Source organism: Arvicanthis niloticus, chromosome 5 (genome assembly GCF_011762505.2).
Source record: "Arvicanthis niloticus isolate mArvNil1 chromosome 5, mArvNil1.pat.X, whole genome shotgun sequence".
Taxonomy (NCBI): Eukaryota; Metazoa; Chordata; class Mammalia; order Rodentia; family Muridae; genus Arvicanthis; species Arvicanthis niloticus.
In genome coordinates this window covers 78,672,435-78,744,523 of record NC_047662.1, presented here as the reverse complement: position 1 = coordinate 78,744,523, position 72,089 = coordinate 78,672,435, and the positions used below count along the sequence as shown (strand labels likewise).

General features: G+C 36.9%; 1 pseudogene; it reads right to left on the bottom strand.

Moving 5' to 3' along the window:
* Positions 1 to 38,234: 38,234 nt before the first annotated feature.
* On the bottom strand, positions 38,235 to 69,842 carry LOC117708756 (putative glutathione-specific gamma-glutamylcyclotransferase 2; annotated as a pseudogene).
* Between the last annotated feature and the right edge of the window lie 2,247 nt (positions 69,843 to 72,089).

Sequence of the window (72,089 nt, the reverse complement as noted above, 5' to 3'; positions counted from 1 at the left end):
CACCGGACAAAGTAATCTTTTCCAAAGGTGATATCTGAGCACATTACTTTGCTCTCCATTCTGCTTAAGATTCCCTTGCAGGTGGGCTATTGTTCATACTCACGATAGCCTTCCTTGTTCATTTTCCATGTTTCCTGCCAGTTTTCTTTTGCTTATATAATAATTCTTCTTGGTCAGCAGTAGTACAGAGTTTGGATAAGTCAATCACTCTGCACAACTGTAGCTGGCAGGTGTAGTAGATGATAGCTTAATTTGTCTGACCACATTAACTACATAAACTCACAAGAAACTGGAATCACAGAGATAAGATGTGAGCAGATCAGACATGTGTTTTAGAAAAATAACTCACGTGGCTCACTTCAGCATCCGTCTAATCAGAAAGAAGATCTGATTTAGCATGGAAGTGATGAGGATGAGAAGCTCTTCTGAGAGGAGGATTTGATCCAGGGAATCTAGAGATAGAAGAGTGATATGTTGGTGTTAGAAGGGAAGGAAGATAAAAGTACAGGCATGCAACAGAAGGTAGCAAGAAGGAAGCATAGTTCTCACTCTGCATCAAACATGCTTCTTCTTGCAGAAGAGAAAGACTATTACACACTGATCAAAAATAAAAGAACAACTGAATGTGAGGTACCTGTCCTCAGCTGATCTATTGCATTATCTTTATACTGAAGCATAGGAAGCATCAAAGAAGAGGAGGTGGAGAGATTGTAAGAACCAGAGGACTAGGATATCCCCTGCATAGCTCGATCTTTCAAATTTGACAAGGAACTTGAACCTATGAAATCTCAAAAATATGGTGTTTAAACAAGGCTCACACATTGACAACACTGTTTATGTCTATGACAGGGATGGGGAATATCTCAAAAGTCTCAATCTCCACATGAAGAGCTATAGAAAATTAATGGCTACTAGAGAAGGATAATCAATCTTCTCTAGGGATGAGCCTTCTGATAGATTATCCATTCCCAGGCAATTAGCTCTAAAAATATTCAAGCTAACAATACTCAGTGGATTAAGTGGATGTGTGTGTGTACGTGCATGTGCGCGTGTGTGCGCGTCCATGTGTGTGCGTATGCGTTTGCATGTGCGTGTGCATAACAGGAATCCTTAAGCCATGGATTTGAATGGAGGTCTGGGAAAATAAGGAGGGATGCAAATTATTTAATTATAGTACTTGTTTAAGAATAATAACAGGTATTATATTTATTTCTATGGCTTCCAAAGGCTTAGACAAAATCCATGATACTCTCACCCCCATCATGCCAAGCATTACAGGAGAAATAACCTTTATTTTCCACATAGGAAAACTGAGGCTCTGGAGTTAGCCTAGCATCTCACAACAAGTGAGCAGCAGATGAAAATAGAAACTGAAGTTCTTGCCTAGGATCTGCAGGTAATGTTCTGTGTCACCATTCCCAACTGCAGATGCCTTGCACAGACTATTGCAGTGGGTGAAATCATGACTTTGGGGTTAATGATCCAGGTGAATAATTTCTACTGACCTTTGTTCTGAAGAAGAGAATTACAATATCTTGTTCTTTCTTAAGAGAGTTAAAATACCCAAGTCAGAGAAGAGGTCATTTGCTGCCACATTAACTGTAAATACCATTTGCTTGCAGTGATATCTCCAAATCTGACTTTTTCTTCCTTTCCAGATGGCTGAAATTACAACAAAATAGAGCAAGGGAAGGAAGAGATAAACAAGGGTCAGAATGAGACAAAGAATGACAAATGATGCCTCTTATCAAGCAGGCAGACGGGCTGGAAGACCTAGATGTCCTTATTTCCTCCTTCAGAGAAGGATATCTTCATTGTGGTAGCAATTAAAGGCACATGGCTTTGCAGGAAGCAGGCCAAAGCTACTAGAATAGTCCTGGAATCCATGAGTTGCAAAAGTGGAGTGAAGGGTCTCGGATATTTTATAACTCTATTTAATGGAGTAGCTCCTCATCTCCTAACATGACAAGTCCTAAGCTTACCCAATGTCTCAATGCCACCTGCTTCATGGAGTTTAAAGAAGTTATATGTATCTGTCATATTTTCCTAGAAATATAGAAAGAAGTGGAAATCAATGGAGAATAAAATCATGGCATACAGAAGATTCCCATCTGGAAGAGTATCAAAGGTACATCTGCCATTCATATTTTCAGCTCTTTCTAACTGAATACCTCCAAATACAAGGGGGACATTCATTTCAAAAGCCATCTATAGTCACAGCCTATTTCTGCACTAAAGATAAGTGTAGCCCAAGAAGATTTTAGAGATATCAATAAAATTCATACCCAAATGTATGTTCTGTATCCCACCATTCCAGACAGCCAACCAAGCAATGGATATATTCTGACTGCCAACCTATGTTTCTGTTTCTCCTCTCTCCTTCTTCTTTCTATTTCCTCTTTCTCTTCTTCATTTTTATTCTACAAATCCTTATTTCATCTTCTTTTTTTCAATCCTTATCCTTCTTATGAACTACAATCCATATTTTAAGTAGTTTTCTGTCTTAAGAAAAACAGTTCTTCTGACACTCAATCCAAGACATACTGTCTAAAAGTCATTATAATATTTAAAACTTTCCTTGGGCTATATTTGAACTTATATATAGACATCATTTTAAAGTAAAAGGGAGTGGGTATGTGGGAATGCCACAGGGTTTGTGGTGTGAACAAAAGTAGAATTAAATCATGGCATAGAAAAAATTCCCATCTGGAAAAGTACAAAAGGTACATCTGTGTGTGTGTGTGTGTGTGTGTGTGTGTGTGTGTGTGTACACAACTAAGGACTACCAAAAAGAAGGAAAGACAAGAGGGCAGAGAGCATGAGACATATTCATTAATTTAGTGATTCAACTAATGAAAAAAATATTTGTTGTGAAGAACTCACTGTAAGTTTGGTGCTATCTCAGCCCTTTTCCCATATGTACCCAATGTTTCAAGCAGTAGAAACCAGTTATGACAACCCTGCACCAAACGTCATCTGAGGACTTCAAGGATAGGCACACAGAAGAATTGGGAGTTTTAAAATCATCTCTCAGAATACTGAAATTGCGTATGTAATGACTGTAAATGTCCAGGTAAATCTAAAACCAAGACAGAGGTAATAGTTAAAGAAACCAAAATCTCTTAGGACCTATGAAATGAACATATGGTACAGGAATTGAAAGCACCAGTGGTAAAGATAAGAAAGGATATATTTGTATATATACATGTGTGTGTGTGTGTGTGTGTGTGTGTGTGTGTGTGTGTCTTTAAATTGAAAGCAAAAGTACGGACTGTTGAAAATCTACAAACAGACATTGTTTCCTGGGTCTATAAGAAGTGAGAACCCAAGGATGTGGCCCTTATTTCTTTGACTGCAATGACTGTTGGCAGTGCAGAGAGAAGGAAGGTAAAGTCTGAAAAAAAAAAAAGAGTTTTCAAAATATACCTTTTTTCTTAAAATAAACACATGGAGATGTCCTAGAGCACAGTTGCCTGTAAAGAGATGATTTCTACCTTTCGCATATTTGAAGGTGAGAAGGCATTGAGGAAAACACGAGTATGAACCTGTGTTGAGGACTCAGTTGGAGGGACTGGTGGCAGACAAATTTATGATTGGCTAGCTTGATTAATTCTTTGTGCTCCAAGGCATATAGATTGTCTTTGTAGTCTAGTGTTGAACCTCAAATATTGTGCTCCAGCTGGGGTGAATAGCTCAGTGTTGGCCATCATGGGAGAGGCTAAGTGTATTTTCAGCAGCAACAAAATAAAAATGAAAAAAAGCTGATATCGTAAAAGGAGTGAAATTTTTCCAACAAAAATGAAGTAAACTTGGAGGAAGAAATCAGAACAAAAATACAAAATAATACTTAAATGCAATAATTTAAGAGATACTGATTAGCATAGTAATGATCATCTTGAAAACTGCTAATAAACAGTTATCTGCTGTCACTAAACAATAATCATATGATATAGTATACTTGTTTATGAGCTGTATATAATAACATATAAGAATATCATGTTATCACTGATAATTTTCTTTTGACTCAAAATTATAAGTAGCTACTAGACACATGAAAATAAAATTTTTTGCTCCATTATATAAGATATATTCTACGAATACTAAAGCATGATAATCAAGATCAAACCAGAAAATGTCCTTACTGCAACAATTAATTGGTAGTGATGGTTCAGCAGGTAAAAATATTACAGTTGTTTAATCATTATTTCCCAAGGGAACTAAGCATATCCTATTGGTTTAGCATCAATAAGACCTCTTTAACTCTGTCTCTAAACTATATGAAAGAGAAAGAATTTTCTGATAGTGATGAGTTACCTGTTTGGAGGAATCTTTAAAGAGATTGAGGCCAATGCACAGAGATATTGACAAGCAGAATAATTGGTGAAATGAACAACATGGACTACAGTATATTCTAAGATATTCCAACCCTAAGGATCAAACTATGGTGGGTCAAAGATAGTAATCGTGGTTGACCATAAGATCATCTGAAGTTAAGGTTCCATCATTAACAGTTTTGATATACTGGAGCTATTAAAGTTGAGACAGATTTCCTGTAAGGAAGTTGGAGGTAGAAAAAGGGCAAAGTTAGATGTAGGGTCAATGTGGGTCCCAGCGTGTTCTTTCACAAGCCTGCCAGCTCTCTAACTACTCAACTGGAAGGACTTTGCTGAAATATTAACAGGTCACAGGCAATTGCTGCTTCTCAAGTTAATTAGAACCTGACTTGCAGAAGTGTGCTATTCTGAAAAGGTTTGTTAGCCAAATGCCACCTCATCCCCAATTCTGCAATTCTGGAAAGATGAATCGATTCAATATATAGGTATTTGGTTGATGCCCTAGGAGCAAAGATAGATAGATTGAGCTAGATAGGAACATAAATCACTTTACAGCTTGGGCGTAGTCATCAGTACCTCGGCTCATCTTTAGGTATACACTCACATGAAGGCCTTAGGGAAGTATCCAGGATACTTACCCAATCATGCTAACTGACATTCAGGAAGTCCTTAAACATGTTCAGTCTATGCAACTGCTTAGCTTATGCATTCCTTCCATGAAGACCTTAAGCATTAGTGCAGACAGACATAAAAGATACTTTTGTTTTCATCAATGGATACACTTTCCTGACCTCTGTGTTCACCACCAAGCAAAGCATGCCATGTAGACTCAAAGGGTGCAACAGTGAGATCAAATTAAAATATTTTATAAGAAAATCCAAAGAGGCACTGATAAGTTTTAAAAAGAGAGTTGTCAAGTTAAAGTATTTTATAAGAAACTTCATAGAGGCAATAATAAATTAAAAAAAAAAAAAAACTCCGAGGCTAGTCAAAAGTTATTGGGGATAGATAAACTTTTAGAAGCATTTGTGTTATGGGTTACTTAGCAAGCTCATTTTTCTATCTAAAATCAATTGCATCTCTGATCAATTAGAGATGTACCTACTTGTTTACATAAAACAGTTCCATGTCATAACTTTTAAAAGAATATCATTTGATTGTTTATTTTATTCTATCAAGTGATACATTGAAATCCACAGTGTTAAAATTCAGACCCATGTATATGAAGAGGAATGAAAATAGAAAATTAGCAAATTATTGGCTAAAGTACTTTATTGTAACAATGGATTTCAATACTTGTTGGATTCTTTCTTTATATGAGAAAATAAACCATGCTGTTTTTACCTGCTATCTTGTTGGGTCATCACACCACACCTCAGAAGCAAGGCTGTACCCCCACTTAAAGGTAGCAGAAAAAGGTTTCACACTGAAAGTTGTATGGCATAATGGTTTGGAACAATACTTATTTTGACTTGAGATTCAACTTACATATATATCCAAGTGGAACATTTAAGTGGAATGATCAAGAAGAATAGAGGCTCAACAAGCATCCCTACTCTTACGATGCAGATTTTTTATGTTATTTTATTTACATTCCAGTCATGGTACTTCTTGGTCCCCCGACTGACTGACTATTCCTCCTCCCCTTGCCTCTGTGAGGAGAATGCTTCCCCCTCCCACATCAGACTTCCTCCTTCCCTGGGGCCTCAAGTTTCTCAATAATTAAATGCATCTTCTCCCACTGAGGCAAGACCAGGCAGACCTCTGCTGTATATGTATCAGGTGCCTCAGACCAGCATGTATACTCCTGGTTGATGGTTCAGTCTCTGGGAGCTCCCTGGGGTCCAGGTTAGTTGAATCTGCTGGTCGTCTTATGGAGTTACTCTCCCTTTCAGCTTCTACAATCCTTCCACTAATTCAAATTTAGGGGTCCCTGACTTCAGTTCAATGGTTGGGTTTAAGTATTTGTGTCTATCTTAGTCAGGTGCTGGCAGGGCCTCTCATAGGACAACCATGCCAGGCTCCCATCTGTAAGCACATTATATGTGGTGATCTTTATTTGTGCCTTGCTTCTTTACTCATTAATATTATAAAACATAATTGATAAAAAATTATTATTTTTCACATGGCACAATCAAAGTATTACTAGGTCACAGATGCAAACAGCACTTTCATATGTGTTATTTCAATTAACTTGAGTGACTCAACATCGAAGAGACACACCTGCATTTGGAATCTTGACATTCTGTATACACAATTGTAAAATTACCCTCACTATTTATCATATCAGCATATCTTGGCATAAAATTGCACCTAGTTTTCTTCATCCACCTTAAAAAATAATGGTATTCTACTCTGCTTTTGGCACCTTATTTTCTGGTGCCCATGTCCATTAGTCCATTAACCATTACAGGGAAGGCATACGTAATATATACTAAACACCCAGAAGTTTTCAAACACTTTCCAGACATGAAACCTTTGCATAACATTGCAACCCTACAAGAAAGGGCAGCATCTTCTGTACTTGACGGGGAAAGGGTGGTAATGCAGTACTAAAAAGCAAAATTACTTGTCATACTACATCCAAAAGATAAATACCGGCACAATGGTCAAAATCTCAGATTCTATCCATACACATAATACTACCTTGTAGTGTATTCAAGGTCACAGCATGAATTCATGTGTATTTTAGGTTAAAAGTGGGTTGAGGATTCTGCATTATTATTTTTTTCAAGGGAGTCTTAGATGGATTTTAATTAAATGAAGGAACTCTAAACACACTGCCTTTTGGAATACAAACAACGTAGGAAAGTATGTCAATAGCATATTTTTTTTTCTACGAACATTTCAGAAAGTAGATTTGTTGACCCACCTCTGGGAACGTATAATTCAGGGAACAATGAGTATGATATTCTGTGTATGGATCTCTGGGGAACTAATTTATGTAGGGGTTGAGAAATGCCTAGAAGGTCTACAAATAAATCACGGCACATTCATGTAGCCAGAACTCTAGTTATTGAAGCTAACAAGCCCTCCCTCTGTGTTCCTCTGCTTTTTTCCAAGAAGATATGATAAGCTGATGCATTTAATAATAGCCAAGAAGTGAAGGAAAAGGAGGGGAGAAAGTTTTCCTTCTAGTCAACACAATTTTATCTTATTTTATTTTGTATTGGTCATGTCTTTTCCCAGAGTCCTCACTTCTTTCCTCTTCTTCATCTCACACATGGATAATGCTGTGGATTTCTTTCCATAGATACCACTCATAATTCCAAAAACTCATTCTCTGCACCAGACCAGTAGCCAGAACAACACTGAAAATACCAAGTTAGATATTTTACCCTCTCTTGGCTGAAAAACATCTCCATTCCCCTTTGTGCTCAGGATAAACTATGCTTTCATCTGATCCTTTGGGCCCTGAGTACTTAAATTTTATGTCTCTACTGTACCTTTTTTTTTTTCCTAAAAGGCATCCTTATTTATCAAGCCTGAGACTAGAGTTAGATCAGTGAGGCACTTGGCTTGAGAGTACAATGGAAAGGGATGCCAAAACATTCAGTAATCAAGACAAATAGCACACTAATTTAATACTTTAAAAGAATACAATCAATTCAAGTAAGTCCATGATGAGTAAAACATCAAAAGTTTATATAGAATTTTCTGTGCCAAGCCATATTGGAGCCTAAGGCAAAAGAAAAAATCAGTAATACTATTTCTGTTTTTCTTTAAACTTCTAATATTTTATTCATCATGGATTTTTGGCATTGATTTTTATTTTTTATATATTAGCATTAAATATCAGCTTCAGTCCTGGCTGTTATAGATAATATGTGATAGTATTGGATTATGAAGTACATGGAAGAGTGTGGAAAAAGGTGAAATTTGTAATTTTAAAAGTCTTCTGGTTCATAAAAGAGAAAGACTTGGAATGGAAATTGACATATATGACGTTGTATTGCATGCCAAAAAGCCCTGGAGCTGAAGCTGAGGCAGGAGCACATGAGTCTGAGGTAAGCCTGGGTGATATAAACAGTCTGAGGCAAGCTTAGGTAACACAGCAATGTTTTGTCTAAAAATATATTAAATAAATAGTAGAGAGATGGATGAGAGTTCCATAATAAATAATGATATATAGTCGATAGATTAATGACTTACAGAGGCACATAGTTGGTAAATAGAAATGTAGATGGTACATAAGTTAATGATAAATAGATAGATACATAAGTAGATGAGCAATAGGTAATATATAGATAACAGAACATATACATATATATGTGTATATATTAGATTATCAAAGGAAGGAAGGAGAGAAGGAAGGAAGGAAGGAAGGAAGGAAGGAAGGAAGGAAGGAAGGAAGGAAGGAAGGAAGGGAGGGAGGGAAGGAGGAGGGAGGGAAGGAGGGAAGGAAGAAGGGAGGAAGGAGAAAGAAAGAAAGAGAGAGAGAGAGAGAGAGAGAGAGAGAGAGAGAGAGAGAGAGAGAGAGAGAGAGAGAGAAACTGATTTCAAAGATATTAGGGAGAAATTTAGGCAGTCACATAATTCTAGAAACAGAGCTGGCTTACAATTGCCACCATTTCAAGGCATAATTATAAGAGCCTGATATGTATGTCTTTGACCTTCTTTATGAGAACTGGAACAATTATTAAAGTTAAAACAGAAACCAGTGGTGAACTGAAATTAAGTTACTGTGAATTTCCATATAAACATTTCTTTATTTATCCATTCATGTACTTATTCAATCACTAGAAATTAAGCATCTAAAGGGAGAGTTGCATGGAAAAATATAGGACATTCTGTTGATTTTATTTTAGGTAACTGGGGGCTGCTTTTTAGTATCAAGATGCCTTAAACAATGCAAAGTATATACTTATCCTACAATCTAGATATCATTGTTGATGGGAAATATAAATATACTATTAATCCTGTGTCTGTATTTCTTAAAATTGATAACCATTTTATAAGTCTAATGCTAGTCCCAATCCTGAAATTTACATCATTTCCTTCCATCCCTTTCCTCTCCAGTTTTTCCCATGTTTACCCCAGTCACTTTCAAATTCGTGACATTGCCATTAATTATTGTTTTACACACACACACCAAACACTACCACCACCAACAACAACAACTGAGTTCATTTGTTTGTTTGGTTTTTTTCATATATACATGTGTTTAGGGCTAGCTACTTTTTTACTAGATAGTATATCATGGGATTGGGCTGAATGAAACTGATTTTTGATCTCTCAATGATTGGCTGTAGTTCTTTGTCTATGGGTGGGGCGTTATGTAACTTTACCCATCCACTTTGTCATGTCAATTAATTTTATTATTATGCATGTTTTGCTTAGGCAGCCATATTGTGGAGATTTCACAGCTTCTCTGTCATGTCTAGAGAACACTATCATGAAGCAAAAACCCTGCTCTTCTGTTTCTTATAACTTTTCTTTAGGCTCCCATAATATGCCAGGACCTTACTAAGTCTTAACAACATAGTAAATGTGAAATATAGCCAAACATAATTCTCATGTAACCATGTGAGGAGAAGGTCTATCACTGGACTTTAATAAGAGATATTAGAAAGATGTTAATACGTAAGAAGCAGAGGAGGTGGGCAGCTGATAGTACATAGAGATTTGACTCTAACTCTTAGAATGATAAGCTTCATTCTAGACAGAAAACCAACCTGTTTTGAAGGTCTTAAACTAGAATCTGAGCTGTCCACATGCAAGTTCTTTAAAGCTTCATTGCTTCTAAACAGGAAGCATAAGAATCAGAAACAACCAAGTAATCTGTTAGGTCCCTCTGCAGGTGAGAACAGTAGCAGCCTAGAGCAGAGTGCAATCTGAGGACATTTGAATCCAGTGTCTTTGCCATTACCTCAGGCTGTCAGCAGAGAGATGAAATTAGTGATCACAAAAATGGAAAGGAAAGGAGCGATGTGGGAGATACTGTGAAAGTAAAATTGTCAAGGCTATTTCAATGTGTCTCTTGATTGATTGAGTAGAAATTATTGTTTGATTCCTTCTGCAGCAAGTGAATAAAGCACACACATAATGAAACTGTTTAAAGATTGATTTTTATGTTCTCCTGGACCTTTTAATGTCATCACATGTCTCCTCTTTTGATTGTGTACATGTAGCACGACATGTAATTAATCCTGCAGGTAACAGGATGTGTAATTAAGCATATATGCATGGTGACTTGTAATTAAGTACACATTTATTGTGATTGTGCATTCATGAATGCTTCCTAGTGTGTGTAACTATGCATGTGTCAGATGACATGAAATCATAACTTGTCAGTGAACAAGTTATGGTCTTAACTTGTATCTGGACCCATTAATTGGTATTAACTTACTTCTTTAAAAAAATCTTTGGTACTTGAACTTGTTCTGCTATGAGAGATGGTTTAAGAAAATTTCATAGGTATTTAGAAAAATCTCTAATTTCCATCAGTATGCTTATAATTGCTTTAAGTTCAGTAGTGAGAAGAGGTTATAGGAGTAAATTCCATACCACGTACCACATATACTAAAATATTCTTATGTAGACCACCATTATGACATACATTTTCTAGTAGTCTCTCTTGACAAAAGGAGTAGTTTGGCATGACTGTGAAAGAAGATATGCCATCATCTTTGGTAATGTTGCAACAGACCTTAAACCAACCTATCTCTCAATGAACTCCAACTTGTCTATCTAAAACTTCGATTTAGGGCATAGACTGAACTTAGGTTCAAGTCCTACAACACCATTTGTTAGCTTCAATTCACAAATTACTTAACCTCTTTAAACCTCTTTTTTCTCATTTGGAAAATAAAAAAATTAAAAAAAAATTTAAAAACCCCATAACAACCGTGTTCTTCAAGGGATCCAATGAGATGGCATCAAAAGGCTTGGCATGAAGTAAGACTCTCTTGCTGGTTGTTCATTTCTACAAATTCTCTCTCAGTTTTTACTACAATTACATAGCACAGATAACATTATTTCATATTGCACATGAAGATTTCATTTATTTGGAAAGTTAAAGTGAGACACAACTCTTTGGGAAAAGACAGGGAGTCCTAATGCAGTTCTAAGGAACTTTATATCTTTTTTTTTATGATGAGGTTAGTGTAATTATATCTTTACACTGTTTCTTTTGCTTTCTCTAACTTCTTTACGTATCCATCTACTATACTTTTTCAAGTTCATGGCCTGTTTTACTTCAGTTGTTGGGAATACTCCATGTATACATAAATACAAGTGCTTAATCTATATAGTGTTATTCATATTTATGTATTTTCAGAGATAACCATTTGGAATTAAGTAGTTGTTGTGCCCTTTCCTATAAAAGACATTTGTCCTGCTATGAAAAGGAACAGGAGAGAATCTAGTTATTGACGACATAGTGATTCCTTGGGAAGACAGGTCTGAGGTGAATTGGTAAATTTTATTACTGTTTATGACATAGAGGGCAGTGTCATAAGACTTCTAGTTAGGGAATCTATTATTTGAAACAAACTCTTCATGCAGAAAAAAGGAAAGTTTCCTAGGAGTTTAGGTTTAAGACCTATAAATGACGAGGACTTGTACTGAGGGTAGTGGTTTTAGGGTCTTTACACCAGGGATATCTGTCTTACCATTTAAATGATGTTTCTGTTTCATATATATCACCAGTTGAAGGATGTTGAAAAAATGAAAATGAAAATATTTTGAGATTTCATCAAACCCTACTCAGAACAATTATTATAAAACAAACAACACAAGAAAGTCAAAAGGATGTACAGAAAGAGTAACTCATATACTTAGTGGAAATGTGAACTGGTAAAATTACTATAAAATATGGTGAGAAATTTCCTCCAAAAACTACAAGTAAAACAATCTTATGACCCAGTTATATCTCTCTCTTGATACTTAAACAACTTGAAGCAAGCATAGCACGTATTCATGTTTGTTGATGTACTATTCACAATAGATGAAAAATAGAATCCATTTAGATGCCTATTAGATAAATACACAAAGACATGTAGCCCACACATGGAATATAATATTAGTTAACTATAGAAAATAAAATTACAGCATATTAAAATCTGATAAATAAGTGATAGCACTTGCTTAGCCATAAATGGAACATCTATATTATACCTTCCTCTTGACAGAGTTTAGAGGAAATTAGGGTGAAAATATTGTAAGAGCCAAAGTCAGGGAAGATTGCTATGAAATAATATCATTTCAACATGGCAGAGCCATTACAGTAGAGAACTAATAGTCACTATTATTGTCTAAAAATAAGTTTCATTTAGTCTGTGTACATTCCAACAAGGGTAGGGACATTGCTTCTCTTAGTTGAGGAGCCACTGGCAGTTGACAAGCACTGTTGGAAAGAGTCAGTTTTCTTCTGTGACCGGGCCAAGGTACATTGCCAATGCTTCTGTAAATGCTTCTATACCCCTATCTATATTGCCAGGACTAATTTAGAGTCACTCAATTACAGTTTTTTAAAAAAAGAAAAGAAGACATATTTTAAGAGGAGATCGTGAAAAAAAAGTCCATGAGCAGCTGAATATATGATCCAAATTTATTTTATTCATGTATGAAATTACCACAGAACAAATACATTAAAAATGTGCAGGGAAAGGGGAAAACTTAAGAGCATTATGTTAAACAAAATAAGCCAGACTCAGACAAATATCATTTTTGCATACATAAACAGTATGTAGACTCAAATGTATTTTTATATTTATGTACACATACATATTTAGGATATCAAAGTTCAAAGAAATTTATGGGAGGGAGTAAGAGGCCTAAGGGAGTAAAGAGTTGGTGTTAAGAGGATAACTGAACACCTGTACCTGTGGCATGAAAACAAGAGGAGCTAATATAAAAAACAGAAGGTCACCATTGCTGGGTCCTTTTGGCTGGGGCAGACACCTAGCTGGTCTGCTCTCGTGAAGACACCATATCCTGAGACATCCAAGAGGAGATACTGCACTCAGAGCAGCAGGTAAGAACACTCTCCCACTACCCTACACCCCAGAGCTACAACTGGGAGCCTGGAGCACTCAGGACCCATCAGCCACCCAAACCCTGCCCCTCCTGACTACCACTTTCTTTCTGGCCCTCCCTGGGTCCTTTTGGCTGGGCAGACACCTAGCTGGTTTTCTCCCATAAAGACACCATATTCAGAGCCATCCTAAAAGAACAACTGCACTCAGAGCAGCAGGATTTCAGGATCCCAGGAGTTCTTCCACCCAGGAGCTTGGGATCACAGAGACTAGACTCTGAGGAGTTCTGACACAAGCAAGATAACTGGAAAGAAAGGCTCCAGTCAGAGACAATGAGTACAGGTAGCACTAAAGATAATGAAATGGTGAAAGGCATGCACAAAAACATAAGCAACAGAAACCAAAGTTCCTTGGCATCATCAGAACCCAGTTCTCCCACCATAGCAAGCCAAGGATACCCCATCACATGGGAAAAGATGGATTTAGAATTAAAATCACTTCTCATGATGATAATACAGGACTTTAAGAAGGACATAAATAACTCCCTTAAAGAAGTAAGGACACAGGTAAACAGGTAGAATCTCTTAAAGGGGAAACACAAAAATCCCTTAAAGAATTGCAAGAAAAAACAACCAAACAGGTGAAGGAATTAAACAAAACCATCCAGAATCTAAAAATGGAAGTAGAAACAATAAAGAAATCTCGAAGGGAGACTACCCTGGAGATAGAAAACCTAGGAAAGAGATCAGGAGTTATAGATGCAAGCATCACCAACAGAATATAAGAGATAGAAGAGAGACTCTCATGTGCCATGAGAAGATACCATGGAATATATTGACACAACTGTCAAAGAAAATGCAAAATGCAAAAAGCTCCTAACCCAAAACATCGAGGAAGTCCAGGACTCAATGAGAAGACCAAACCTAAGGATAATAGTTATAGATGAGAGTGAAGATTCCCAAAACTAAAGGGCCAGTAAATATCTTCAACAAAATTATAGAGAAAAACTTTCCTAACCTAAAGAGATGTCTATGAATATACAAGAAGCCTACAGAACTCCAAATAGACTAGACAAGAAAAAATACCTCCCAACACATAATAATCAAAACACCAAGTGCACAAAACAAAGAAAGAATATTAAATGCAGCAAGGGAGAAAGGCCAAGTAACATATAAAGGCAGACCTATAAGAATTACACCAGACTTCTTACCAGAAAATATAAAAGCCAGAAGAGTCTGGACTGATATCATACAGACCCTAAGACAACACAAATGCCAGCCCAGACTACTATACCCAGCAAAACTCTTAATCACTATAGATGGAGGAACCAAGATATTCCATGACAAAACCAAATTGACTTAATATCAATGGACTCAATTCTCTGATAAGAAGATGTAGACTATTAGACTGGATACATTAAACAGGACCAGGAAATTTGCTGCATAAAGGAAACGCACCTCAGTGAAAAAGACGGACACTACCTCAGAGCAAAAGGATGGAAAAAAAAAAAAAAACTTCCAAGCAAATGGTCCCAAAAAACAAGGTGGAGTAGCTATTCTAATATCAAATAAAATCGGCTTTCAATCAAAAGTAATCAAAAAAGATAAGGAAGGAACTTTCATACTCATCAAAGGAAAAATCTACCAAGATGAACTCTCAATTCTGAACATCTATGCTCCAAATGCAAGGGCACCCACATACACAAAAGAAACTCTACTAAAGCTCAAACCACACATTGCACCTCACACAATAATAGTGGGGATTTCAACACCCCACTATCAGCAATTGGCAGATCATGGAAACAGAAACTAAACAGACACACAGTGAAATTAAAATGTTATGAACCACATGGATTTAACTGATATATATAGAACATTTCATCCTAAAACAAAAAAATTTACCTTTTTCTCAGCACCTCACGGTACCTTCTCCAACATAGACCATATAATTGGTCACAAAGCAGGCCTCAATAGATAAAAAAAAAAGATTGAAATAATCCCTTGCACCCTATCAGATCACCATGGACTAAGGCTGGTCTTTAATAATGACAAAAACAATGGAAAACCCACATACAGGTGGAAAGTGAATAATGCTCTACTCAATGATGACTTGGTCAAGGAAGAAATAAAGAAAGAAATCTTTTTAGAATTTAATGAAAATGAGGACACATCATAACAAAACTTGTGGGATTCCATGAAAGCAGTGTTAAGAGGAAAACTCATAGCTCTAAGTACCTACAAAAAGAAACTAGAGAGAGCAAACACTAGCAACTTGACAGCACACCTGAAAGCTCTAGAACAAAAAGAAGCAAATAGGAGGAGTAGAAGGCAGGAAATAATCAAACTCAGGGCTGAAATCAAGCAAGTAGAAACAGAAAAAACTATACAAAGTATCAACAAAACCAGAAGCTGGTTCTTTGAGAAAATCAACAAGATAGATAACCCCTTAGCTTGTCAAATCAGAGGGCACGAAACAGTATCCAGATTAATAAAATCAGAACTGAAAAGGAAGATATAACAACAGAAACTAAGGAAATTCAAAAAATCATCAGCTCCTACTACAAAGGCCTATACTCAACAAAACTGGAAAATCTGGATGAAATGGACAATTTTCTAGACAGATACAAGGTACCAAAGCTAAATCATGAGGAAATAAACCATGTAAACAGTCCCATAACACCTAAAGACATGGTATCAGACATTAACAGTCTCCCCACCAATAAAAAAAAAAAAAGCCCAGGAGGACCAGGACCAGATGGTTTTAGTGCAGAATTCTATCAGACCTTCAAGGAAGACCTAGTATCAATTCTCTTCAAACTATTCCACAAAATAGAAACAGAAGCAACACTACCCAATTCGTTCTATGAAGCTACAATCATGCTCATACCTAAACCTCACAAAAACCCAACAGAGAACTTCAGACCAATCTCCATTAAGAATATCAATGCAAAAATACTCAATAAAATTCTTGCAAACCGAATCCAAAAACACATCAAAACAATTATCCATCATGATTAAGTAGGCTTTATCCCAGGAATGCAGGGGTGGTTCAATATTTGAAAATCCATCAATGTAATCAACTATATAAACAAACTCAAAGAAAAATAACATGATCATCTCACTAGATGCTGAAAAAACATTTGATAAATGTCAACATCCCTTCATGGTAATAGTCTTGGAAAGATTAAGAATTCAAAGTCCATACCTAAACATAGTAAAAGGAATATACAGCAAACCAGTAGCCAATATCAAACTAAATGGAGAGAAACTTGAAGCAATCCCACTAAGATCAGGGACTAGACAAGGCTGCCCACTCTCACCCTACCTATTCAATATAGTACTGGAAGTCCTAGCTAGAGCAATTAGACAACCAAAGGAAGTCAAAGGGATACAAATAGGAAAGGAAGAAGTCAAAATTTCACTATTTGCAGATGATATAGTATAATTAAGTGACCCTAAAACTTCCTCCAGAGAACTCCTATACCTGATAAACAACTTCAGCAAAGTGGCTGCATATAAAATCAACTCAAACAAATAAGTAGCCTTCCTCTACTCGAAAGATAAACAGGCTGAGAAAGAAATTAGGGAAATGACACTCACCTTTCACAATAGTCACAAATAACATAAAATACCTTGTTGTGAATCTAACCAAGCAAGTGAAAGATCTGTATGACAAGAAATACAAGTCTCTGAAGAAAGAAATTGAAGAAGATCTCAGAAGATGGAAAGATGTTCCATGTTCTTGGATTGGCCGGATTAATATAGTAAAAAATGGGTATCTTGCCAAAAGCAATCTATAAACTCAATGCAATCCCCATCAAAATTCCAAATCAGTTCTTCATAAAGACAGAAAGAGCAATTTGAAAATTCATTTGGAATAACAAAAACCCAGGATATCAAGAACTATTCTCAACAATAAAAGAACTTCTGGGGGAATCAACATCCCTGACCTCAAAATGTACTACAGAGCAGTAGTTATAAAAACTGCATGGTGTTGATACAGAGACAGGCAGGAAAATCAATGGAATAGAATTGAAGTTCCATAAATGAACCCACACACCTATGGTCACTTCATTTTTGACAAAAAAAGCTAAAACCATCCAGTGGATAATGACAGCATTTTCAACAAATGTTGCTGGTTCAACTGGAGGTTAGCACGTAGAAGAATGCAAATCAATCCATTCTTATCCCCTTGTACAAAGCTCAAGTCCAAGTGGATAAAGGACCTTCACATAAAACTACATACATTGAAACTAATAGAAGAGAAGGTGGGGAAGACCCTTGAATTCCTAGTCACAGGGGAAAAGTTTCTGAACAGAATACCAATGGCTTATGCTCTAAAATCAAGAATTGACAAATGGGACCTTATAAAATTGCAAAGCTTCTGTAAGGCAAAGGATACTGTCAATAAGACAAAACAGCAACCAACAGATTGGGAAAATATCTTTACCAATCCTACATCTGATAGAGGGCTAATATCCAATATATAGAAAGAACTCAAGAAATTAGACTCCAGACAACCAAATATCCCTATTAAAAGTGCTAAACAAAGAATTCTCAACTGAGGAAACTAGAATGGCCAAGAAGCACCTAAAGAAATATTCAACATTCTTAGTCATCAGGGAAATGCAAATCAAAACAACCTGGAGATTCCACCTCACACCAGTCAGAATGGCTAAGATCAAAAACTTAGGTGATAGTAGATGCTGGCAAGGATGTGGAGAAAGAGAAACACTCCTCCAGTGTTGGTGGGATTGTAAGCTACTACAACTGCTCTGGAAATTAGTCTGGTGGTTCCTCAGAAAATTGGACATACCATTCCCTGAGGACCCAGCTATACCACTCCTGGGCATATACCCAGAAGATGCTCCAACATATAACAAGGACATATGCTCCACTATGTTCATAGCAGCCTTATTTATAATAGCCAGAAGCTGGAAAGAACCCAGATGTCCTTCAACAGAGGAATGGATACAGAAATGTGGTACATTTACACAATGGATTATTACTCAGCTATTAAAAAAATGAATTCATTAAATTCTTAGGCAAATGGATGGAACTAGAAAATATCATCCTGAGTGAGGTAACCCAATCACAAAAGAACACACATGGTATTCACTCACTCATAATTGGATATTATCCCAGAAGCTTGAAATACCCAAGATTCAACTCACAGACCACATGAAGCTCATGAAGAAGGAAAACCAAGTGTGGGTGCTTCAGTCCTTCTTAGAAGGAGTAACAAAATACTCAAGGGAGCAAATATGGAGACAAAGTGTTGGACACAAACTTAAGGAGGGGCCTTCTGAAGCCCATTCCACCTGAGTATCCATCTCATGTGCAGTCACGGAAGGTAGACACTGATGTTCATGTCAGGAAGTGCATGCTGACAGGAGCCTGATATAGCTGTCTCGTCGGAGGTCTGCCAGTGTCTGAGATATTTAGAGGCAGATGCTCACAGGTAATCATTGAACTGATCAAGGGGTTCCTATTGGAGGAGTTAGGGAGAATGAGCTGAAGGAGCTGAAATGGTTTGTGGCCCCATTAGGAGAGCAACAATACCAACCAACCAGAGCACCCAAAGGTCGAAACCACCAGCTTGGGAGCACATAGGGATGGACCCACAGCTCCAGCTGTGTATGTAGGGGAAGATGGCCTGTTGGGCATAGGTGGGAGAGGAGATCCTTGGTCCCATGAAGGCTAGATGCCAAGTGTGGGGGGAATGTGACGGTGGGGAGGTGGGAGTTGGGGGTATGTGGGGGCACATCCTCATAAAAGCTGGAGAAGTGTGATAGGATAGGGAGTTTCTGGGCTGGAGCCGTGGGGGGGGGGGGTATGTGGTAAGGAGATAACATCTCAAATGTACATAGAATATCTAATAAAAAAGAATAAAAGAAAGAAAAGATGGTCAGTAACAAATGCAGGAGTTCAAGAAAGCAAGAGAATGGGAGCAGTGAATAAAAACAAAATACAATAATAAAAATTAAATAATAATAATAAATATATGTATGAAAATATAACCGTATTCTGGTGTATTTAATATGGGTAGTTCCTCTGTAGGCTACCAAGAAAGAAATTTAAACTCTAACCCAGCCACAAAACCTTTGATCTGTAGATCAATTCTGACCTGCCTGACAGATATGCTAGGATTGGTTGCACGGAACTGGTAGGAGTAGCCAACCAATGTCTGATCTGACTTAAGGCATGCTATGTAACATAAACTCCATAATTAACACTGCTTGGATGACCATGAGCTAGAAACTAGAAAGTCCAGAAACCTGCAATAAAACCAAACACTACTAGTCTTAAATCAAACAAAACACATCAATACCTAATGATATTCTGCTTTCTGCATACATCAGTGTCTTATTCAGTCATCATCAGGGAAGCTTCCTCCTATAGCAGGTGGGAACACATGCATCGACCTACATTTCACAAAGAGAGAGGGAGAGATTTTTGAACACATACCTCTAAATGGAATGTCTCCAAATCCCTTCTCCAAGAGTTCAAGGAACCCTGAGGAAGGAGAGGTAGAAAGAGTATAAGAAGAAGAAGGGAATAAGCAAGGCTCATACAAACTCAGAGACTGAAGCAGCAAGAACACAGGTCAGCACCAGCTCCTCTCCAGGCATATTATAGCTTTCAGCTTAGCATTCTTATGGGTCTTTTGAGTATGTGAACAAGTAGGTGTCTGATTCATGTGCCTGATCTCTGGGCTCTTTTCCTTCTGTTTAGTTGCCTTGTCCAGCCTTGATTTGATGAGTGTTATTTTATCTTACTATATTTCATTTTGCCATTTTTGGTTGTTATCTTTTAGAAACATAAAAGACAAAAAAAATTCTAGAGATAAAAAAATAAAGTGAATTCAGAGAGGAGGAGAAGTACAGAGTAGTAGACAGAGAGGAAACTATAATCAAGATGTATGAGAGAGGAATCTAGTTTCAATATAAGAGAAAATAAATAACAATGCTAACTAAAGGTAGTTTTAAATGATACAAATGTCTAATAATTAAAAGTTAAAACAAAATAATCATAGTGATAGGGATGTATCTTAGTGTTCGCAAGCATCATGGAGATACTATGTTCCATCTCCAGTACTGCCTTATATTCCAGAGACTTGAGCTAGGTGGATAATAGATACTACATATCATCCATCTATCTGTCTGTCTGTCTGTCTGTCTGTCTGTCTGTCTGTCTGTGTATCTGCGTGTGTCTGTCTATCTGTCAACTATCTTTCTAATTCATCTAGCAGGTGTTTATTTATGTATTATATTATAAATACTGAATAGCTTGACTCACTGGAGAAAATAGAGCATATAAGGAAACAGTAGAATCATAGGATCAAAAAGAATCTTAAAGAAGAGTTCAGAGCCATTATGCTATGAATTTGGCATGGTATTTCCTCTCTCTGGGATATTTTTCTTAAACCGGGAACCTATTAACAGAGGCATGTTAATACTTTACTCATTGTATTATTGAGATAATTAAATGCAAATTTATAGTAAAAACTGCTGGAACTCATCATATGATGAAAGTCATCCTTCTTTTCCACCTTCTTTTCGACCCCCATTACTCTTCAATCTTTGTTCTCGCTTTTCTCCTCCTTAGTATCTTAGCATGCTACCAAGTTGGATCTTCTTAGTAAATGTATATTGGACTGAAATGACTGAGATGTTTTATTGAAAACTGTCAGGTCCATAGGTTTGTTTTATGTTTTAAAGCTCTTTAAGCAATAAAATGCATTTCTTTTAGACCAAGATGTCTTTTGCTACTTTGTCAGAATTTTGTCCAGGAGATGGGAGAAAAAGGAAAGCTCTCCCTAGGGGCCCCACTTCCTGGTTTCCCAGCCATAACCTGTCTCGTTCATCATAGCCTGTGATACCACAACAAAGCCTCCTGTGCCAGACAAACACTGTCTGTCTCATATCCGCACTTATCATGTCAGCATGGAGACACAGCCTGTCAGAGTGACAGGGTTCTGTCACAAGGCTGAAATGTTTTCTGCCTGCGAAGAGAAAGGTTTTGCCAAAAAACAGGGAGGAGAGGATTGCAGGCACCTCATGAGGCCTGGCAGTTGATTTCATTTCTTTGTCATAAATGATTTTTATGCTAGTTTAAAGGTCCATGGAGGTGGCTCAGGAGCCAGTATGATGCAGAAAAGCAGCCCAGTACAGTTGTCCTTACCCAACTACTCAAAAGACCAAGAATTTCCTATAGTACCCTACTCTGTGAAGCCTGTACTTGCCCATGAACCTGGCAAACTGTTCAAAATATTCCCCTAGTATCTTCTTTCTCTGATTCTATCTACCAACTCAAACATTCCTTTTTATTATACATATTTCACTGTTTCTAGTTCACATGTCTCCACCCCTTACCTTTGATGGGTTAGTATAGCATTTTTTTATATAACACTTAATAAATCCTACCAGAGAATTTTATTCAGATATATTGCTTTCCAATTTTGCTTATACATACAATCAGATGTATTAAGAAGAAGAAACTTTCTGCCATGTGTTGAGAAATTCTTGAGGTTGCTATCTGAATGACAAAGTGAAACATCTCTTGGGCTTCATTCTCCTGAAGGGAGTCTGCATGGATATACTATAAAGTGTGTCTGAATCCAAAATCTCCTTCCACTGTAGTTTCTGTGGTGCTGCATGTGTTTGCTTACCAGCCTGTTGAGTCCAAAAATCTGTTTGTGTGAACAGACTCACATTCTTCTCTGTAGAGTGTACTAGTTATATCCAAAGAACAGGAATGTCCCAGCGTTTGTGACCATGAATCTTGTATAGCAGTGCCTCTGCCCAGTGAGCTCATCGGTGATAGAGGCATCTGGGTCTAGTTGATTTTGATTGGAGATCTGGACTTTATTCTCTATTTCACTCTGTTTCTTGGAAGCTCAATTTTCTTGCTAAATACTTCCAGGAGAGATTAGTGATAAAACTATAAAGTGTTCCTGCAAGACATTTTAGACATGCCACCTTGGGTTTGTAACCCTCGGACTCACAGTAAATTTCTGAGAATTCAAATTATGACAAATTACCTTTGCTGTAATCTCACGTAGATTTTAGAGAGTTGACACTTTATTTAGTTGTCTGTAGTGATGGCAATGCTATCCTTTCACAGATAATTTATAAAGAGAACATAGAAATATAAGATGATAATCTGTGGAATTTTTACAGATTCCATAAATGTGTGTTGATCTGCAAATAGGCTTGGGTTTCCCACAATGACATGAACAACACTCACAGAAAGAAGGTATAAGTGCTGCCCACAGCAGTCTCTCCTCAAACAATTCTAATGGTCAGAAAGACAAGGCACATTAATATTACAAAGCTCAGGAAAAATTAAGTATGAGCATAGATGGGACATTGTGGAAGGTTTGCTGACCAAGGAAGGAAAGTGGAAGCTATACTGTCAAAGCAGAAACTCATTTCAGGGAGAAGGATTTGGTAGCATGTTAAAGGCAAGTAGTTGACATTAAATCTGATATGGATAAGAACAGCTCCAGAATACCAACCAACCAGAGCTCCCAGGGTCTAAATCACCAGCTTGGGAGCACATAGGAAGGGATCCATGGCTCCTACTGTATATGTAGGGGAGGATGACCTTGTCAGGCAAAGGTGCTAGAAGAGCTCCTTGGTCTGGATGTCCCAGTATGGGGGAATTTGAGGGTGGGGAGGTGGGAATGGGTTGGTAAATGGGAGCATATCCTCATATAGGCAGGAGGAGAGAAGTTAGGATACAGGGTTTCTGGGGGAGGGGGAATGGGGAAAAGGTTCACATTTGAAATGTAAATAAAATATACAACAAAGAAGAGAAAGGACAAAAGAAAACAGGTCTAGAATGAGGATGTCAGGGATTGAAGATGAGCTCTTATTCATGCTGGTTTTCTATTTTTGGAACGCCACTGTCTTTATTTGTATAACAAGGGTGACCCTAGTTTATATTTTACAGCCTTTCTAATATTAGGTGAAATTATGTTATTATAAATACAATGGAAAGAATTCTGTCTTCCATAGAGTAAAAGTAATAAGTAAAATGGCTAAACTCAATGAACAGAAAAGAAAGGGTGATAATAAACCTTGAGAGATGAAGTGGGTATAGATTAGATCCCAAAGGACTTAGCTGTAATAGGAATAACACTTCATCTCTTTGCACCCAGAGCTTGGAAGCGCAATTGTAGGAATGAGGTAAGTTCTGTACTGTGGGGGACAGAGTTGATGGTGATGGAAGCACTCAGAAAAAGGTTCCTCACATACCAGGGGGAGACTGAGGATTTCCACAGAAGGTAGCCTTGAAGGACTTCATCCACCATCTGGTCAAAATGAGAAGAACTGTATCACAGAGGCTGGAACTCCAAGAAATCCAGGAGTTTGGTAAAGAAAAGCTTCTGATTCATTCAGTTTTTGCATTCGTTATTTGATTAGCATCCTTTTGATCTGCGGGCACATCAGTAGGCACTGTCACATATGTCCTCTTAGAACATCACTGCACTACAAAGGTATAAAATCCTGTCTATAGAAGTGACTCTGTTAAGGTGACTTCCTCAATGTCATAAATTAGGTGGGAAAAATTTGCCTGACTTCAGTGCCTGGTCACTTGACCATCAATTTCTGATATTCAAACCATGTATTATACTTTTCTGAGAATGTTTTCACACAAGGAGAGGGAAGGGATGATGCAGGTGCAAAACCAAGGGCAGTTTGTAAAAATAAAAAAAAATAAAAATAGTTTTTAAAGTTTAAGTCTAATCAAGTAAGGATAAGGATGAATCAGTTCTCAGTGTACTAGTTGCTGTACAAATGAATGTATTTGCACACATCCAGGTGTGTGTCCATGCCTCACCAAGGTTAGGAAATGGATTTTTTTGAAAAGTATACATAGATTGGAGATAAGTTGGTAGACAGAGAAAAAGGTTTACAAATAGGCAGATGGACTGATAAAAGGGAGAATAAGCCTTACCAACTACCCCGGGGGTTGCCTTCAATAAAACAGCTCTATTGGAATAATGCAGTGCTTGAGAGATGGGGTGTAATATGCTTAAATGCTTTTATAGTTCCCCATTAAAGTAAGTGGATGGAAATTCATAAAATATTGATAGCATTTGAAATGTGTTCATTCACAGCTCTGCCCAGAATCAGGAGCAGTAGCAGAAGGGTTGGCCCATGCAGGGACAAAATGCACAGGCTGGGGTCATTGAAATATAGGGGCTGGCATCTGGTCAGGTGACCCCGTAATGAAAACACTGGATAACGCAAGCAATAAGGTAAAAAAAGGGAGGACATCCATTTGTTGTCTCTATGTCCTGCCAGAAAAGTTCTGACAAAGGAGATATGTGCACCATGGCAAATAAGAAATACTCTGTATAATGAAGTAAACATTGAGCCCTGCAAATGTCTCTAGACTTTTTACTTTTCTTTTACTCTGAGTATGAGGTAAAAAAAGAGCACTTGACCTCACTATCCAGTCTCTGGCACAAACTGATTATCCAGAAAGTGACGATCTGGCCACAGGAGGTCAATCAGAATTTTTTCCTGGAAAAATCTTTAAGTGCTGTTCTAGAGATCAGCAAATGGCCAGAACCATGCTACTTGCAACTTGAGAACAAAGGCTTCTAAGAATCTAAAACTTTGCAAAAGTCAAGCAGAAGCTACATAGAAAATGTGTGTCATAACACTCAAACTATTGGTTCTGTCATCTCATGAGAATAATTCAAGATTTTAACTTCAATAATTAGTTAATTATATTTAATGGTTAATAAAACCTATAATATTTCTAGGTCATGTTAAATATGCTGCTAACATTTGTAAATTATTTTACTGGTCTTTCAGGTTCAGCCATATGATTGCTATTGTCATTCCCATTTTATAGATGAAAAAGCTAAGATTTGAAGGAGACACTATTTCCTAGTTGCACATACTTACAACCAAGAGTCAAATAGGGGTTTCATGCCAACCCTTAGTTTTAAGCCAGTATCTTCTACTTCTTCCCTGAAACAAATGTGAAACATGTGGAGTGGGTACCTGAGAGTAGAGTTTAACTTTCCATGAGATTAAGTCCACTGTCCATGCTCTAGCACCATGGAATAACTATGGACACTGTCTCCTATATAGTCTCCTCGAGATCTCATCAGTCCTCACAGGGCTGGAACTTCTGAGTGGATCTGTCAGACTCTAGGGTTTATCACAGAAAATCTGTCGCTCCACATTGAAAATGTTATTTTTCTTTCTTCTTTGGGCATGCTATCACTGTGCTTCCAGATCTTCAGTAAAAACACATTTTGTACACTACCAAAGTCATACTCTTCATAAGACATTAACAGTTCCCACAGCCTGACCTAAACAAGTCTCCCAAGACTACTTTACGGAAGTCTCTCACAATGTCTGTATACTTCTATAACAAAAAGCAACCCCATTCAACATATAGCATCATTTCTCCATAGGTAACTTTGATCCCATGAAAGAATAAGGTCAATCAGAGAAGAAAGAAAAAAGGAGAAAAGAGGCAAAAAAATGATGCTTTATGAATTACTTCATAAAGACAGAAAGTTCTTAAATTTATGACTCAAACAACACACTGGCTTTATCAAATGTGTGGTGAAATCATTAAGTGAATAATCACAGCTAGCAGCTATGGGTATGTGTCAAGAAGCCTAGGCTTCAAGGACTCAAGTTTTATATAGTCCATGGGGAGACAAATATCTATTCTGCTTTTAAGGTCATACTTTGTCATGCATTAGCATCTTTAAAGATTCCACAGTAACATGAAATGTACTCATTTTAATTCAGAAATAAGAACCCTACTCTGTAGTCATTTTGCAAACTTCAAACATGTAGAGAATTTCCTACCAAGAACTCAGAGTTGTTATGTAAAGGTTGGGATGCGCTTATTTAGAGAGATAACAAGAAAATTGTTAAAAAGAAATTGATAACAAGAAAATTGTTGGAGGCATTTCAATAACTTTGTCTTTGGGTCAATTATTCCACTAACAGAGCAACAATCAGGTTAGAAGTCATGTGAAAGGAGCTCCAGTCTCATTTTTCTCCAGCATAAATGTTCTGCACAATGTATTTAACAGTTGAGAGTTCATTCTCTCCTATAACCATTCCAACTTAGAGCTTAATAAACCTGCACACCCAGTCACTGCAACACCACAGCAAAGCACTGAGCATGCCCTTGGTCCTAGAATACCATGAGCCAAAGCCAATTTCTAATACCCGCAAGCAGAACTCTCACTCCATTTTGTTTCAGAGACTCGAGAAAGGAGCAGTCTTTATTTTTCACAATATTGGAATTCGTTGTAAAGAAATTTTGCACAGCCCCTGAATATTTCCATTGGAATCATGGGCTTTTCTCTTTCTTTGCACATTCTCATTTTCTGTTTCTGATACCTAGAAATTCACTCATGATTAGGGACACCTTTCTGTGGATTAATGGTTATTATACTGAAATAATGAATATGCTGATATATAAGAATGTGAAGCAGGAGAAATGTGGCCTCTGAAAGTAAGTACAAGAATGTTTTGGCTTTGGGAAATTAAATTGTATTTTGTCAATAATTTCTGATTTTGACAGAGACAGGGAGACATAACACAAGAAGAGGAGATTTTAATATATAGACTTTGGTGGACATACTCACCAGATTCAGTCCCAGAAGGTGTGTTGTCCCCATGTGTCCTGTTGCTGATACCATTATCAGCTTCAACTGAGTTAGCTGGAAGCTATCCTTTAATGTAATGCAAATGCAATTAAATCCTTTTTAATCTTGAGGAGGGCTGTTTGCCTGGATGACTCTCATAAAATAAAAATTATCTTGCTTTTCCCTTAAACTCTTTTACTTTACCTATATGACATTGAGTAGCAGCTCTAGATCTCATTTCCTTGGGGTCTCAATGTCCTCATTTATTGACTGTAAGTGACTTGTTCTTGTGGCCTGTTAGAGGGCCCAGTGGTCAGATGTCCTTCCAGCCCTTCATCAGATGTTTCTTGCTCATATCCCAGTCATGTAAAAGAAAGAGTTCTGTCCTATATTTCCTTACATTTTGTACTAGAGGAAACTCCCCTCAAGATACTCCAGGATTTATTTCTTGCAAGACTGTAAAGTCTTTAGAACCATACCGAATTTGTATTTTGTTTTAACCAGCACGTTTCCCAATGTTTAACATTCTGTAAAGGATTCACAAATATGTATTAAAAGAATGACTAAGTATCAAACCTTATAAAACACAAAAATAAAAATATAAGGAGCATGATATTAATCTATGAATGAATATGGGAGTTCAATGGATGCCTTTAGTCAGAAACTTACCATAGGAAAGATTATCATGACATCTAGGCAAAAGAAAATGACAGGCAACTTCAGGTCATGTAATAGTCAAGTCAGGCCAACCTAAAAGTCTAGGTGACAGAATTTTGGGGTCCATCTAATTTTATAGGTGTCAAAACCTTAAAGATTTGTGAACTTTTCCATTAAGACAGAGCAAATTTTAGTCAAAAAAGATGGAATGATAGAACAGAAAGGAAGTAATATTATACTCACTTGAATACATCCTCAAATATTACCTGGAATCATTTTGGCTGTATTCATCCTGGGTCAGCCATGAAATCTGAGCAGAATTCTTTCAGCTGAGTTTACATGTCCTGTTGAGGTAAAGTTTTAACTCAGCTTAAGTATCTGACTCTACAACACATGCCAGTGACACTTTATCATCTTTCCTAGTTTATCCTATCTCCATGAAAGCTGTCATATTCAGCTTGCTTTTCAAGGGCATCCTCAATATAATGGCCTAACTAGTTTACCCCAATCAACAGTGCATATTGCAGTCTAATTATTTCAGCCATCCCTAAGAAATACCACATATTCAAATGAACACTCAGCTATTTTTGTTTTTATGTCCTCTGACTAGCCCCTGTTCTGTTTGCTCTGGTCTCCACAGTGGAGACCATATTGGAGTTACAGCAATGCAAGGAAGTTTATTAATCTCATCACAAGACAATAAACATAAAGTTGTGTCTTTATAGAGAAATAAGTTTGACATTTAACCAGTTTTAGTGTGATATGGTGGGTTTAAATACAAGATAAAATCACACTCTCCTTCATAATAAAAAGAAATGCAAATAGAAATCTCAGAATACCCTAAAGGAAATGAGTAGAAAAGACAGAAAGGAAGAAAAGGGAGGCCCTCAAAAATGATAGGTTACATACCAGGTGATGTGATTCTTCTCAATTTTAGTGTGTGTGTGTGTGTGTGTGTGTGTGTGTGTGTGTGTGTGTGTGTGTATTTGGCCTGCTAGTATATCTGTACATCATGTGTGTGCAGTGCATAAAGGGCTAAAAAGGGGCATCTGAACCCTTGTAACTAGAGTTATAGATGTTTGTAAAACATCATATGGGTACTGGAAATCTTGCCTCGTTCTTTGGGAAGAGTAGCCAGTGATGTTAACCACTGAGCAATTTCTCCAGCACTTCTTTTTGATTTTTGGCTGCAGTAATACTTCTGTTAAATATAGCCTTATATATCCAAAGCTGATAAGATTTATTGCCCTCATGGTGGTCTCTACCAATATAGGGGTTAAATTTTACCTTTCATACAAAATACTATAAGATAGAAGCAAAATTCAAGGTGTTTCTAAAAGGCACAGAGGCAAACTGTGTACATCTTTTATAGACCTCACTTAAAACCTGAATTAGAGGTACTGGAAAAAGATTCCAGCCTCTTTTAAGGATTATAATATCTCTTGACTGCAAAAGCTATTGTATCTTCAAAAGAATATGATGCTAAATAAATAAAATCAAAACATATAGTATGATGATCATATTGCTATGTGGATGATAAGAATCGGTTCTAAATACTGAATTCCTGCAGTCAGTCTGATCTGTCAGGCTATGATTGCTTAGCAATCAACAAACTATGCACAAGCATAAGCTTCTCTACACGCAGCAGGATTAATGACAATCCACAGGTGTGCCAGTGTGGGATGAAGGCTCCCTTCATCAGGAATCTCACAACTTGGTTTGAAATCAAAAGCAAAAATTCAAACAAATTTAAAAAGAAAGACAGAAAAGGACAGAAAAATAGACAGAAAGAATCCGATGTAAGAAAAACTAAAGAAGGAGAGGGAGAGGGGAAGGAAGGTGAGAATTGTACAAAGAGAGAGACCGAAGGAGAGAAGAAAAAAAGGTAAAACATGAAATAACAAAAATTTAAGTGAATGGAAGAATAATATATATGGAAGTGAATGGAAGTCAGAATTGAATAATTCTGAATTCAAATGCCAGCTTTACTGCATATTAATCATACATATTCTTGAATGATTTATCTCACTTTCAAATTCTTGGTTTTCTTGTAAGTAAAATGGGAATGATGTGCACCTTTTTACCTGGAATTGTTACAAAGAGGTTTGTAGATGGTCAAAATAAATAGAAGTATAGACCTTAAGAGAAGATCTTTGGATAGCCGTAACAGACACTGAGGGTATTCTGCATCAGTAGGTGTCAGACGAGTTTAGCGAAATGTCATCTGCTGTGATGAATCATATTAATGGATTGCTTAATACTTAAATATATTTTCACTTTTGGAGCAAACTCCCCCTAGTGGATTCTTAACATTTTTAGTACATTGCTATTAATATTTTTGCCTACACATACCTAGCAACATTGATCGGTATTTTTTTTAATTCTTGGTGATTTGTTGGTGGAAATCTTTGGTAGATTTTAGAACCACCACTATAGTTCTTATAAACCTTATCTACATTCAAGAGTATGACTTGAGGCATCCCACTGCTTCCAGCTAATAAGCATCAAACAATCATAAGCTTAACCTTATTTTCATACTGTCATTATTCGCCTTTTAAAAATAGACACACCACTCCTACAGTTTCACAGCATGTGGGTTTCAAAGCCTGTATTTCCCCTTCTAGCCATCATTCCTACTTAGTTGTACAGACAGATATATATTTAATGCTTACCAGCAGGCCTTCTGTCAATGTCTCTCCAGTCAGTTTCATTCTGTGGTGGTTTGCTCAGGGAAGCCTCCTGGGAGCAGTATTTTGTGGATTCGTGCTTTTGGGTAGCAGTTTGTCTACAGTTTTTATACATGAAAGTAAGTTTGACTGAGTTCATAACATATGGCTCATATTTTCTTTTCCTGAGTATCTTAAATATGTCACCCTATTGTCTTCTGACATAAAGCATAGCTGTCAAAAGTCTGATGAGAATGGGATTATCTTACTATTGTGAGGGACTTGAGCAGTTTGGCTCAGAGAACAAAATGTAATTTTAAATATCTCAGTGCTTGTTATTCTGAGTCTTGTTTTAGAAGCATATGTAATCTTAATATAAGATTTCTGATGTTTTGTTGTTGTTATTTTAACATTAAATTTAAATTATTCTCTTGTAAATGTTGTACTTTTGTTTCATTTGCTTTCTGTGTGAATTTATAAGACAATATAATAAGTATTACATAAATAAAATAATGCAAAAAAATATCTGGCTACGTTTCCTATTTTTAACCTCTTTTTCTTTTATTTTTTAATTTTAAAAGTTTTTGCTAGAGCTAGACAGATGACTCAGAAATTAAGAGCACTTGTTGTTCTTCCGAAGGATACAAATTCACTAAAAAGTGCCCATTAGCAGCAGGAGGCGGGGGCTCACAGAGGTAACTCATGCTCCAGAAAACCCACCACTTCTTGTGGCCTCCATAAAGGCACTGTATTCACTGACATATACAGACAGTCACATGCACATAAATAAAAGCAATTCGAATATGTCTTTTAAGATGTTTACTTTTATAAATTCATTTCTCATAAGGCATTGCCTGCCATATTCATTGCACTTGTGATTTTTCCAGCTTAAATACTTTTTCCTGAAATAGCATTTTTTTTTTTTTTTTTTTAAGTTTTAAGTTTGTTGAAAGTTCCATATCTTCAGTCCAAGTTTTTCTTTTTCTGATTTGGTGATTTTTTTTTCTTTTTTCACCATTTTCTTAATTTACTCTAGTTAATGTTGAGCACATTTTTTTTTCAACATGTGCTTTCATTGACATATGATAGATTGAAAAAAGATGTGTCATTATTTTTATTCTCCCTTTCAATGATTACTAAATGTGTAAATGATTGTTTATGTGTAAAAATTGCATTATTTCTTATCAAGTCTTATCCAGAACTAGTTTTCTGTGCTCTTCGAGAAAGCACTGGGTCTAGCGATACTCTATCTTTACAGCACTAGAGTTGTCTCTTGTTTTGCATAACATTAACATGAACTTTTCAAGATATGCTTTCTTTTCTTCCTCCGTTTTAACTTGACTCTTTTGTCTGCAATTTTTCACTCAGATAGGTTCTTGTTCTGAGAGGCAGCTTACCTAGATCCTTCTCTGAGAACCCTTGAGGATTTCTGTATAGAACTGCATATGGGGGTGGGAGAACCCCAGTAGATTAACATGCTACCTCATGTGATTCTGCCTACCTCCCCATGAATGCCTGATGGACATAATCTCTGTTTTTGTTCATCTGAAGATACGTTACAATTCTGCCTCCTCCTTAGAAGAAACTGGTGCTGTACAGATCCTAGGCAATCACACTTTATCCTCCTCTGTTCATAATTTAAGGTGTTGAAAATACCTTAATATCTTAGTGGATTTTCTTTTTCTGTTTAGATAGATGATGTTGTTGGACGGCTTTGAGTTTTATCATTGTAGCTCTTTTTATTAATGAGGAATTTAAGAGGATGCGAAAATCATCTCATCAATGTCATCTTTTCAGGCTTTGCTGTAGTGGCTTTTGGAGTGATCTTTAAAGACTCATTTACAATGACATCTAACATGTACAGCTGCCACATAGTCAAGAATAATCACTAGATCTGTGCTAAAGGTCAGTTCCCACTTGTTACAAATGCTGTCACATGACATCTAAAAAACCTTAATAAACATGCACAAACAACGTCTTTTGAGGTTATTTTAGACAAATGTGTTTTATTCAAACACTGTACTATTACTTAAACTATTGATTGAGAATTTGTATAAAGATGTAAACATGGTTTATCTTTTTTAGGCATACAAGTCTTAGCCCTTGAAACTTCTATGAAGGGACTCACAGCGACTCAACACTGACACCCAAGATTTACTGAAAAATAATCTTAGAACAATCCCGTTTTGTGGATGGGCCAACATAGCTCCCCATAGTTAGAAGATACAGCATATGCAATATGCACATATGTGCAATATAGTCTTGGAAAAAGAGATATTAGACACAGAATATCACAAAAATAGCCCAAATGCAACTCAAGTGCATTGATTGTACTCACAAAAATAGAAAGCAATGTATCCAATGTATATTTAAAGACAAAAGATTACACACACACACACACACACATGTGAATGAATTTTTCTAGTTAAGGGAGTTGGTTTCATGGGTATGAGGGGGTCTCCAAATCATAGGGACACATAGTTTGTTTCTTGTATGGCTATTAAAAAAAACCCTAGTAAAGCTCTAAAATCAAAAATTACATTTCTAACTACTTTCCCTCATACTAGTATTAGACATATAAATTTTGAAAGAAAATTACTGTGTTATAGCAGAGACAGAGTTTTGATGGGCTGTAGGCAGAGAACTATATTGTCCCATCCCTGAAATGAGATTGTTCTAAGATTTTCCAGTAAATCTTGGGTGTCAATGTTTAGTCCCTGTGAGTCTCTGCATATAAGTTTCAAGGGCTAAGAATGCAACTTGGCATTTTAAGGTCCAATATGCATTACACACACACACACACACACACACACACACACCACACATAAACACACATACACACACAAACACACATACACACACAAATACAAACACATATATGGCACACACATGTGCACCTGGTATTCTGAAGGATTGATGAACTTCATTGTGGAGAAAAAGCAATTATACCACATATTGCACAGCAAACTTTCCCAAGATGCCTTTCCATCATCTGCCTTTCTCCAGTTATATAGCAATTATCTCATCACATCTTCCCACATACCATCAGAATCTCTATCCTTTTTAGCCTCTTATTTCTTGATAACTTTCTGCCCTCTCACCAGGCAGGTTTCTCGATTCTTCCTGACAATAATGTGTGTACCCATCCTTCAGCTGGCTTCTCTATATCCTTTTGGTTTCTATGATGCTCAATTTTGAGCATCAACTTGGCTTTGCCAGGGGCTGGCCAGATAGTTACTAAACATCATTTCTTTGTCATCAGACTATATTTAGAAAAACAAATAACATATAAGCTGGTGAGCTGAGTAAAGCAAATCGTTCTTCCCAGCTCAGCTGGCCATTATTCGCTGTTGAGGATCCTGAGAGTAGTAGGCTAAATTCATTGTAAGTGGATACATTAAATGAAGAATGGATCTCCTGTCCTTGGTTTCACTGATTTGGCCATTGTGACTCAAACTTAAATCTGTACCATACTCTTTCTTGCTCTGGAGACTTTGAGTTATGTCATCAGCTATCCTGGTTCTTTATCCTTGCATAACACATGGTGAGACTTCTTAGCCTCTATAACTGTGACCTTAGAGTCATTTTCTTTCTATGTATAGTGGTATATATGTTCTGTTTCATCAAAAACTATACATACCACCTATTCTCCAACCAGCCAATAACAGTTCTTCTCTCAAACCTACCCTTCTCATAAAAGAAGTAGATGAGACTTAGCAGTGCTTGTCTCAGATCTGTCATGTCTCAATTTTAGAGTTATTGTAGAAGAGTTTACTTCAAGACACTTGTTCTTTCCTCATTATCCAGTCAGGACAAATGACAAAATATATCCTGTGATTGGTATCAGTGTGGTTGGATTTAAGATGAACCGAAGACATGAGATAAAGTATGCTGTTAATTGATGTCATTGGAACTTTAACAATAAAACAAGATAGGCATAAAAAGGCAAGGTGAAAAAGGACATAGAAATCACAGTATCCTCATTTGGAGTTATAATCCTGATATCTAGATCCAATTTAATGATGTAAGAAATGGGGTAGAAGTGCCATATTTAGTACTTAGAAAAATAGTACTATTTTTATGTATGTGTATTACACATATATGTTAAAGGGAGGGAAAGAACGAACAGAGAGAGACAGAGAGAGACAGAGCAGATAGAGAGACAGAGAGACACAGAGAGACAGACAGACAAAGAGACAGAGAATATGAACACAGGTAAGTAAGAGCACACATTTGCTAATGGAGTCTGTGATAGTGTGAAACAGAGAAATTTATTCTAGCCACTATAATGCAGCATTCACTAGTGCACAGTGTAAGTCAGAACTTATATGTCAGACAGAATGGTCTGATCCTAGAAAGAAAATGACCGTTTTGTGAGACACATTCAACTGTGTCTGTAATTACTTCCTCCCAACAATTCATTCTTATTTTCCTTTGTGCAGATGACTAAGAAGAAATGAGAGAATCTGTCTAAGATCATACAAGTAATATAGCTTCCTTGATTCTTGAACTCATGGTCTATTCAGTTTCTAGTCCTGCTTTTCAAGTTTCCGTTCACCACTGTGATCTTCAAGTTGCAACAAGGGAAACAGTTTGTAATATACTGTGTATAGGTATTTATGGCAACCCTCCTACACATCTCTCCTAGCCAGTGGTGAACATGCAGCTTTTTTGAGAGTCCTCAGACACATAGTCAGCCACAATGACTTAGTTTTTCCAGATGGAAAAGTGGGGAAAGAGAGAGACACACAGAGACAGAGATAGAAACAGAGACAGACAGAGACACAGAGAAAGGATGTAGTCTCTCTAGGCAAGCTCTGCAACCTAGTCCTCACTCTACTTCTAATGCTGGGATGGAAGCCCTCCCTTTTCCCCCTCCAGCATTGCCGCTGAGGATAGCAGCACAGCTGGAAAAATAGATAGGTCTTTCTAACCCTCTCATGCGTGTGCTGTGGGACCAGGTAGCTCTATAAATATGGTAATGGCTTCTCAAGCATGCCCGGACTGGAAATGAGACCAAGAGGCTGGAGAGAGGCTGTTCCCACAGATAACCACTGTAGCAGTCTTGCCAGAGGAGAGAGTACCTCTGAGGTTCAGGTCAAATTAGCTATCCCCCACCCTTGAGTAGATCCCTTCTCCCCCTCCTCCTTCCTTCCCTATTAATCGCCCCTGCCCACCTGTTCTGTGGTTGCATTGATCACATCCACGAAGGGAAGGAGGCAAGCAGCAGCTCATGTTTAGTCTATTACCAGGAGGCCTAGACTTGTGATAAAAGGCATACACCAGCAACAACACAGCTACATTGATGTGTACAATAGAGAACCAGCTTGACACTTTCCTGCCACGGTCATACTGAGAAAACGACAGCTATAATAAAAAGCCAAATGCCTGCTCAGCCTAAGCAGGCACATGCTCAACAATGCTATTTATAAGCAGCCTGTCTCCAGTTTCTCTTCACCTAAAAGAGTGGACAGCCCCTACCTTGCACACACACACACACACACACACACACACACACACACACAACCGATGTCCTGAAAATATTGGCTGGAAAATAGTGACAAGCACTCTAGGGACTTGAAACAAAGCTCTTATGGTTGCTCTAACCTTCAGTTTCCCCTTTTTCTTTCTTTCTTTCTTTCTTTCTTTCTTTCTTTCTTTCTTTCTTTTTTTAATTAAAATTTCCTAAGTCCAAGTGAAGTCAATCATATGCCTTTAATAAATACACCTGCAAAGATGCAGTTTCCAAAAGCATCACCTTTCGAGGTTCAAACTGAACAGTGGACATGATTTTGAGGGACAGTAATCAACTCAATAACAACCCAATTAATAGGTTGTAGAAGAAGAAGATATGGGAAATTCAGGTGCATGAGAAAGGAGAACATGGGCAAAAAAATAAAGGGAGTCTGACCCAAGAGCCTTGAGACCTAGAGTGGTCAAGAACAATTAAGAAAGGGGGTGTTCTGCAATTTTCCCTTTTTCTGTCAAGTGAAAATGATAATGTCGATGGCAGGAAACCTGGTTATGTTTTATTGTCAACTTGAAACAACCCAGAGTCACCCAGAAAGATGGAATCACAGTTGAATAATTTTTTTAAATTAGGGTGGCTTGTGGCCATGTTTGTGAGAGATTGTCTTGATTGACAATTAATAGGGTGGGACCATCCAGAGGGTAGAGGGTTTGGACTATAAATCTACATGATTATGAGCCAATGAATACCCCAATAAACAGCTTTCCTCCTAAGTTCCTATCTCCAGTTTGAGATCATACTCTGATTTCCTAGGTAATTTAGGCAGGTAACCTGGAAGTACAAACCAAATAAATCTTTTCTTCCCCAAATTGCTTTTGGTTATAGTGTTTATTATTAATTCAGACTAGCATATCAGTTCATAAAAGAAAAAAATTTTTAAATAAATCAGTTATTGGATAATTCCACATATTTACACAATACATTCTTGTTCTTCTCTCCCACTTATTCTGTATTATTTTGTCTCCCATCCCTAATTAGCTTTCACATCTCTACACCAATCTTTTTCTCAAATTCATGACTTTTGAGATTTTATTACCCAGTTACTTTAACCAGAGCCCTGTGTGATCACTGGATGGTTAATGCTTACTGGAACTTGATGCTGTGATCAGTGAGTATATACTGAAATCAATGATACATATTTACTAATCCTATCAGCAGAAAAAGCCCAGGATGCCTGACTCTTGTGCAGACCTTGTACAGGCATCCACTAGTATTGTGAATTGGTGATTGCAATGGCTGTGTCTTGACCAGAAAATGCCATTTTTCAGTCCTTGAAGAACCATTTAAAGTCTTAGATTAAATACTCTTCTTCATTCACCCCACCAGATTTCTTATTAGTATGTCCATTGCTATGAAGTAGCAGCTAAGAATGTGACTTAAATTATGTCAGCAAAATAAGTTATGTCAGCTAGGGGACAACCTGAAATAGAAGAAAGGCTTTTAGTTTGAAACTTAGACCCAGAGGGTATCGAAGAAAATAAATGAGAAACTGCAAATTTTAGATTTTCTTTGTGTTGGCCCCTTTGGCACTGGTGGTACTATAAACACTTTCTCCAAATGATGGTGTATTTTTCTGTGTGCAAAAATTATGCCCAAAACCATCCTTAAAAAGTAAAACTGTCTCATACAAATATCACATGAATACATTTGAAATTTTTAGTTTATTTAGAAATTAGTAATGTGTTGCAAACCAATTCAAAGGTGCGCTTAGAGCATGTAAACATGTGTAGGTATTCAAGATAACTGCAATATGTGTGTTAGGACATAGGAAATCCACATGTAAGTAGAAAAGTCACTAAGTGAAAAGTTCAGGGAGTCAGTTTCACCTCAAATGAACAAATTTTGCTTCTATGAACAGGATTTATCAGCACTGCTCCCAGGTTTCCTTGGAACTTAGAGTTGTGCAATAGCTCAACGAGAGTGAAAGGTGAACCTTGCTGTGGGGACCAGATAACTACAGAATGCCCTCAAGGTTATCTAACATTTCTCTGAAATCCAGTAGACTTTAGTTTTCATGTTTTCAACCATCTCAAAGCTTTGTGTTTTTCTTAGTGCTTACTTATCCAGGGATATGGTTCAGTGTTAACTTGTTTTCTTGTCATACTTCATTAAAATATTATAGTGTAATATCTACTTCTAAACATTTATATTATATTAGGCATTATAAGTAATATGAGAATGATTTGAAGTGTACAGTGGGATATGTTTAGATTATGTAAAAATGCTACCTCATTTGATGTACAGGCCTTAAGTGCTATAGGTCCTAGAACCAGAATCTCATAGAAACAAAGGAACTTTGTATTATTTATAGTGTAATGAGAAGAATAACAGGGTCCAAAAGGAGATTAAAAGAAAAGAAAAAGAAATAGAAATTTAATTTGCTTGATACTAAACATGCAGTAGACACTTCTTCAGAATAATAGCATATTCAGACTCCAAGCTGTTCACCACTGGGGCTGTGATTCTGAAGTCTCATGCCCTTGGTGATCATAGAATTATACCCGCTTTTAGCAGCAATTCCCCCGATGTGAGTGGATGCACTTATCTGTTTCCGCAATTTGTACTGATAATAAGAAAAAACAACTTCAGTTATATAGCCTCAGAATCTAATATTACATGTAAACCTTCATAGAATGCTATAACGACCACATCTACCAGGCACCTTGCAACTCCAGTTGGAGTGTCATATTTGGGCTTCACACTTGAAGCAGTTCAGACATGGCCAGTACGTTTTGGAAAGGAACAATGTAGAAAACAGGTGGCAAAATCAAACACAACAATAAACATATGATTACAGATTGTGGTAAGATTTTTAAGTAACAGGATAGAGATAAAAATTTTAGACTGCTCTCATTTAGATGCAGGGCAAAACTATTTGAGCTGTGAGCCATGATAAAGAGCTGTTGACCACAGCTTAATTAGGAACTAGTTTTTTTCCAGACCCAGAAGACAAGAATATGTGAAGTCCCCTGGCCAAGAAAGTGTGTGACAAAATAAGAAAATGCAAAAGCCAATGTACCCAGGGTCATCAGGAATAGGTGATAAACAAACAGTGTGGGCTCAGTGTAGACTCATTCCAGAAGTATTTATGAAATAGTCTCCTACTGACTGATATCTTACTGTTACCTCAGTGAAGCTAGCCTCACCTACTTAGTATCTAGCATAGTGGTATGCATTTAACCAAGAACCCTAAATATCTAATTAGAAGGTGAAGTAATATGGTCTGGAGATAAAGATGAAGCAAGGAAAAGAGTTGTGAATTAACTTGTGTTCCTTCTCCTCAAAAAGATGTGTTGATGTCTATGAATATAACCAAATTTGGAAACAGACATTATGCAGATGTAATCAAGTTAAGATGAGGCCATTAAATTGGGTCTTTCTTGTGATTTGAATTTGAAATGTCTCCCATAGGCCCAAGTGTTTGAACACTTGGTTCCCAGTTGGTAGGACTCTTTTGGGAGGGTGTAGAAACTTTAGGATGTAGTATCTCACTGGAAGACACAGGTCACTAGGAATAGTCTTTGAGATGTAATAACTTAAGCCACTGCCCACTCTCTACTTCTGAATGTGGGTGCCTCACATTCCTGATGCTCTACCTTCCCAACATAATATACAACATCTCTTCTTAAATTATAACCCAGAACAAACCTCCCTTGTTTAAGTTACTTATTATCAGGTACTTAGTCACAAGGAAAAGTAACTAATACAGCTTTCATCTGATATAGCTCATATCCTTATAAAAAGATAAAATGCAAAAATTACAGACAATAGGGGAGAAGTCTGTATAATGAGGGTAGAGATTAAAGTACTATATCTGCAAACTAAGGGTGTAGAAACTTGACAGAAACCCACCAAAATCCAGGAAGAGGAAGAGGCAAGGAGTTGTTTATTTTTCCTGATGATTTCAGTTGTGTCTTCTTACCTCTAGAATGGTGAGAAAATGCATCGTTGCTATTTTCAGATCACCGGGCTGGGGTAGTTCATTAGAACAACCCCAGAAAGCTAATGTAGAAGGCTTCCTGGAAGAAGTGGCATTAGCATACCATTCAGATTTCCAACTAGCAATAAGAGAGCTTTATTTGAACAGCAATGTTGAGATGTCTTGACCAGAAGAGATATGAAACCTTTCCTTTTCTTACTAGTTCAGAGTATTCAGATTCTGCAAAGGTAGCTTGCAATCCAATTTTCTTGCTAGATGAAAAGTACCATCCGTAGCCATAACTTACAGTGAAGAGGAGGTGGCACCCTCAGCAGGGGAATGTGCTCTCAGGAAGCTCTGCTTCCACATTCTCTGATATCTGGCCCTCATCAGCCTTATATTGCCTGTCTGACATCTTGTGGCATAATAAATGTAGGAGTTGAGTCTGAGATTTTAGGCAGAAGAGAGTTTAGACAGAAAATCTCCGAAAATCTCCGCTGAAACCTCTGTGATTGACACTGGTTTTCACCCATCCACCAGAGCCCGTGCAGCTTGCCTGTGTCTGTAGCAGCAGGGTAGAGTGGGGAGAGGAGCGAATCTTGGCTTGCTATCTTTAATTAAATCACTACTTTTCAGATATCCCCTTGGTCTAAAACTTATTACCATAGCCTAGATCTCTTGCCCTTGCCGCTGAATTCCAATGTGATGGATCTTCAGTCCCCTATGTCTTCAACAAATTTCCCTTTGAACGGAAATGCTTACATTTTGATTGCCTAATATGTTTTTATCATTTCTTATCCAGTAGGAGGTCAGGACCTTAACTAGTACATGGCAATGTAAGTTAGTCTAGTCTACAGTTCTGGAGTCAACAAGACAAAGCTTAGCTTAATTCAATATCTCTAAGAGACCTTCCAGGTCTGTAATATGAATGTCTCTACTCACCAGGGAAACAAAGTCAGAAAGACTGGATGTCAATTTCAGCTTCACTATTTAGCAGAGTCTTGGGCACAGGCCAATTACATGTCTTTTTTGAATTTTTTTGTGGTAGTCACATGAAACCATCTATAGTATAAGATTCCTGTGATGATTAAATGACATAAGCATATATAGAGTGTTTATTGCAATATGTAAGATATAACAAGCACATTTTAAAGTTGGCTACTGCTATTACTGTAATTGTTATTATAATCAGTTCCTTTGCTATTTTATTGTTATTATTATTATTATAGTAATATTATACTATAGCAATCAAAATTATATCTAAATACTCAGCTGGATTAAATGTATGACAATATTATTATAAGTATTCAAGAAAGAGTAGAGGAAGACCACTGTGGAAAGGAAGAAATTTTCTCTCATATTAAACTTAACTTCTTTACTTCATTGCGATTGGGTTTTTCACAAGTTTTCTCAGTGGAGACTTTACTTTGTAGAGAAACTAGACCTGTTTGGCACTGGTTGAAGTCATAAGAAAAATTAAATATCATAAAAGAACCCTCCCTGGCCAGAGAATATTTGCAGAAGCCATGAGCTATACAAGAAGTTATGATCCATGACAAAAAACAGAGATGATAAAAGAGGATGCTAGATGGAGTATACAAAGCAATGTGACAGACAGTCTACATTTGAGATGCCACATTAGGCTAATGGCAATATAAAGATTGGAACCTGAAAATAGTAATGATCAAGTTGGCAGATCCTCTTCTTCTGGAACTTAGGGTGACCCAGGCTTTTTAGTTGAAAAGCAAACCAAACAAGATTCTTTAAACATCTTTTAAAGTTGCAATTTTGAACTGGAGGACCGTAATTCATCCATGTAGAGGCTGAGGTCATCTTATCTCAAATGAGGAGTCTTAAATATGAAGACCAAAATAACACAGCTATAAGTCATCTTTTTGCTTAATTATGAGCCATGTAATCTCCCAAAGGAACAAGTTGTTTCATGTCACTCCTGTGATCAAGCTTCAAGACTCTCTGTCACAGAAAGGGCAATGTCTAAATTCCTATGGTGTCTACATGCTGCTAGATATGAAAAAGATGAATGAATAAGAAAATGAAACAGTATTTGAAAGGACCTAAATTTTATAGTTATTTGCGAGAAATGTACCACTAGCTGAGTCATCCTAGCCCACAACAAGGAACCATTCTTGATTTGCCTATTTCCTTTGACAAATATATCAGTTCAATTCTAACAACCAGTAACTAGTCACTGAGGTCCTATTACTGTAACTCCAATTCATTCTTGAATTTACCCATGCCATGCATTTCTTAACTACAGTCATTTACCAAATATAAATCATAAAAACACTTTAACCTTGTCTCTCCCATTGGGCTCCCATATTCTCCTTTGTAAGTGGGGAAAAAACTATGATAGCTGTGTATCAGATAGAGGGGTAAATGGGAAGCAGGCCCCAAAAAGAAGGTTTATCTAAAGAAGAGGTGACTAAAATAGCAACTATGGCTTAGTGATTGATTATTACATATTGGACAGCTGCTAAATTCTTTCTGTTCATTATCTCAGTCCTCTAAAAATTCCATGGAGTAGAAATTATGGCTCAAATAGAATGCTAAGTTAATATGACCATAAGTTCTCTGTTGCTTCTCTCATTAAGAGATGGGCTTCAATTCCCTACTTCTTGAATCTAGGTCATGTTAATGACTTGTTCACTTGGGAGTAGGCAGCAAGAATTATATACTGAGGTGTTAGAACCTAAGTTAAGAAGATTTTCATAGAACTCTTTCATTCTTGAAACTTTGATGAACTGTATAAAACCCCTATAGTCCTTCATCCTATGAAAAAAAACCAAACCATAAGAAGAAGTGCTGAATCATAAAATGTCCCATGGTGATGGAAACAGGCTTAAAATTGCTAAGACCCAGGCAAATGAATGAACATATCAGAACAAGTGGGCAAGGAAATGTGTCAAGCACCAGCTGACAACTGATGGACACAAGATGAGGTATACATCTGATCTTTGAATTCTTGAACAACAAGACAGTATTGAAACACATAAGAAATTATAGTTAACTCAGTCATTCTGGATTTCTGATGGGGTTGAAAACTTATAGCCTCATATCCAATCCTGACTATTTACTTTGAGAGAAAAGATTTGAGTGGATGGTCGTCAGCTGACATTCATTCTAAAGCCAGGTTCAGAACTAAATGTTTCAGTTAGGATAGACAACAGAGGTGCTGGTTAGTCAACAAAAGGATGGACTGTGTATTAGGACTATCTTGTACCTCACTGGTACAAATTGGCATAATTATGTTCTAATTGTATTTTGAGAGAAAAGTTTCATTTTAACAGGAAGGGTGATATGTAGGAGGAGCTAAGGTGGGAGGAATACTGAGAGGAAGAGATGGAGTAAGAAGAGGAGGAGGAGAAGAAGGAGAGTAGAAGCTAGGTGATGAAAGAGAGAAAGAGGGGGGAGACAGGGAGGCAAATGTTCATGTATCTCCGCCAGTCAAAGATAGTGGTTATATCTAGGTTGGGTAGTGGGTTACACCTCTGATTGAACAATACCAAACTTATGAAGCCTATGATTAACATTTTTTAAAAAATGTATAAATGCAAAAAGGAAAAGGAGGCATGGGATAGGGGTTTTCTAAGGGGGGAATGGGGAAAGGGGATGGCATCTGAAGTGTAAATAAAATATCTAATAAAAAAAAAAGAAACACATAAGAAATTAAGAGACTCAAAGTCACATAGTAGATACGGCAACTGATCTCCAAATCCAGGCAGTGTTATTTCAGCATTTGTGCTCTTCCACATGGGGCCCCACTGTGTTGTTAAGACTGTTTTTTTAAGTTTAGGATCGCAGATATTTTTAGAGAAAGTGACAACAAAGGGACAGAAAGGATGGAGGTTAAAAGACCGTCAGTTATCCAGAAGTTTTCTAGTTTTTGTATGTTACTGGATAGAGATACATTCTCTTCATTTTATGGTCCTTGACAACTTCATACATGTATTTACTTACTGAGGTTGAAGAAATTTTTCTTAATATTCTCAAAGATATTTCTGTTAATTAATTTATTAAAGAATAAAAAAAAACAAGCCTTAAGCTTGGACATTGTTGTCTCTATTTTATTTTGACAAATAAATTTTGTTTTAGAAAAATTTGACAGACTCCAAATTCTGAAATTATCAGAATTAAGTTATTTCAAACATTTCAAAATTACATTCAATTATTTAATATTTGCATATATACACATGTGCAAATGCATGTGTGTGCATGTGTGTGTGTGTCTGCATATGTGTACATGCATAGATGATGGACCACACATTGAGTTAACTCACGTGTATGAAAAGATCAGAGGATAACTTTTTCTCCTTCAATGATATGGGACTTAGGAAATAAACTCAGTCATTCTTTGTGGCAGGCAATTGTACTTGCTGAGCCTTCTTGCCAGTCCCAGAATTAGATGTTAAGCTGAGTTCAAGACACAAAGCTATTATGACCTGTGCTAACTGTTGTTTACATCTAGGTAGCAGGCCTCAGCTTTACTTCCCCCCACAAAGAAGGCTTCTGAATGACTACACAGTCTAAAGCTCTAGGTAGGCCTGGAGTGGGCTTAGGTCAGAAGAGATTTATTCCAATTCTACATCAGAAGACAAAAACTTTAATTAAACGAGAGAAGAAAAATCTGCCAGAGCCTGAGCAGGGAGTCCACACCATCTGACAGTTTCAATTTTCACTTACAGCTTTCTTTCCGGATTGATATCCTTCCCAGTGCCCGCTGAAGAAAACCATTGGCTCCTATAAATCACCTTCTAAACTCACAGGCAAATGTTGTTTTAACTCTCATTTCGACAGAAAGTTACACAAGGTTAATAATAACAATAACTCATCATTGATTCCTCCCTGTGTGTCATAATCTATGCAAAGTGTTTGCACCATCATTTCTCCCTTATGCCAACAAACATCTATAAGGTAGAGAGTATTATTGCCTTGATTTTAGATGCTGCAACAAGTCTTTGAAAGTTAGCCTGGTTTTGTAGGCAAAATCATAAGGTAAATTATTGTCAGGATTTAAATTTGAACCTCCAGATGACATGTCAACTGAAACTCCCCAAGTACAAATGAGCCATTCTTATTGGCTCAAACATAATTTTCCATATCTTTCACTTGAAATCTGAAGATACACAGTAGTACTGTATATTATTAGCACCAGTACATAGCCACATAATATTAGGCCCTATTTTATAAAAATAGAGAAAAAAAAAAGAGTTTTACCCAGAACAAGCCAGTCAAATAACAATGACTAACTTTTATATTGTGTTTTCCATTTTTCATACTATTTTGTCCACATGATAATAAACATTATTATTACTCCTATTTTAGTGGTGTAACAACTGATGGACAAATGGAGCAGATGTCTCTAAAATTACTTGACTATTAAACAGAAATGAAGAAATATGACCCGTTTTTTCCTATCTCCTAGTTGTCAGCTTTTTCTTCTTTGAAATTACACCCAGCACACCTTGTAATGTATCTGTCACCTTCATGGGAAAATAAAATAATACTACCAGTGAATGGGTCATTATACTGGATAGTTGAAGATTTGCTGTTTAAGTTCTGGCATATTGAGTAGTTTAATTAAAAAGAAATCACATTGGGGTTCTTCTGAGGAGGCACTTATTCTTAAGAATAGCACTCATACTGTTTCTATCATGACAATGAGTACATCCTTAAATTTTGAATATTCACCCCCCCAGGAAGCTTTCCTCTTTACTTAGTTCTACTTCTGGCTTTGTAACAAATTAGCATGGGCCTCATTAGATTCCAGAAAAATGCCCTGTGGGAATTGTGGTAAGAGATGCTGTCAAATAGACTAAATTTTGTCATTTTTATTATCTAATAATACTGTTGTAGAATCTGCAGAGGGTCCTACCATTTGGTCATTTAAAACTAAATGATTGTGTGTCTCTTTGTTTCCCAGAATTACTGATACAAAAAGAAACTGGTCTCTTTTCTTGATGTAAATGTTAAAAGGCATCCTTACAGATTCACTCAGGGATCCTTCTCCCAGGTTCCCATGGACAAGTCCATCTGAAAACCTGAATCTGAGAGACAATAGAAAATAGAGAAATGAGCTGTTTGGAGACCTATGGACAAGCAAAGCCAGACCTTATGTAACTGTGCCTAAGGTAGACATCAGCTTCAGCCATTTATTCATAGTTACCACCCTACTCTTAACATTTAGACTTGCAATGGAAATATCTGAATGGCCTGACAGGTCAGTGGTTAACTTGTAGGAAAAACAAAACAAAACAAAACAACAAAAAACAAAACAAAAAACAAAAACAAAAACGAAAGTTCAATTCCATAGAGACAGTCTTGATACTATCAGACCCAAATAAATTATGCTAGTAAGGAAAACCGATGTCTCCCAGACATAATATAGCCATTACACTGATGAAATCACTACAGCTATAGTCATCTGCACAATACTTGTACATGATTTGGCCTGTCAATATTCCATCATAGACAGAGGAGAGGGCCATGAGGCTATATTATTTCTTGATCATCTATTGGTAATTAATAATTATGAGGAAAGGGAATTTCATTTTTTTCATTGGTTTGCCACTAATAAAATAATCTCACACCTATACTTGGGCAAAGAACTCTATTTAAACTCAGTGGGCCACACGCCAAAAAAATGGGACTTGTTGAGAGGGAGAAAAAAATGAGAGAGAAATAAAAAGATTTGAAAAATGCTGAAAATTTGTTATTTAGATATGTGAAGCTGTCTAACTATGTAAATAACAAAAATGTTAATTTGGAAAATAAACACAGAAAAGCAACTTTATTAACATTCAATGTTTATCTGTATAAAATGCCACAGGCTAGGTAGATTAAACCATCAAACAAATTACTCTATCATAATTTTGAAGGGTAAGCACTTGAACATGAGTTGTTGCTTGGACCATATATCCATCAAAAAAACAAAAACAAAAACAAAACACACACACCTCAGAAATGACTTTTCACTGTTGTTTCTGTTTTTCTAATGCTTCTGGAAACTAGTGGTCATTAGTGGTGTCTCTGGGAAGTGTCTTTTTATGATTTTCACCCTATAGGCATGTTTCCTTTAGCTTTCTAAGGGTACCAGGTATTAGATTGGAGTCTACACTAATCCAGTATGACTTATTTTCACAACTACTATAACAAGGATCTCGTGTCTCAATAAGGTCACATTTACACAAAGTAGAGGTTAGGACAGCAACATTTTATTTTAAGAGACATGTTTAGGACCTAACAATAACTAAGCAGGTAAATAAGACTAGTTAAGGGAGGGAACTTCAGGGCATTGAAAGATGTCCTATTGTTTAGAAAAAGTAGGTATGTTATTTGTTCAGTGGGAGATATTACAGGATAAAGGGAAGGTTATGATGCAATAGACGTTAAACAGCATAGCATTTTTGAAACTCAACTAAGGGAATTTAGATTTTCTGCAACATGCTGTATGGCATATTTCTGGGTTTTTTGTTTGTTTGTTTGTTTGTTTGTTTGTTTTTTGGTGGGTTTTTTTTTTTTTTTTTTTGGATCACACATCTGCTGTGTGGGAAAGATGGACGAAAGATAATTTAGCAGGTGAAGGATATTTCAGGAGCGGCTCTAATTCTAATCAAAATGGAAGTGGACCTCCCTTCTTTTAGACTTCAAGGGCCTTTATCTAATACTCCTCTATCCCCACTTCTGCCCCATCTGGCCAAAGGTTCTTTATTCTATTAACTGCATTCTATTAACATGCAACTTTTTTGTACCGCCTCACAGATAACCTGTTTTCCCAGATTCATTCTCTTTTGTCTGCTCACAATAACCTTAAAAATAACACATATTGTTATTAATTTAATCTCTCTGAACAGTTTCATATCCTTGTATTCTTCAGGAACCCAGTCGGCATCTTTTAAAAATAAACTTGACCATGAAACACGAATGGATCTACAGAGAACAATATCTTTGATGTGGATAACCATCAGTTTGCACTAAAATTTTACCTAAGCAGGCATACGATTGAAGTGAAGATTTTGTCTTCAGTGTTCAGAAGTTGCAAAATGGAGAATAGTCAAATGCACCTTGAGATCTAGAAAATATCAGTTTTCAAAAAATCCTAGAAGGAAAAGAGACACCACATTTGGAAATAATTTTTTTTTTCTGTTTACATGTGTGGAAACTGTACTTGGGGAATTCTGAAAGCTCAACCTAGCAAACATCTATGAGATGTTTGCTAAACTGAACTTGGAATAATGGCCACCTGTTTCATGGGATTCTCTCAAGTTCTCATGGCATCCCTTCCAGCATTGCACCACATGGAACCCACTCCCTGCATGAAGCACATGCTGTGGGCTAAGTCTCCCACTCCTGCCCCTGCACTGTGCTTGTGTGCTTGGTCTACACACTTCTTTAAGGATGTTTTCTTAAATCATATTGTTGGAAAAAGCCCCTCTACTTTGGTGGTAGCTCTTGGCTTCAATTAATACTTCCATTGATTTGATTAGTTCCAAATTTTCCTTGTCTCAAATTAAAGTGTTCTCAAATGCCTCAGCATTGCTGTGAGTTTTTGTTTTTTTTAAACTGGACATAGATGCATCTGACAACCCTTTCATTTATGAACTTCAGTTTTGTTTTTCATTTCTAAAAGAAAAAATATTTTCTAGAACATTTTTGAAGTGTTCATAGATATAAAGAAAAAAAAATTTTACACTTTGACATCAATTAAACAAAGCAATGCTTTCTTTTTTATAAGATCAACCCTCAAAACCCTGACCTTGCTTCAGTGTCCTAAGAAGTTCCTAATTGTTATTAGTGGAACAAGTGTAAATAGTATCAGCTCTATACAGACTTTAGACTTCCCTAATGTTTATTATGTAATGTGTACTTTAAGCATCAGCTCATTTAATAACCTTAACAACCTAAATTACTGTTTGAATTGTGTACACGGTGCTACTAAAGTGTGGAGAAGTAAAGAAATATGCTTGAGATCACACAGCTGGTAATTGAGAGAAATGGAAATCAAATGCTATCAGCATGGGTCCTAAGCCCATGTTCTTAGTTACTAGGTTAAGTTGGAAAGTCTCAAATGCTTAGTGTTCTGAAGAGCAAGTGCGGCAGAGTCAGTTTGTTTGGTTGTTTGTTTGGTTGGTTGGTTGTTTTGTTTTACTTTATAAATCTGAAATCACTTGTGAATTCACCCTGGAAGATTTCATCTACTAGCTTAGGAAGTGATTTGGTAGCTTAAAACATTGACAGCTGTGTATCTACTATAACTGGCTAGCTTTACTCATCAATTATGAAGCTCCCTGTGTAGCCACCTATATAACATGACTCATACTAGTCCTTGGGCTGTCAAAGTTAAAGAACAACATACAAATTATTGCTGACCTAGCCAAGATGTTTACATCATTTATTCCCAAAAAAGTTGATTCAGCTATATATTCAGCTTGGTTTCCCCATCATCAGTCTCTTGCAGTCAAACCTTGCCACCTCCTTAATCACACACCTCCCCACCCCTGGTTATAAAACGAGATATGGTGACAAGATGGGATGGCCTTGGTACAGAAAGGTATGTGTCTATTCTATGAATCTGATGTTTTGATGATCTGATTGCAAGAGCAGAAGACAGAAATCTCCAGCCCCAGTGGAATGGCAACTCTCTCAGAAACAAATGCAGACAAATGGAGATCCCCTGAGCTCCATCTTTGCTGCATTTTTCTTGGCTATCTTCTGAATTTCAGCTTCTGTAGTTGTAGCACTGGCTTTAAGTCAAGGTGAGTAGTCTCATCAACTGAAGTTTCTAGGCTATATAGTTATATTTGTATGTGAAGTATAATGCAGTTTTTTTCCACATATTGTTCTCTTGTACAATGTTCCTATGCCTTGTAGAAGGAAAATAATGAATGAATTAATATAGACATTGATGAAGCCTAAGGTTGAGCCCTACTGGAAAGTAAAAAATAAGAAAGTAATTTACAATATCATCACTCATGAACATCACAGTCTAACTGAGTTTAATATGTTTTTCTAAGTATGTGACTTGAGAGAGAGAGGACAAGCTTTTTCCATCAGTATGGAGTGTTCTTACCTATAAGACAAAGGTTATATCAAGTAGAATTGTACTACTAAACAAACGTGTTTTTCTCCAGGTTATGAAGTCCTCTTCAGAATCATTATGTCCTTATTCCTGAAGATAGTGCATTATGACAGGTAGGTTACACCTGTCCTACAAATGAAGAGAATGAGGGTTATAGGTAGAAGAGTCAGGTCTTCTATACAGAGTCAGATTCGAATTCTATGCTTCTTACTATTCTGTTCTCTGTCTGTATTAGAGGCTGTAATGACTGTAGGATAGTTCCCATGAGTCCATTTTTGTACCATTAAGGCAAAACTAACTTGTCATTTTCCAGAAAGGAATCTGAAAACAGATAATGTCACTGGGCTTAAGTCTTGTGGACCTTGGAAGGATTAATCTACAGCTCCATGGACAGAGTTCATTTCTCACAGTGTCTCATTAGGCACAACTATCAGTGCCTACAGCTGGAAGCTAACCTATCATCTACTCACACCTCCTGTTCATAGGTGACAGCCCTGCTGGCTGCTCTTTCCTACATCAGATGTCAGGTTCTTGGAGATAAAAAGTAACGCTTTGTGGGTTGTGTTGAACCAATATTTCCCGAGAACATTAGTACACATGTCTGGGTATGCTGGGTGCTTCGGAGAGGAGAATATAGATGATTTTTAAGAAAATCATGTTCATTACTGTTGTTCTTGTTGATTTCACTATTATGATTAAGTGTTTCATTTGATAGATAATAATCATTATCTTAGAATTCATCAGGAACATAATATTTCATCTTAAACAGTAAAAATAATTATTATACAATATTGACAATATCTACTAAAACTTCATATCCATTCAGGATTTTAAAATGTGTTCTCAACTTAAAATAAAGTATTTGTAGATGTAATGAAGCTGAGTTATTACAGGAGTACCAAAACATTTCAGTAAGCGACAGAACCTAGGGAGAAGCAAAGAAAGCATATTCTTTAGAGTCCCTTGAAAGCAGTGTGGTCATACTGTGATTGATTTTTGAACTCCAGCTTCAAGACTATAAATAAATGATTTTTTCTTTCTTTAGACCATTCAGATCATGGTAAAACTCTATGGCAGGGCTAGGACCTTAGTACAACTAAATGTGTTGCCTGTTCTTCCTACAGAGAGCAGTACAGGAATGTTTAACATAATTTATCTCCTTTTTTTTTTTTTTTTTCAGATCAAACCCAGAAAGTAGTTATTCTAACTCTTCTCTAGTAGATGTGGAAAAAGCATACTTAAAGGAAAGATACGACATGCCCAAGTCTTCAATTGACTGAATTTTCACCAAGCCATTAAATATTGTTTACAGTAAGCAATCACATAAGCTCAAGAATTGACGGTGGCCATCTATTTTTTTCTCTCCCATCTATGTATACCACATATACTACAAAGTACTTCATGAGGTCACAGGGCAGCACTTGAATTAGATAAAGTCAGATCCACTTTGGAAGACTGTCACACTAAGAAAGTTGTGTTGTCTCTGTGAATATCTACAGTATCTATCGTATAGTACTATAACAAATAAAGTGACTTATTGGGGTAGTTTCTATAACAAACTATATGGTAGCTATTACTATCCATATTATTGTTTAATCAAAATTGAGAGTATGCTGCCCATAGTAACTTTCTGGTATCCCAAAATTTTCCTCTTTGCATTCACTGTTTCATCTAAACAGTATTTGTTCCTCATTTACCAATGGTCTTCTCTTCAGTACATCCCTCCTTAGATCCCTAAGATGCCCTTAAGTTCCTCTTCCTTCTCTGAGGCAGGGTATTTAAACATACCTCTCTTAAATGACTTGTGCACATCCAATGTAATATTGGTGTCTTAGTTTGAATGAAAAGCCAGAGCATTATCTCCATAATTTTAAGGTAAAATATTCTCAAATCTTTTAATATTTAAACCTGGTGAACTTTTTTATATTAACAGACTCTAGAGAATCCCTCTCACACAGCTTCTAGAATCGTGTTCATTTATTCTCCCCATCTTCTTCTATCTCTTCTTAGACTTTTAATTAATTTTTATCTAGACTTTGTTTCTATGAGAAAACAGGGTTTGTATCACTAAGGCAGAGTATTCCAGCCCCTCCTCGAATCTTCCATTTCTGCAATTCTTCCTACTGATTATGAATGTTCCACAAATGGTTTGAATGCTTCTTCTGAGAAATATTTTCAAGTTTAATTTCCTCAGTGAAAGACATTAGTACTGGAACTCCGAATAGTGATTGCATCATAGAAACACCATTCTTATGAATGAATTTGAGTTTTGCTACCATAGGTATTAGTTACAAAAAGCGAGAACTGGGCTTCAGTTTCTTGGACTTACATGTTTTATAATGCATTCTACCATACTTTAACTATGTAAAATTCTTCACTAGATGTCAGTGCTGTATGATTGTACTACCAGCATCTAGAACCCAAAATGAAAAAAAAAAATTATTGCATTCTACCCAGCCTGATATTCTATTATATCAGATAACAGACTAAGACACTAAGACTTGATTTTGAGGAGACTTATCAAATGGTCCCATAAATATATTTGACTTTACCCTAATAGGAAATATTCAGATTAGTCAGTAAGAACAATTTGCAAATTTATTGCTGTTTTCTCTTTCAAATATTATTCTAAGATTTTTTTTTCCCCACGGATTAACTGGTCCAACCTTCACAGTAACCAGGAATCTTTTATTGCCCTTTTTTTGTAGTAGATAAATCTAAATCACTGATATCATAGAGCTAATGAAAGGCAGAACCAAAATTTTAACCCAAACTTAAACATAATGCCAAGATTCTGGGGAAACAAAACCTGTAGGTAGCTCATTTTGGTAAATTACGATACATGGAACATTCTCCAATCTTCTCACAATTGGCTATAATGAGGAACTATCACATCACCTGAAATAGTCAGTTGGACTTCAACATTAGTAGAATGATCAAAACTAAATCATCTGTCCTATGAATTATGAATAACTTAGTCCACTACATTTAAAGGGCCCAAGATGACAAGAAGATAATGTGAATGAAGAATAAACTATGCAAATTGTCAGCAAAATGTCTCCATTGACGAAGCTGCACATAACATAGAACTACTCTCATGAAACATATCTCTTTATTAAGGTAAAAAAAATAGAAAAAATATAGAACAAAAAGAAACTATACTACAAGAAAGCATGTAAACTTGACTTAAAAATATATGCAAAGTAGTTTACAGCAATGCTTGCACAACTCTGCAAATTTGTTAGGCATTATTCATTTGTACATTTAAATGTAAAAAATATTGTAAAACCATTGAAGTTTATAGCACATAAATTATACCTCAGTAGAGCTGTTAGAAGCAATAGGATGAAGACAATAAAGAAAGACAGTGACACTTCAATTGTTGGGAGCCTGAATATCTTATACACAAGCACATATAAGCCCAAGCTACAAGCCTGTAAGATTTGCAAAGATCAATGAGCTGAAGCTGAAGGTGGAAGTTAAATATTAGGTTACTATCGCACACAAATAAAATCTATAAAGATTTTTTTTTAGAAAAAAAAAACCTGTAGTTTAAGGCTAGCAAATAGCTAATTATGTATAAGTGCTTGCTGCCAATCCTGATAACCTGATTTTGATCTCTGGCACTTACACTGTGAGAAGAATGAGCAGACTCCTGTAAACTTTCCTCTGACCTGCACATGTACACTATGGCACAGGTGTGGCCACATAATCTCGTGTACTTGGATGCATAATAATAGCAGAAGACTGAAACAGATGCAAGAACCTACTGCCAAACATTGGACAGAGGACACTTATGAAAGAGTTGGGAAAAGTTTTAGAGGCCCTGGGGGGATTGGTACACCACAAGAAAAGGAACAGAATCAAGTAACCTGGAGCCCTGGAAGCTTTCAGAGACTGAGCCAACAATCAAAGAACTTACACGGGCTAGAATGAGACTCCTGGCACATATATAGCAGACATGCAGCCCAGTCTCTATGGCTACTTTTTCTGGTCTCAGTGGAAGAGGATGAACCTAATCTGGCAGATACGTGATGTGCCTGGGTGGGGGCGATACCCAAGGGGGCCCACCTTCTCAGAGAAAAGGGGGAAGGAGAAGAGGGGCGACTTCGTGAGGGAAGAACTGGGAAAAGGAGCCAGGTTTGGGATATACATAAATAAATAAATAAATAAATAAATAAATAAATAAATAAATAAACAAACAAAAAATAAGAAATATTTATTTTAAAAATAAAAATGTACAAATGAAAATTTTCACTCAGCAGTTTAATTATCTCACAATATAACAATGTGTAACTCTGTAATCTATGATCCTATGTTATCAGTTTTGAGGAAATCTAACTCATATGAAATGAAGGGACATTATAAATTTTTTCAAAACAATGACATCCATCATACAATCTTAAAATGGCATCACTTACAAGCACAAGTTCTACACAACATGAATTCCTTGAATAGTAAGGCTGATATCAACTTTCTGTAATACGCAGATCAAAAACTTGAGGCTTTGTGCTTTTCTAGTGTTTTCTTTGTTTCTTATACTAAATCAACTAGGCCCATGAAACCTCCAGGTATACAGAGCTACCTAGTATGTTGATGAAAGGATGGGGTTACCTGGGCGGTGGTGGCTCACACCTTTAATCCCAGCCCTTGGGAGGCAGAGGCAGGCGGATTTCTGAGTTCGAGGCCAGCCTGGTCTACAAAGTGAGTCCAGGACAGCCAGGACTACACAGAGAAACCCTGTCTCGAAAAACTAAAAAAAAAAAAAAAAAAAAAAAAAAAAAGGATGGGGTTATGACACAAAAATAACTGAATTTTCTCAAGCTTCAATCCTCAATAAAGCCACCCAGGCAAGTGGTCTTGGTGTATATAAGAAATGTGAGTGAGCCATTAGAGCAAGCCAATAAGCAGTATTTTCCATAATCTTTGCTCTAATTCCTGCCTCTGAATTCCTGCTTGACTTCCTACCCTGATTTTCCTCAATGATAGACTATGACCTGAGAGCTTATAAGATGCAATAAAACCATTCCTCCCTGAGTTAGTTTTGGTCATTGTCTTTATTATAGAGATATAAAGCAAAGTAAGACAATACCTCACCCTAAAATTGTGATACTTTAAGAGGTTGTAAGGACTTTAGAAAGTGTTATTAGGCTAGAGAAAGTAGTTCATTATAGGTGAGGTCCTGGTTGGTGCATTATACATGGTATTTCCTTTTCAAGGTGGGGTGAAGATGTTCTTTTCACAATATTCTGCTGCTTCCCTGTTCTTCTCCCCAAGTGCAAGCACACATGAGCTAAATCATCTGAAACACTGAACCAAAGTAAAGCCTACCTCCCTCAAGGTGTTCATGCTCATTCCTTTGACCACTGTGATGAAACTCAATACGTAAGAATTTGTGAAAGCCATTGAGTGATTGGGGGATCATCACTAAATCAATCTAAATTATGTTTTCTTGTGTTCAGAAGGCTTAAGCTCTGAGTTTATCAGGATGAAGAAGATGCTTTTAATCTTGGTTGTATTTTCTGTCATCAACCTTAGGTGAGTCAGAAAAATTCCGAGTTTTGGTTCTTTCATGTGTGAAATGGAAACCATCTTCATTTCTTTGAGAAAGTATGCTGAAGGAGATGTTCAGTGAAATTTACAGTGGAAAGCCCAGTAGGTACCCAGCACACAGAAGCTTCTCTAAGCTGTTATAGAGACAGTGGAATCTCCCTCATCAAGTTGAATGATGTGGATTTCATTTTAAATGCTTATTGTTGACTGTGTGCATGAAATACCTCTGAGGTGTCTTCAACCCTAGACCTATTATTGTGTCCTGTTTGTCATTTTATTGGTGTTGTTCTTCCGAAGTTGGGGACTGGGAAGCAGATTCTGTGGTATACAAACTGACTTAAGAATTCTTGGCAGGCAAAATTCAGACCCAGATTTGTAGTGAAAGAAATGTGACCCTAAATAGACAGTCTGGGGACTCTTTTTTCTATATTAAACTATTAATTTTTCATAAACAAAAAGCAGAAATGCCAGTTAAAAACAATTGAATTCCAGAGCTGGGTTAAAATAAAATTTAGACAGTTCTTTGTTCATTCTTGGCCACTTTCATCAAGTGACTTCTTTTTAGAGCAAGGATAAACCCCCTCATTTCTCAGGGAAAAAAAATGGGAAGAAAGAAGAAAGAAAGAAAGAAAGAAAGAAAGAAAGGAAGAAAGAAAGAAAGAAAGAAAGAAAGAAAGACAGAAAGAGAGGAAGGAAGAAAGGAAGGAAGGGAGGGAGGGAGGGAGGAAGGAAGGAAGGAAGGAAGGAAGGAAGGAAGGAAGGAAGGAAGGAGAATACAGGGCAGGAAAGACAGTTTCTAGTGTCAAATTGGAAGAGGACATGGAAATATAAGTTCTGCCCTGGCAGCTACTGAGAATATTGCTTGTCACCTTTTTGAAAGGTGAACAGGTAAGTATTGATGTTCTCTCTGCTTAGTCATTCTCTGTCTTCCTTGTGTGGAGATAGAACAAGCAATGGGGATCTGACAGGTCTTTGAGAGGCAGATGAGAAGATCTGGTTGGATTAGCAGACCTGCGATGGTGATTTGGACTGGTGTTGCATGTAGATTTACAAAGCTTTTCCCAGGACTGTGGCTGCAGTACCAGCCCACGCCCAGCTCTCTTCAGTTTCACTCAGCTTAGATGAATTGGTGCTACCAGCACTGACCCAACTTCTCTTTCCTACCCACCTCTGTTGTGGAAGTCAAGCCCCTCCACCAGGCAACTCCTGAGACCCTTTCTTTGGGAGGGGTCACATTGCCAGCCACACCTGAGACCACTGAATCCACCGATAAAGGACATATACTTAGCTTGTCACTTTACAGCTTACCTTTTGTGGCACAATTGCTGGAAGCAGATACCACCTGCTTGGAAATATTTACCTTTACCAAATTACCATCTCTGTCTCTCTCCGTTGGCCTCAAACTCAGTAGCTATTTCAATCAACCCCTCCCAAACATCTCTGGAAACCCACCCACAGTGGAGCTGCAGGCTGAGGCTGCCCTGAGATCTTACGTGAATACTCTTTTCTACATCTCTTTTTTCTCTTGGGACCTGGAAGTCCCATTTATACCTTCCACCAAACAATCAGCTCTTGGCTTTTTTTTTTTAATTAATAAATCTAGAACCAATAGGGAACTAGACTATAGTATTAGTACTTCCCCTTACAGTCTGTATCAATAAATATTGCCTCCTATAGACTAGTTTTGGTCCAAACAATATCCCTACCAAGAGTTCTCTGATTTTCAGCCAAAAGTAAACCTGAAGGGTAAAGACTGAGAAACATGTAAAGTAAACATCTGGGCCTTGGGAGAATCTTGCAAGTGAAGTTTCCCAAAGTATACTCTTAATCATTTCAGAATGTAATCTCTTTTCTCTTGGGTGGACTAAACATGGGCAGAGCACTTGGGAAGGTATGGCCTATGCCACCATTGTAACATCACCTCCTTCCTTGTCAATAGACTAATATTTAACAATGCTTCCTGAGTATAATGGTGGTATAGCATACATATCAGCCCATGAAAGTCTTCATGGAGGAGGACAGAAATGGGAGATACTTTAATGATTTACGTTAGGGCTACACTCTGAGAACGGGTCTCACATTATTTCCAGGCCAAGCATGATCTTCTATAACTTCCTGTAGCTACTATATGATGGAGGTGCCGTTTGACAAATGATGACAGAGTAATTTTCAGGACCCACTCATATTCTTTCTAAAACCCGAAAAAGAGGTAGGTCCTGGAGGTCATGCTGCACCTTTTCAAGATATTTTTTCTCATCAAGTCCTGGGTTAAAAGCCAATCATTCAAAGACACTCATAGTTCATGGACCACCTGTCATATAAAATCCCATGATTTAAAGACATGATTAATTTACTTTCAACTTTCTAGGCAAAAGAGGATTGCGAAAGTAGTATTTTGGGAAGCGACATATCTAGCCATTTTCTATCTGTCAATCTTAGGGACCTGGCCTACCTTGCATCTTCCCACTTTGCAGTGGCATGACTGTTTCCTTTCCCACGTGATGGCAATGCCAGCCATGTTCACACACTTCAAGTAAGACACCTAAACTCTAAGTCATGACAAAACATTGAACTCAGAACCTAGGAAAAGCTTTTCTTCTGTATTATAACTTTCCATAAATTCCCTCCTTTTGACATACATTTTCTGTACTCTAAAATGTCATCTAATGATCTGAGACTTTTCCTTTGAGGAGAGCTTCTCATAGTTTTTGAAAAAATTGTGGCTCTTAGCCTGGATTGTCAAGTGCAGACCGTGAGATAGGGATTGGGTATATATACTATTGTGTTGTTTGAGTATATTCGTAAATAATAGTAGGAAAGCATAGATGTGAAACTGGGTAAAGTGGGTAGTCATCAAAATGTGAAAATTCAAGGATATAATTATAAAATTTATGGAGCTGGTTTAGAGCATAGACTACAGTCATCTCATGAAGTGGCAATAGATCGGGGATACTTGTATATATTTTCTTGCTAATGTTTGTGAAGAGGGTTCATTTCTAACCAGCATATGTGGGAACAGAAGGTTCAATACAGAAAGATCTGAGGTAGCTTCTAGTCAGGCCAGAGGAATGGGGTGAGAGGCTTGCTGCGTATCTACACCTTCTCCTGTATCCTGCTTCTCACCTCCTCCTGTATCTTGCCTCTAAGTATTAGGCATTTGATCTACAGAGTAAGAAGCTATTGAAGTAATGAAAGGAGAACCTATCACATACATAAATTATTAGCACAATGAGTTCTGTAGATTAAACTCCTTAAAATACTAGACATTATTGTTACTCTTAAATAAAAGCACTGGATTTGTGAAGGTGCTTACAAATCCTGGTATATGCAGTAATACATTTAGAGAAATGAGATTGTTTGGCCATAAATTATATGTGACTGTCCCAAGAGTGAGGTCTAAGGCTTCTGAGATCAATTTGCTTTTCTCTTCCCCAAAGGAGAGTTTTTTTTGAGATTATCATCAATTTAGATGGAGCTTCTTTAGGACAGGATCATCTCAATACTATTTAGAAAGGAAAAGAGGCTGAAGGCAAGTTGAAGGTGTATAAATAAGTTCTTGAGAGATTTTGCACATATTTACAAGACTTTCTGGTTCACAATTTCTTTTCTCTTTGTAACTGTGATGTAGTTAATATATTTGTTTGTACACATGTACATGCGATGTGTGCATATCCATCCATGTGTGCGTACATGTGTATATGAGTGTGTGTGCTAGAACATGTATACAGAGGGCAGAAGACAATCTAATGTCAGTCCTTGCCATTCACCTTATTTGAGACACACTACATTTGCAGTTTGCTGCTGTATAGGGGAGTAGCTAGCCTGTGAGATTCCAGGGACTGCCCTGACTCCTCTTTCTATTTCCCTGTACAAGCCCTGGGGTTTCAGATGTCTGCTAGTTTCCCAAGCCTTACATGGGTTCTGCAGATCAAACTCAAGGCTTTACACTTGTGTAACAACCACCATTACTGCTCAACTGTCTCCATAAACCTAAGCCTGATTTATTTAAATATTATTTACATGCAATAAAATTTTTCTTTCTAAGTGTACAATTTGGCGTTTTTTTTTTTCCCCCCCAAATAAAAGTCATACAAAAATCACTGCCTGACTTAAGGTATAATATTCTCATCATACACAGAAGTTCCCTGAGACACATCTTAATTCAGTTCCCTCCTTTTTCCCTGGTGCCAGACAACTATTGATCTCACTTCTGTTCCCATACTTTCTTCTTTTGCAGAATCGTATATAAACAGGATCTTACAGTGTGTAGCTTTTTGTATCTAACTTGTTTTCACTTAGCATAATGCTTTGTTCATTCATGTTTCTGCCTGTATTCATCCTTTGTTCATTTTTTTTTTGTTGTTGTGGAAAAGCAAGCTATTGTGTGGATGCATGATAATGTGTTTATCCATTCAGCAGTTGATGGACATTTGGGTTATTTCCAGTTTGGGATAATTATGAATAAAGACACTATAATCAATCCTGTTCATGGCTCTGTATGAACATGTGGTTTTACATTTCTTTTGGATAAATACTTATGTGAGATTTTTAAATTATATAATGACATTGGCTGTCATGGGCCACCCCTCAAAATAAAGTTTTTATGTTAGTGCCTTAAAATATGAATATAGTGGATGTATTTTGAAAGGTACGTGTTAGAGACATGCTAGAGATACACATCAAAAATAAAAAAACATCTTGAAATTCTACTCTCTAAAATTGTAAGAAAACAACTGTTACGATAAATTATGAAGCCATGTTATGCCAGCCCCAGCAAGTAATACAGGTAGCAAATATACATTATTATTATTTTTCTTTTTTATTGAATATTTTATTTACATTTCAGATTTTATCCCCTTACTTAATTTCCTGCTCCCCCAGGAAACACCTATCCCATCCCCTCACCTCCTGCTTCTATGAGGATGTACCCCCACATACTCCCCCACTCCAACATTACCACCCTCGAATTCCCCCACACTCAGCGTCCAGGCTTCATGGGACCAAAGATCTTCTCTCCCACCTATGCCTGACAAGGCAATCCTCCCCTACATATACAGTTGGAGTGATGAGTCTCTCCCTGTGTGCTCCCAGGCTTGTGGTTTAGACCCTGGGACCTCTGGTTAGTTGGTATTGTTGCTTTCCTCATGGGGCCACAAACACTTTCAGCTCCTTCAGTCTTCTCTCTAACTCCTCCATTGGGAACTCCTTGATCAGATCAATGGTTAGCTATAAGCACCCTCCTCTGAATATGCCAGACTCTGGAAGACCTCTAAGAAGACAGCTATATCAGGCTCCTGTCAGCATGCACTTCCTGACATCCACATCAGAGTCTATTTTTGGTGACTGCCATGGGATGGATACCTAGGTGGAATGGTCTCTAGACAGCCCCTCCTTCAGTTTCTGTCCCATGCTTTGTCTCCATATTTGCTCCCTTGAGTATTTTGTTATTCCTTCTATGTAGGACCAAGGCACCAACACTTGGTCTTCATTCCTCATGAGCTTCATGTGGTCTGTGAGTTGAATCTTGGCTATTTCAAGCTTTTGGGCTAATATCCACTTATCAGTGAGTAAATACCATGTGTGTTCTTTTGTGATTGGGTTACCTCACTCAGGATGATAATTTCCAGTTCCATCCATTTGCCTAATAATTTCTCAAATTCATTGTTTTTAATAGCTGAGTAATACTCCACTGTGTAAATGTACCACATTTTTTGTATAAATTTCTTGTTGAAGGACATCGGGGTTCTTTCCAGCTTCTGGCTATTATAAATAAGAATGCTATTAAAATAGTGGAGCATGTGTCCTTGTTATATGTTGGAGCATCTTCTGGGTATATGCCCAGGAGTGGTATAGCTGGGTCCTCAGGGAATACTATGTCCAATTTTTTGAGGAACCACCAGACAGATTTCGAGAGTGGTTGTACCAGCTTGCAATCCCACCAACAATGGAGGAGTGTTCCTCTGGCTCCACATCCTCTTCAGCATCTACTATCACCTGAGTTTTTGATCTTAGCCATTCTGATTGGTGTGAGGTGGTATCTTAGGGCTAATTTGATTTGCATTTCCCTGATGACTAAGGATGTTGAACATTTCTTAAGGTGCTTGTCGGCCATTTGAGATTCCTCAGTTGAGAATTCTTTGTTTAGTTCTGTCCCAGTTTTTAGTAGGGTTATTTGGTTGTCTGGAGTATACTTTCTTGAGTTCTTTGTATATCTTGGATATTATCCCTCTATTGGATGTAGGATTGGTAATGATATTTTCTCAATCTGTTGGTTGCCATTTTGTCCTATTGATAGTGTCCTTTGCCTTGCAGAAGCTTTACAATTTGATGAGGTTCCATTTGTCAATTCTTGATCTTAGAACATAAGCCATTGGTGTTCTGTTCAGGAATTTTCCCCTGTGCCTATGTATTCGAGGGTCTTCCCTACCTTCTTTTCTATTAGTTTCAGTGTAACTAGTTTCATGTGAAGGACCTTTATCCATTTGGACTTGAGCTTTGTACAAGGGGATAAGAATGGATTGATTTTCATTCTTCTACATGCTGACCTCCAGTTGAGCCAGCACCATTTGTTGAAAATGCTGCCCTTTTTCCTCTGGATGGTTTTAGATTCTTTGTCAAAGATCAAGTGATCATAGGTGTGTGGGTTCATTTCTGGATCTTCAATTCTATTCCATTGATCTTCCTGCCTGTCTCTGTACCAATACCATGCAGTTTTTATCACTATTGCTCTGTAGAAGTTTGAGGTCAGGAATGGTGATTTCCCCAGAAGTTCTCACTATCCTGGGTTTTTTTGTTATTTCAAATGAAATTGCAAATTGCTCTTTCTATCTTTATGAAGAATTGATTTGAAATTTTGATGGGGATTGCATTGAATCTATAGATTGCTTTTGGCAAGATGGCCATTTTTACTAAATTAATCCTGCCAATCCACGAGCATGGAAGATCTTTGTATCATCTGAGATCTTCTTAGATTTTTTTCTTCAGAGACTTAAAGTTCTTGTCATAGAGATCTTTCACTTCTTGGTTAGATTCACTCCAAGATATTTTACACTATTTGTAGCTATTGTGAAGGCTCTCATTTCCCTAATTTCTTTCTCAGCCTGTTTATCCTTTGAGTAGAGGAAGGCTACTGATTTGTTTGAGTTGATTTTTTATCCAGGCACTTTGCTGAAGTTGTTTATCTGGTTTAGAAGTTCTTTAGTGGAAGTTTTGGGGTCACTTAAGTATACTATCATATCATCTGCAAATAGTAAAATTTTGACTTCTTCCTTTTCTATTTGTACCCCTTTGACTTTCTTTTGTTGTCTAAATGTTCTCCCTAGAACTTCCAGTACTATATTGAATAGGTAGGGTGAGAGTGGGCAGCCTTGTCTAATCCCTGATCTTAGTGGGATTGCTTCAAGTTTCTCTCTACTTAGTTTGATGTTGGCTACTGGCTTGCTGTATATTGCTTTTACTATGTTTAGGTATGGACCTTGAATTCCTGATCTTTCCAAGACTTTTAACATGAGGGATTTTGAATTTTGTCAAATGCTTTCTCAGCATCTAGTAAGATGATCATGTGGGTTTTTTTCTGAGTTTGTTTACATACTGGATTACATTGATGTATTTCCAAATATTGAACCATCCCTGCATTCCTGGGATAAAGCCTACTTAATCATGGTGGATGATTGTTTTGATGTGTTCTTGGATTCAGTTTGCCAGAATTTTATTGAATATTTTGCATCAATATTCATAAGAGAGATTGGTCTGAAGTTCTCTTTCTTTGTTAGGCCTTTGTGAGGTTTAGGTATGAGTGTGATTGTAGCTTCATAGAATGAATTGGGTAGTGTTCCTTCTGTTTTTATTCTGCGGAATAGTTTAAAGAGAATTGATATTAAGTCTTCTTTGAAAGTCTGATATAATTCTGCACTAAAACCATCTGGTCCCAGACATTTTTTTGGTGGGGAGACTTTTAATAACTGTTTCTATTTCTTGAGGGGTTATGGGACTGTTTAGATGGTTTATCTCCTCCTGATTTAATTTTGGTACCTTGTATCTGTCTAGAAAATTGTACATTTCATCCAGATTTTCCAATTTTGTTGAGTATAGCCCTTTTTAGTAGGATCTGTTGATTTTATTTAATTTCCTCAGTTTCTGTTGTTATGTCTCCCTTTTCAGTTCTGATTTTATTAATTTGGATACCGTCTCTGTGCCCTTTGGTTAGTCTGGCTAAGGGTTTATCTATCTTGTTGATATTCTCAAAGAACCACCTCCTGGTTTTGTTGAATTTTTGTATAATTCTTTCTCTTTCTACTTGGTTGATTTCAGCCCTGTGTTTGATTATTTTCTGCTGTCTACTCCTCTTGGGTGTATTTGCTTCTTTTTGCTCTAAAGCTTTCAGGTGTGCTGTCAAGCTGTTAGTGTATGCTCTCTCCAGATTTTTTTTTTTTTTTTTTTTTTTTTTTTTTTTTTTTTTGTAGGCAGGTAGAGTTATGTGTTTTCCTATTAGCACTGCTTTTATGGAGTCCCACAAGTTTTGTTATGCTGTTTCCTAATTTTCATTAAATTCTAACATGTCTTCAATTTCTTTCTTTATTTCGTTTTTGACCAAGTCATCATTGACCAGAGCATCGCTAAGTTTCAACCTGTATGTGAGCTTTGCATTGTTTTTGTCATTATTAAAGATCAACCTTACTCCATGGTGATCTGGTAGGGTACAAGGGATTATTTCAATCTTTTTATATCTGTTGAGGCCTGTTTTGTGATCAATTATATGGTCTATTTTGGAGAAGGTACCATGAGGTGCTGAGAAAAAAAGGTATATTCTTTGGTTTTAGTATGAAATGTTCTATAGATGTCAGTTAAATCCATTATGTATAACTTCTGTTAGTTTCATTGTGTCTCTGTTTAGTTTCTGTGTCCATGATCTGTCTATTGCTGAGAGTATGGTGTTGAAATCCCCCACTATTATTGTGTGAGGTGTAATGTATGCTTTGAGCTTTAGTAAGGTTTCTTTTATGTATGTGGTTGCCCTTGCATTTGGGGCATAGATGTTCAGAATTGAGAGTTCATCTTGGTAGATTTTTTTCTTTGATGAGTATGAAGTGTCCTTCTTTATTTTTTTTTATTACTTTTGGTTGAAAGACAATTTTATTTGATATTAGAATGGCTACTCCTGCTTGTTTCTTGGGACCATTTGCTTGGAAGATTGTTTTTCATTCTTTTACTCTGAGGTAGTGTCTATCTTTTTCACAGAGGTATGTTTCTTGTATGCAGCAAAATCCTGGGTCCTGTTTATGTATCCAGTCTGATAGTCTACATCTTTTTATTGGAAATTGAGTCCATTGATATTAAGATATATTAAAGAAAATGATTGTTACTTCCTGTTATTTTTGTTATTAGTGGTAGAATTATGTTTGTGTAACTATCTTCTTTTGGGATTTTTGGAAGATTACTTTCTTGCCTCTTCTAGGTTGTAGTTTCCCTCCTGTGTTGGAGTTTTCCATCTTTGAAGTGCTGGATTTATAGGAAGATATTGTGTAAATTTGGTTTTGTCATGGAACATCTTGGTTTCTCCATCAATAGTGATTGAGAGTTTTGCTGGGTATAGTAGTCTGGGCTGGCATTTGTGTTGTCTTAGGGTCTGTATGATATCAGTCCAGGATCTTCTGGCTTCTGTAGTCTCTGGCGAGAAGTCTGGTGTAATTCTTATAGGCCTGCCTTGACTTTTTCCCTTACTGCTTTTAGTATTTTTTTCTTTGTTTTGTACATTTGATATTTTGATTATTATGTAACAGGAGGCATTTTTTTCAGGTCTAGTCTATTTGGAGTTCTCTAGGCTTCTTGGATGTTCATGGACATCTCTTTTTTAGGTTAGGGAAGTTTTTCTCTATAATTTTGTTATACATATTTACTGGCCCTTGATGTTGGGAATCTTCACCCTCATCTATACTTATTATCCTTAGGTTTGGCCTTCTCATTGTGTCCTGGATTTCCTGGATGTTTGGAGTTAGGAGCTTTTTGCATTTTGCATTTTCTTTGACAGTTGTGTCAATGTTTTCCATGGTATCTTCTACACATGAGATTCTCTCTTCTATCTCTTGTATTCTGTTGGTGATGCTTGCGTCTATGACTCCTGATCTTTTCCCTAGGTTTTCTATCTCCAGGGTAGTCTCCCTTTGAGATTTCTTTATTGTTTCTACTTCCATTTTTAGATTCTGGACAGTTTTGTTTAATTCCTTCACCTGTTTCTTTGTGTTTTCTTGCAATTCTTTAAGGGATTTTTGTGTTTCCTCTTTAAGGGCTTCTACCTGTTTACCTGTGTTCTCCTCAAATTCTTTGAGAGTGTTATTTATGTCCTTCTTAAAGTCCTCTGTCATCATCATGAGAAGTAATTTTAATTCTGAATCCTGCTTTTCTGGTGTGATGGAGTGTTCAGGGCTTGGTATGGTGGGAGAACTGGGTTCTGATGATGTCAAATAAGTTTAGTTTCTGTTGCTTATGTTCTTGTGCTTGCCTTTCACCATCTGGTTAACTCTAGTCCTACCTGCACTCACTGTTTCTGTCTGACTGGAGCCTTTCTTTCCAGTTATCTTACTTGTGTCAGAACTCCTCAGGGTCCAGATGTCTCTGTGATCCAGTGATTTTGAGCTCCAGCTGCTCTGAATGCAGTACCTCCTCTAGGATGTCTCCAGATATGGTGTCTTCATGGGAGCAGACCAGCTAGGTGTCTACCCCAGCCACAAAGACCAAGCAAGGGCTGGAAGGGGAGTGGTATTCTGCAGGCATGGGGTTTGGGTGCCTGGTGGGCCCTGTGCACCCCCCTGCTCCCAGTTGTAGCTCTGGGATGTAGGGTAGTGCAAGAGTCTTCTTACCTGTTGCTCTGAGTACAGTGACTCCTCTAGGATGTCTCAGGATATGTTGTATTCACAGGAGCAGACCAGCTAGGTGTCTGCCCCAGCCATAAAGACCAAGCGAGGGGCAGAAGAGGAGTGTCACATTATACTTTTTGATGAACTAACAAATGTTTTTCGAACTATCTCCACTGTTGTATACTACTACCTAGAATCTGAGACTCTCACCTTAATTTTGGTAATAATAATAACACTGGGATATATGTAGTGTTTATTTAATTTTAATTCCTGTGTATGAGCATTTTGATTATCTGTATGGTATATACATAAAGTGACAATAGAAGTCAAAAAAGAGTGTTGGATCCTTTAGAACTGAAATAACCAATGGTCATAGGCTATCCTGTGGGTCCTGAGAATCAAATCCAGGTCCTCTGCAAGAGCAACAATGCTCTTAACCACTGAGGAATCTCTTCAACCTGACTTCACATTATAGTTCATATTCCTTTAATGCAGAAGTTCCTAACCTTCCTAATAATGGCAAATTTAATACATGTACTGATGTTGAGGTGAGCCTAACCATAAAATTATTTTTTGCTACTGCATTTTGTTTAATTGTAAAGTAAATAATCTGATCCTCAGGATATCTGATATATGACCTCCATGAAAAGGTTGATTGATACCCAAAGGGGTCATGACCCATGACATCTACTCTAATGACTCTAATGATGAACATTTATTCATATTTATTTGTTACTATATCTTTGATAAAAATATTAGCTGAATTGTTTCCCTCATTTTAAAATTGTTTTATAATTCCTGCTCTGGGAGTTTTAGATACAAAATCCTCATCAGATATATCTGCATTTATCCCTGCTGTGGCTTCCATCATTTTTGAAGTCATTAGTTTCCAAGAAGTTTACCATAATGTTTTTGTATCATGTATTGAATCTTATTTTAAAAATCTATTTCAATATTCCAATGGAGTTTTGCTCTGCTATTCTACATACTGATTTGGAGAAGGTGTATTCTTTTTTTCTGAAGGTATAAAGTTGTTAACATCAACCAAGATCTGGAGTTGTATGGAATCTGAATGCCCCTGGACAATGAAAAAATAAAATAATAATTTTTAAAAAAGAACTCCTTTTGACTAATGTGCCTAAAGCCACAATCTCCTACAGAATGGTTGGCTAAAATTGTGGTATCTATTATATAAATTAAATTGCTTCAGAGAGGCAGAGAGAGAGAGAGAGAGAGAGAGAGAGAGAGAGAGAGAGAGAGGAAATATAACAAATTCTTTAACCACCAACACTACATAGATTTGAAAATGAATTGGAAATCAAGTGTAATTTGATCTCAGGTACAATGAATGAAGGGGATGCAGTGGGAGAAAATTCAAAGGTCACCTTTGGATACAACATTATAAATTTCAGTGTTTATTTTGTAATTATTGAAGACCAGTAATAGGATATATCTGAACTGAATTTGAGAGTTCATTCTAGCTTCAGCATGAAGAAGTCAAAAGGGAGTGAGGTAGGTCTGTGAATGGTAAGATATAATTGCTGGCTGAGAAGAACATAGCATTAAAGAGAATGTGCAAAACAGATGAAGTATTTTTAAGTTCTCTTAGCATTTTGGCACTCTCTGAGTGTCCCACATTTTTGTTTTTGATTTTGTTTTTGTTTTAAACACAATTTTTATTATGTTTCCACCAGTTGTAATTATCAGAAAGCCTATCTTTTTTCAGTTTTATTATGAGATTAAATGTCATTAACATTTGTAGATTGATTTATATAGCTATATATAGTTTTTCTTTGTATCCTAAAAAGAAAACAGCACAGCACACTATAATTGCAAGGAACAATTCACATTTAAAAAAAAAACAATTTCTTTTGATCTCAGTTTTAGTTTTCTTTAGTCCCAAATAACAAGGAAATTAACAATCAATGTTGGAAGCTTACCTATTACCATATCTAATAACATTATTTTAAACTTATATACAATAAACCATGGTTACTCTAATAGAAACAGGAAGTTAATTGAGACCTGTATTTCTAATTAACAAATGTTCAAATGTCATATAATTAGGAAATCACTTGTACAACTTGAACTCTTTCTTTCCCTTTATGCAAATATACTGAATATGTTTTTAGATCACTTGCAAATACAATGGAAATTTAGATGATACTTAAATTACATTAAGTAGTAAGCTCCTTAAGTAAGAATGTCTAAAACATACTTCTGCTTTGTATTGATATTATTCTCTGAAGACCAAAAGTCTGCCTGTTTGGGGGAGTTGGTAACTGTGTGCCACTTAGGTTCAAATTTTCTTCCAAGCTTTCCTTTACTAAATTTTCCAAAGACAAGAGAAGCTCCTCTGCATCCTCTAGCATAAGTTTCTTAATAGAATCTGCAATTTCCAAAAGATATTCAGTATTTCTTCTATTTGGACACACCACATTAAAAATTTGTTCAGCAGTGTTTTCCAGAGGTGCAGGTCCAAGATAATTAGGATTTCCACATGTTCCGGTGTAGAGCAAAACACTGAGTAGATTTTTTTTTTTTTTTACCAATAATTTTATTCGTTTACATTTCAAATGATACCTTCCCAGTTTCTCATCCACAACCCCCCATTTCATCCTCCCCCCTTCCCCTTTGCCTCTATGAAGGTGCTCCTCTACTCCACTCACCTACTTCCTCCTCACTGCTCTAGCATTCCCCTATGCTGGAGCATCAAGCCTCCACAGGACAGAGGGCCTCCCCACCCACGGATGTCAGATAAGGCTATCCTCTGCAACAGATTTATCTGGAGCCATAGATCCCATCATGTATATTCTTTGGTTGGTGGTTTAGTCCCTGGGAGCTCCCAGGGAATCTAGTTAATTGAAATTGTTCTTCCTATGGGGTTGCAATCCCCTTCAGTTCTTTCTTCCCCTAGCTCTTCCATTGGGGTCCCTGCTGCTAAGTCCTATTGTTAGCTGTATCTGCATCCTTATTAGTCAGCTGCTGACAGAACCTTTCAGGGAACAGTCCTACCAGGGTCCTGTCAGCAAGCACTTCTTGGCATCAGTAATAGTGTCTGGGTTCGGTGGCTGCAGGTGAGATGGACCCCTAAGTTGGGCAGTCATTGGATGGCTTCTCCTACAGTCTCTGTTCCATTTTTTTTTTTTTTTTTTTTTTTTTTTTTTTGAGATGAGTGGATGACCCTATCTCTCAACTGTGGCAGCACCTATCTACTAGGAGTGGTTCCTACAGGTTCTATTACCCCTGTGTTGGTTATTTTGGCTAAAGTCTTGTTTCCCTGAAGTCTGGAACTTTTTAATGGCTACCCTCAGATTTGTTCTGGAATCTTTCTGATGAAAAATAATTGTCGTAGGTCTTGTAACCTCCTTTCTCTCTGAAGTCAAGGTATGTTTTATGTCCTCTTCTTTTCCTACAGGAAGTTTATAAGCAACATTCCATACACTGCCCTCAGGATATTCAGCAAGGCTCACAACTCTTCCAGGCTTGTGGAAACCCTGCAGTAGTTAGTGCTGCCTTGCCAGAAGTACTGGCTGTAGTTTGTGACGTAACTAACCAGCTTGTTCTGGTAGGGAAAGTCCATCTTCCAGATGAGGAATAAACAAACACCCACATCTTTCTGGATCCTGATCTGCATCCAGGCTTTGGAACAGAACTGCTCACTTAGTATCCCTTATTCCCTATGTTTTAACAAATAATTGTTACTACTATTATTACTCGACTTTATTGAATCCTTCTTTCATAATTTATTTACTCCTTACAGAAACCGTCTGAATAGAGATGAAATTGCCCCAACTTAAATGCTATAAAAACCAATAAGTAGGGATGCCATCACATATGTCCCAGAAAACAAAATTCTGTTCTCTCTCTCTCTCTCTCTCTCTCTCTCTCTCTCTCTCTCTCTCTCACACACACACACACACACACACACACACACACCAGGAAAAACATCTATCTTCACATGACATTCATTTGAATTAATTAAGTAAAATTCTACTCAGTACCCAATGGAAACTTTTTTACAATAAAACATATTTTGGAGCAAAAACTAAAGTTTAATGATTTGAGAAAATACAAAATAATTCCATGTGTTCTACCTTACTATTATGAAACAACATTTTAAATTGGCAGCAAACAACTCTGTAGTAAGTACATAAACATATAATAACTAAACATCTTATTATGGAAAATGAATAAGGCAAAAAAATAAGAAAAAATAAAATTATTTCTTGTCCACATAAAAATAAAAACACAACAAAATCATAGGGATACATAAAAAGTAGTTTTTTGTTCCTATTTCATTAATTTTTGGTGGGACTGTTTACTATTTCTGAATTTGGGTTTGGTTTGTTTCTGAATTTCCAGATTCTTGCTTATACGTTCTTTAATTTGAATTAATTTGATTTGTTTTGTTTTGTTTTTTTGACATAAGCACGTAGGACATATGTTTCCATATTAGAAGCTGTCAACTCTGAAGAAAGAGATTGAGAAGCACATAGGAAACACAAGCATATTGACAAATTGTATCTCTGAGTTCACAAGAACTAAACCACCAACCAAAGAGTATACATGGAGGTATCCATGGCTACCACTACATATGTAGCAGAGGACTGCCTTATCTGGCATCAATGGGGGAAGGCTCTTTGTCCTGTAGAGGCTTGTTGCCCCAGCAAGGGGAATGCCAGAGGGGTGAGGCTGGAATATGGTTTGGGGGAAGGGGGGAGTGGAGGGAGAACCCTCTTCCAGGCAAAGTGAAAGGAGGATAGGGTGGAGGTTTGAGGAGGGGAGACCTGTGAGGAAACAACATTTAAAATGTAAATAAATAATTAATAAAAAGAGAGACATCCCATGTTTATTAATCCATAAACTAATAGTATAAAATGCTCATCCTAACAAATGCAATTTTACAGATTCCATGTAATCCCAGTACCAATACCCAAAACATTCTTTTCAGTAATAGAACAACCTCATTCAAAAATTTACATGGAGGCTGAACAGATCCCAGATAGACAAAGAAGTCCTTACTGACACAGACACCGATAGAACAATACATAGAGGACTGCTATTGCAGATTTAAAGATATAATAATGAATAGAAAATGCATAATGAATTAGAAGAAGCATGTTCAAGACCTATTGAATTTGAGGGTCAAATATCTGGACAAGGCTTAGCTGTTTTTCTTTCCATCGAAGGCTCAATTCTTATCTGAACAGATTTTCATGCTCACTCAGATTGTGGCCATATTCTTTCCTTGTAATTTTAAATCCAAACAGTTTTTCATTTAGACCACAAACATTGCTGCTTCAGACTTGCTGATCTTTCCAGAAAGTCTACTTACTTTCTGATATGTGGATCCTGCAAAGTCAGCAGAGGAGTATGGTGGTAACCAGTATGAACTTATGTAATTAACAGTCACGATATAATACCATTCATTTTGTCATCCCAGACCACCATGTGTCATGTCTTGGTAGTTAGCACAAGCTATGTGTTCTGTCACACTCAAAAGCACAGAATAAGAAAATGTATGAAATGAGGCAAAACTGCCTTATGGCTAACCTTACACTTTGTCCGCCTCATCCCATTTAGAGTGAGGAATGACTAGGTCACACAAAAAGGGTAAGGAAGCCAAATGGATGAGAACACAAGGCCAACAATCAATATACTACCACAGTGTAGTAGTCTCAGAAGAGATGGCTTCATTAGTGAGAACAGTTTTAAAAAGCAGTTCTGTGAGTGTAATATTTGTACAAAGAGATAAACTAACAAAGGACCTGTGGTTTAAAAATAAGAATTTCTCAAATTTAGAAATTATCTAAAATGTGGAGATACTGAAAGTGTAGGAGTAAGTCTTAAAATGGACTA